The following is a 64,323-nucleotide window of genomic DNA, read 5'->3' on the forward strand; positions in this document are numbered from 1 at the left end:
CAACTTTGTCCGACCGTGTGTATGCAACAGTTTCGGACAAAATCCGTCAGACAAAATCCGACGGATTTGGTTGTCGGAATGTCCGACCGCGTGTACAAGGGCTAATAGGCTGGGGCAAGAGGTATAAACGGTAATAGCTGTGAGAAGGATGAGCAGATGGTGAAAGTAATAGTCCAGTTATTAGGTGGAGGAGGGTTAGACTTCGATGAAAGGAAGCATTTCAGGGATTGACTAAAGGGGGGCAGTGTAGAAGATAGCAAGACAGATTGTAAGGCGTTCCAGAGGATGGGGGAGGCTCTGGGAAAATCTTGGTGATGAGGATGGCAGGAGGGAGCTAGAGAGCAGGAGGTCTTGGGAGGAATGGAGAGGTAGGTTTTGTTGAGTCTTTGAGACAAAGTTGGTAATGTAACTCGGGGCAGAGTTGTAAAGGGCTTTGTATGTTGTTATTAGTATTCTGGATATTACTTCTTGGGTGAGCAGAAGCCAGTGGAGCAATTGAAAGAGGGGGGTGGTGGGCACCGAGCAGTTGTGGTAGATAAGGCAGCAACATTCATGATGGACTGAAGAGAGGATAGCCTGTGTAGAGGTAGGCCACAAAGGACAAAGTTGCAAAAGTTAAGGCGAAAGATAACGAGGGAGTGAATAAGTAGCTTGGTAGTTTCATTGGTTAAGAAGCGGCATATTTTGGAAATGTTATGGATATAAAGTCTACACGATCTGGATGGCGATTAGGTTTGTGGCTGAAAGGACAAATCAAAGTCTTCCTAATGGTAGGAATACAGTAATTTCATATAAAGCTATTTACACCTTGTTACGATATTCTAAGCCAGGTTAGAGCAGTAAAATGATCTGCATAGAAGAGCTAACCCTAGCAAAGAGGTAATGCTTTAGGCACCAAATGTTATGCTATTACAGCAGCCTTTCTCAACCCTTTTAACATGGAAGAACTGTTGGAATACTTTTTGAGACTCAGGTAATCCCTATTAATAATTACTATATCTGCAGCACACAGTACATAGTCATTGGAAAGAATGCTCCTTACTAGGGATGAGCCGAACACCCCCCAGTTTGGTTCTCACTAGAACTTGCGAACAGGCAAAAAATTTGGACGAACACGTGAACACCGTTAAAGTCTATGGGACACTAACATGAAAAATCAAAAGTGCTAATATTAAAGGCGTATATGCAAGTTTTTGCCATAAAAAGTGTTTGGGGGCCCGGGTCCTGCCCCAGGGGACATGTATCAATGCAAAAAAAGTTTTAAAAACTGCAGTTTTTTCGAGAGCAGTGATTTTAATAATAATTAAAGTGAAAAAAAATTAATTAAATATTTCTTTAAATATCAGGCCTAGGGGGTGTCTATAGTATGCCTCTAAAGTGGCAAATGTTTCCTGTGTTTAGAACAGTACCACAGTAAAATGACATTTCTAAAGGAAAAAAAGTCATTTAAAAGCATTTGCTTGTGGCCGTAATAAATTGTCAGGTCTCGGCAATATAGATAAAACTTATTGAAAAAAATGGCATTGGTCCCCAGTCCATTACCAGGGCCTTTGGGTCTGGTATGGATTTTAACCACTTTCCAACCGCCGCATGTACATTTACGTCAGCAGAATGGCACAGCTGGGCAAATGGGCATACGGGTACGTCCCTTTGAATTTTCCGCCGTGTGGTCACATGCACGCCGCTGGCATCACGCGCGTGACCCTGCCGGGAGCTCCATGAGTAGGATCGCGTGTCGATGTCCGCGGGGATACCAGCGATCTCCTCATGGAGCTGAAGAACGGGGGGGATACTAATGTAAACAAGCATTTCCCCGTTCTGCCTAGTGACACTGTCACTGATCATAGCTCCCTGTGATCGGGAGCTATGATCAGTGTTGTCACACACAGCCCTTCCCCCTAACAGTTAGAATCACCCCCCAGGACACACTTAACCCCTTCCTAACCAGCCAGTGGTTAACCCCTTCACTGCCAGTGTCATTTTTACAGTAATCAGTGCAATTTTATAACACTGATCGCTGTAAAAATGACAATGGTCCCAAAAATGTGTCCAACGTTTTCGCCATAATGTCGCAGTCGTGATAAAAATTGCAGATCTCCGCCATTACTAGTAAAAAAAAAAATTATAATAAAAATGCCATAAAACAAACTCCTATTTTGTAGACGCTATAACTTTTGCGCAAACCAATCAATAAATGCTTATTGCAGTTTTTTTTTACCAAAAATATGTAAAAGAATACATATCGGCCTAAACTGAGGAAAAAAAATATTTTTTTCTATATATTTTTGGGGGATATTTATTATAGGAAAAAGTGGAAAATAATGTGTTTTTTTCAAAATTGTCGCTCTATTTTTGTGTATAGCGCAAAAAATAGAAACCGCAGAGGTGATCAAATACCACCAAAGGAAAGCTCTATTTGTGGGGAAAAAAATACATCAATTTTGTCTGGGAGCCACGTCGCAGGACCGCGCAATTGTCAGTTAAAACTACGAAGTGCCGAATCCCAAAATTTGCTCTAGTCTTTGGCCAGCAAAACTTAAGTGGTTAAGGGGAACCCTTAAAAAATGGTGTAGGGATCCCCCCCAAAATCCATACCAGACCTTTATCCAAGCATGCAACCTGGCAGGCCGCAGGAAAAGAGTGGGGGGATGAGAGAGCACCCACCCCCCCCAGGCTACATGCCTTCAACATGGGGGACGATGCTTTGGAGTCGCTCCCAAAACATCTTGTCCCCATGACAATGAGGACAAGGGCCTCATTCCCACAAGCCTTGCCCAGTGGTTGTGGGGGTCTGTGGGTGGGGGGCTTATGGAAATCTGGAAGGCCCCTTTAACAAGGGGACCCCCAGGTCCAAGCCCCCCCCCTATGTGAATTAGTAACGGGGACATTGTACCCCTACCAATTCACAAAAAAAGTGTCAAAAATATTAAACATTACTGGAGACACTTTGGGACAAATCCTGTATTAAAAAATAAAAATGTCCCATGATGTAAATCCCTCTCACGCTGCCCAATGAACAGAAAAAAGAAAAAAATGCAACAGCTCCGCCTCCAGGAAGGCTCCCGCTGAGTGACGCTTCTTCTCGATGACAGCTGTTATATAGCTGAGGGTTGCGCCACTCAGTGATATAAACAGGTGACCCCGCTTTCCTCTGACGTCACGTGGCTCTCTTGTCAATCACTTGTCCAGGTCTTCCCAACTTCAGCCCCACAGCCAGGCACACAACAGACTCATTCACTTTTTCTTCAAAGATCAGTCTAGGGGATGTTGTTTTTGTTGTTTTTATTTTTGGAGAACTTAGATAGGTATGACCAGGGACGTACCAAGCAGGGGGCGGGGGGGCGTTCCGCCCCAGGTGCCACACATTGAGGGGGGTGTAAGTGGCTGGGTGGCATTGCTATGGGGTTCACTCTGCACTCTGACACTGTCTGACAGTATCCTGAAGGGAATACCTGGCTCTGGCTGCTCTGTTTTTTTGTGAGTTTTTTGTGAGCTTGAACACCCCCAGCACTGTGGCCGAAATAGTATGGTCTAGTTTCTGTTTTCCCCTGCTAGCTCCACCCACCACTGCTGAGCAGCCGAGCTGAGTGTGTCATCATTCAGCGCAGGGGTGTTTGCTGTTACACTCTGTGTCCACATCATCTTCCAGAGTCTAAACCTCCCTAGCTGAAGCTGAGAGCCGAGGTGAGCTGGTGATAGGGGGTGTGTGAGCTGTGAGAAGAGGAGAATGCAGGCGTGTGCTATGTACAGGTTTCAGAATCCAGGCGTGTGCTGTATACAGGTTGCAGAATCCAGGCGTGTGCTGTATACAGGTTGCAGAATGCAGGCGTGTGCTATGTACAGGTTGCAGAATGCAGGCGTGTGCTATGTACAGGTTGCAGAATGCAGGCGTGTGCTATGTACAGGTTGCAGAATGCAGGCGTGTGCTATGTACAGGTTGCAGAATGCAGGCGTGTGCTGTATACAGGTTGCAGAATGCAGGCGTGTGCTGTATACAGGTTGCAGAATGCAGGCGTGTGCTATGTACAGGTTGCAGAATGCAGGCGTGTGCTATGTACAGGTTGCAGAAATGCAGGCGTGTGCTGTATACAGGTTGCAGAATGCATGTGTGTGCTGTATATTGCTGTGTGACTACCACCCACCTATAGTAGCTGAGCTGTGATCTTACCTGGTAAGGGGGGGGGTGGTGTTGCTGTGTTCACAAACCAGGTATAGAGTATCTGATAAAGGGGGGACTTACACCCACATCTTGCAGCCATCAGATCCGTCCAGCAAGCAGCAGGTCACTGCAGCATCTTGCCATCTTCCCTGCGGCCATCAGATCCCATCCACGTCCAGCAAGCAACACGCCTTGTCAGAAGGTCAGTTCCCAAATCTGAATCAAATCATCAATGCCAATGCTGTCCTCAGGGACAGATCCGATCCAGAGATCGCCATACAGTGGGATCTCTGGATCAGATCTGTCCCTGAGGACAGTAGACATGGGCCATACTTTGTATTGTCAGCTGTCTCCCCGTCTCACTCTGATGTCTCCCTCATAGCAGCTCCAGTCCAGCTCTCCACTTTCCTGACCTTGGCACAATCTGTCCAAAAATGTGGCATCTGCTCACACCTGAGTGACTGACACCTCTGTCCTGTCTATTGTCACTGGCTATCATGGATGAACAGCATCGGCTGTTATTACAAGGAGCGGGAGGGGACGTCCCCATCCCCCCCACAGCTCCCCCCAGGTCTCCCATCCCACCTGCAGACCTGAGCCACCAGCCAGCTTGCCAGAAATCCGAACAAAGCCGATTTTGCCTTTGATCAGGTCTCCGATGTAGAAAACTGGAAGCGACAGTACAGTGTCACTTCCAGTTTACTCGGTAGCCAACAGCGCCATTTAAAAAAGAAAGCAGAATTAAAAAACGCTGATCTTGGCAGAGGAGGGTGTTTTTTTGTGGGTGTTTTTACAGTTGGGGAGGGGTGCCAGATATAGGATGGGCCCTGGGTGCCAAATGCTCTAGGTACGCCCCTGGGTATGAGGGAAGTGATGGGATACTCCAAGAATAAGAACTACGTATGACTGAGGGCTTAATCTTCCTGTAGCTTAAGTAGTAGTAGTCGTAGAGCCAGTAGAGCAATGTCCCTTTAAGCAGTAAAGTGTCTGGACCCTTATGTAGCCTCTGTACTGTAGGTGTCATCAGGGAAGAGGCCATCTGATTGGACACTCTTTAGTGAGGGCAATGCTAATAAATAGAACTATCCCAATGTGGTTGGCAAGTATTTACAAAGTGGATAGTTTAGGGACAGGATCCCCGCTGGCTTAGGGCAGTGTACCTAGCGCTAGGGAGAAGTTCTGGTCGAGAAGGGATAGTGCAGGGATACCACACCAGGCTCCACCACCTGGGAACTCTAGGGAGTTGGTACAAGGACTGTCAGGAAGATCCTCCTCACGGACGTCTGAGCGGCGAAAGTCGCAGAAGATCTTTTACCCAGTTTCAGGAGCGTTACCGCAATCAGCGGTGCGCGCGTGCGCGTGCACATGCGCGCGCGGCCGTTTGACGCAAATTGGCGCCAATAGCGCTATTTAAACTGGAGCCATGCTTCAGTGCTTTGCTGCCTGATCAACAGCGTTCCTGTGCTTCCTGGTGATCCGTATCTGAACCTGAACCTGAACCTGAACCTGTACCTGTACCTGTATCCTGATTCGTATCGAACCCGGCTTGTTCCCGACTCTGCTGTTTGCTGCCTGCCCCCCGACTTTGGCTTTGTACCCGACTACTCTTCTGGATTCCGTTTCTGTACCTGATCTGTGCCTGACCTGGACTGTTACACCATCCGTCAACTGTAAGTTGCTTGCTGTTGTACTACAGGACACCTCCCAGTTCTCCGCAATATTTGGCTGTACTCCTTCTGCGTTTGTAGCCTTCTACCTCTGGCTGCAGACTACTGGACTCTTCCACTTCCGCTGATCCATTGCCCCTGCATCCGTTGTTGGACTACAATACCCCTCCGTTGTTTGTCACTTCCTGCAATCACTTGTATGCCGTTGCTGGACTACAGGAACCCTTCTGCTGTCTGCTGAACCTTATCTCACCTTTGCCTGCATTCTGACACCGGACTACAATACACCTCCTCCTTCAACGGTCTTCTGCCTCTACCACCTGCTATCCAGTCAGGCACTTGTGCCCCTCTGTGCTCTTGAGCCCCTGTCACCACTACCAGGGTCTCTCGAGTCAGAGGTCTACGAGAGGCCACTCCCTGCACTCCGGGCTCTGCTTAAAGGTACGTGACAGTATCAGGCAGCCATGTCTGAGCCCACGCAGGGAGATTCGGCCATGGATGATTTATGCCGTCATCTTACTGGACTTACCCAGGCTGTTAAATCTCTACAAGAAGGCTATTCTCGGTTGGAAGAGCGTGTCCAGGTCTTATCTACCACAGGCCCTACCATGTCGGGAACTTCCTCTGCGCCATCAGTGGTTATGTTGCCCCCTGAACCCAAGGTCCCAACCCCGGAGAGGTTTTCGGGAAATCGCAGCAAGTATAGAGCTTTTCGCAATGCCTGTGAACTGTTTTTTGCACTTCAACCCAGAACTTTCTCTCTAGAATCCACTAAGGTGGGTTTTGTTATTTCCCTCCTACTGGATGAGCCCCAGGCTTGGGCCCACCGCCTTTTGGAGCAAAAGGAAACCTGCCTTAATAACCTGAATACCTTTTTTCAAGCCATGGGTTTGCTCTATGAGGATCCTCAACAGGCGGCCACAGCAGAAGCAGCTTTATATTCTCTTCAGCAAGGCCGCAGAGCGGCAGAGGACTATGCGTCTGAATTTCGGCGCTGGAGTTCCGATACTACCTGGAACGATGCTGCTCTGCGATACCAGTTTCGCATGGGACTCTCTGAACCTCTAAAGGATGAATTGGCCCGGGTGGGTGTTCCAGCAACTCTTGAAGCCCTTATCAACCTCTCCATCCAGATAGACAGACGCTTGAGAGAACGGAGAGCAGAACGTACTGCCGGGCCGTCCCGACCAGTCTGGATGTTACCCCGTGTACCTAATCCTCCTGCACATCCTGCTGCTGACACGCCTGAACCCATGCAACTGGGCTTACTTAGACCAACGCTCACCACCGAGGAACGACAACGCCGGCAGCTCAACAATCTGTGTCTTTACTGTGGGGAACCCGGACATTACGTGAGATCCTGTCCTGCCAAATTCCGTAAGCATTCTTCTGTATTTTCTCCTGTTTTACCTGCTGTGCCTAGTAATGCTACTCACCTGGCTGTTCCCGTCTCTCTCAGCTACCCGGAGGGAACATTCAAGTCCCCGCAATAGTTGATTCTGGAGCGTGCAGTGGATTTATGGACTTATCGTTTGCCCAAAAATTCCAAGTGCCCTTACGGCCCAGGGTGAAGGGGTTGTCTGTACACCTTGCCGATGGGTCAGCTATCAAATCAGGACCGGTGACACAGGAGACATGTCCTTTGACTGCTACTATTTCCGGTAACCATCAGGAACAACTCTGCCTGGACATTATTGAATCTCCCCTTTTCCCTATCATACTGGGTATGCCCTGGCTCCGGGCACACAACCCGCAAATAGACTGGTCCACCGGAAACATTTACTTTTTCTCTCCCTACTGTCGTCAACACTGCTTCCAAGAATCAATTAAGGTCTCACCCCATTTAATGTGTATGGAGACCGACGTTGAGACGCGCCAGCACGTTCCTGAGGCCTACCATGACTTCTTGGACGTGTTCAGCAAGAAGGGGGCAGAAACACTTCCCCCTCATAGACCCTACGATTGCCCAATTGAGATCCTTCCCGGAGCCGAAATCCCTTTTGGGAGAATATTTCCCTTAACAGAAGTGGAATTGGAGACTCTCAGGACTTACATTGATGACAATTTGAAAAAGGGGTTCATACGTCCTTCTACGTCCCCAGCTGGGGCAGGAATCTTTTTTGTAGAAAAGAAGGACCATTCTCTCCGCCCTTGTGTTGACTACCGGGACTTAAATAAAGTTACGGTCAAGAATCGGTACCCATTGCCTTTGGTACCCGAATTATTCCAGCGCCTTGGATCAGCTAGTATCTTCACAAAACTGGATCTGCGCGGAGCCTATAATTTGGTCCGTATCCGAAGCGGGGACGAATGGAAGACTGCCTTCCGCACCCGCTTCGGACATTTTGAATATCTCGTAATGCCCTTTGGGCTGTGCAACGCTCCTGCGACTTTCCAGCATTTTGTGAATGATATCTTTAGAGATTTTCTCGACCTGTTTGTTATAGTATACCTGGACGACATCTTAATTTTCTCCCCCTCTCTGCCAGCTCACAGGGAACACGTTAAGAAGGTTCTCACTCGGCTTCGCCAACACGGCTTGTACGCAAAACCTGAGAAGTGCGAGTTTGAACGTCGCAGCATTCAGTTTTTGGGGCTGATTATTTCGGTGGATGGAATCAAGATGGATCCGCAAAAAGTTTCGGCCATCCTGGACTGGCCAGCCCCTACTGATAAAAGAGGAATTCAACGCTTTGTGGGGTTTGCGAATTTTTATCGAAAATTCATCAAGGGATTTTCTACAATCATCGCTCCAATCACCAGATTAACGAGACAAGGTATCAAGTTCCAGTGGACTCCGGAGGCACAAGCCGCATTTTCTTCCCTTAAAGAACAATTTGTGTCAGCATCTGTCCTGAAGCATCCTAATTCTGCGCTACCCTACATCCTTGAGGGGGATGCATCCGAAGTTGCAGTGGGAGCAGTCCTTTCTCAGAGACAGGGCCCCAAGGCTTTATTGCATCCGGTGGCGTTCTTCTCACGTAAGTTGTCTGAAGCGGAAAGGAATTATGATGTCGGGGACAGGGAGCTACTTGCTATCAAAGCTGCACTTGAGGAATGGCGCTATCTCCTGGAGGGAGCAGCTCATCCCATTCTGGTATACACTGACCACAAAAACTTAGAGTATTTAAAGACTGCTAAGAGGCTGAAGCCGCGTCAGGCCAGATGGGCACTTTTCTTTACAAGATTTTCCTTCCACATTACCTATAGGCCCGGATCGAAAAACACCAAACCCGACGCGCTATCCCGGATGTTCAGCGAACCCGAAGTTCTTCAACCCACAGACACCATCCTTGCGCCCGGAAATTTCCTTATGCTCCAGGAAGATCTTCTATCCCAACTTAAGCAGGCTTCATCTTCAGCTTCACATCCCTCAAACACCACCTTACTCTCTAGCAATGACTTGTTATGGCATGAAAATAAGATCTACGTGCCCCAACAACTACGGGTTGCTGTTCTTAAGTCTTGCCACGACCACAAGCTGGCCGGTCATTTTGGGGTACACAAGACCGCCGAACTTCTCCAACGCACCTTCTGGTGGCCTCAGCTGCTAAGAGACTGTAAACTTTATGTAGAATCTTGCATTACCTGTACCCAGAACAAGAGTAGCAAGACCAAAGCCTGGGGGTTGCTGAAACCACTCCCCATCCCGGAAAGACCTTGGAAAATGATTTCCATAGACTTTATTGTAGAACTACCACCGTCAGAAGGCTTTACCACTATCAATGGCGGAAATGGTACCGCCGTCACAGAGGGCTGTCAGAATGGAGCACTTCCAGGCCTTGCTTCAAGAAATGCTGCATTCTGCTTTTGCGTGCGCTGGCAGAGGAGGAATTCCTACTCCCAGAGAAAGAGTTGGGGGCACCAATCCAACAGCGCCTGCAAGAAGAGGCCGGTTTGAAGATGTGTTGGTGACTTCTGATATGAGGTCATTCTTTCAGCCGACCCATCGACAGGTGTCATCCGGATCCAGCATCAGGGAACGCCTAGAACGACAGGTGTCTGACTACATCAGGTTAACGGCCGATGTAGACGCTCTGAGGAGTGATGAACCCCCAGACTACTGGGTGGGCAGGCTTGACCTCTGGCCAGAGCTTGCCCAATTTGCAATGGAACTGTTGGCTTGCCCCTCGTCCTGTGTCCTGTCCGAAAGGACGTTCAGCGCAGCAGGGGGGATCGATAAGCGCACTCGCCTAGCTCACGACAGTGTTGACTACCTCACATTTCTAAAAATGAATGAGGCATGGATCTCGGAGGAATTCAACACATGTGACCAGTAGACCATGTATATCTCTATAAACAATTTATTTAATCGAGCAGACAGACCTTTTTTCTACATTTGGCTGACTTCCTTGTACAAAAAAAGCACACCGTACTATATGCCCGTACCCTCCTGTTTGAAGAGGTTGAGCGGTGTCATATTTTTGGGCCCAGCAGCGAGTATCAGTGCTGCTGTCAGTGCTCTCTATCTCGGTGCTGGTGTCAGTGCTCTATATCACGGTGCTGGTGTCAGTGCACTCTATCACGGTGCTGGTGTCAGTGCTCTATATCACAGTGCTGGGGTCGGTGCACTCTATCACGGTGCTGGTGTCTGTGCTCTATATCACGGTGATGGTGTCAGTGCTCTATATCTCGGTGCTGGTGTCAGTGTACTCTATCACGGTGCTGGTGTCAGTGCTCTATATCACGGTGCTGGTGTCAGTGCACTCTATCACGGTGCTGGTGTCAGTGCACTCTATCACGGTGCTGGTGTCAGTGCTCTATATCACGGTGCTGGTGTCAGTGCTCTATATCTCGGTGCTGGTGATCATCTCCCGCACCCTCTTTATAGCCTACCCTGACCTTTCCTCTCCTCCATTGCCTTCATGCGCTCCTGAGTCCTGAATTGTCAGAATTTCACATATAAAAAAAGAATGCTTGTAGTTGTCGATCCCAGATTCACTTCATACATGTGTTATGTCAGTGACCATGTGGTGGGACTATGTGTGCACAGCTAGTAATTATTTTGTGGCTGGAAATATGACCTGTAGGTTTTGAGAATTCGCCTGCCATTGAAGTCAATGGGGCTCGCCGCAAACTTTGTGGTTCGCAAACTTTCGGCCGTGTTCGCGGTTCGCATTCGCGAAATGTCCCGTGCGAAGTTTGTCCATCTCTAATCTTGGGTACCAATCAACTGGCCCCACCCACAGACAGTGACTATCAAGAGAAAATTTCCCAACATGCTGAAAATTGATAGCTTGACTTGTGTACAACCAGCCTGCCCATACATGGATCAAAATGTGGCCAGTCCCTGCTGAACCAGGCAAATTTCAATCCTTGTATGACTGGCTTAACTCTTTTGTTAGAACAGTGTTCAAATCTAGTTTCCAAATGATTATGAGATATGCCAGCATAGAAAAAAGTTAGGACTTGTTTTAAGGCTTATTGACCGCTTGTAAACAATATGTAAATGTAGGAATGTACATAGCCTGGCCATGAGTCAACTTTACTGTTAACACCCAACTACTTCCAAGTAGGTAGGTCAATGTGCCAAGGTCCTAAGGGGACTAAGGAGCAAGGTGAGAGTGTTTAGTGCTCTGTAAGCCCTGACCGAGAACTTCCACAGAGATGTTTGGATGTGCTCCAGTAGAAAGTAGAGGCAATGGGGGAACAATCCAAATCCTAGTACTAGCACTAGAGAATGTTTGCTATCCAGTTACATTTGTAGATATTTGTTAATCCTAATTCAACATGAAAAGTCAAGTTTAATAAAATGAAACTGTCATATCATGATAATGCTACTAGCAAAGATTACATTATAGTTCAGCCTTTGTTCTTTCCCATGAGATAGTCTTTAGAGTTCATGCTTGGATGGAATAATAATATAAAGCTTTTAGGGAGAAACATGCAGATCACCAAAGCCCAGCTGGATGATTGGATGGCGAAGATCTCCATGGCAACAGTGTACTTTCCTCTGGCACTCAGGTATGCAGGGATGAAGGATATCCAGACGCTGAGGAAAGCTAACATACTGAATGTGATGAACTTGGCCTCATTGAAGCTGTCAGGCAGCCTCCTGGCCAAGAAGGCAACTACAAAACTTACAGTGGCCAGGAGGCCAAGGTATCCCAGCATACACCAAAAGGCTGTAGGGGAACCCTCATTACATTCAACAATGATAATCCCAGGCTGAGTTTGAACATTCTTCTCTGGGAACGGAGGGGAAAACTTCACCCAGAGGACACATAAGGCAAACTGAAATAATGTACACATGGTGATTATCATTAAAGAAACTCTTGGGCTGGTTAGTTTCTTAAGCTTACTGCCTGGTTTTGTTGCCATGAAGGCAAAAACCACCATGGCAGTCTTTGCCAAGATACAAGAGACACAGAAAGCAAAGGACATTCCAAAAGCAGCCTGCCGTAGAAGACACTTTTCAGGTTGGGGGTATCCAATGAAGGCTAAAGAAGAAAGGAAGCAAAGGCAAAGAGATACCAGAAGAAGAATGCTCAGAGAAAAATTATTGGCTCGTACTATGGGAGTTTTTCTGTGATGAAAGAAGAGTCCTAATATATAAGATGGGATGCTGGAGGAGAAAACACTGCTGGCAGTCAGAGCGGCTCCCAATGGTTCCTCATAGGAAAGAAATTCTACTTCTTTATCCAGACACTTGTCCTTCTGAAGATTGGGCCATTGATCCCATGGACACTTGAAACACTCATGAGAATCTGCAAATAAAAAAAGAGACAAAACAAAATGGAAAAGAAATGCTAATTCCATGATTGTACCTAAAAAAGTGTGACCACATGGAGTGCCTGAGACTTTTTCTCCCTAAATCTACTTAAATCGCAATGCGTTTTATTCTTTTTCTTTTTTTTTTTATTACTGAGGTACCTCAGCTTCACACACCTTATACCTTTTTGCATTTGTAATGTACCCTATAGGGAGTTCACTTGGTTGCAAATTTAGATGAATAGATTTGAATTCCCTTGGTGGTTTTGGGGATGAAATTGTAAGAAAATGTGGAAAAAGTATTTTTATTTCCTTCATGGTGGAGGGGGTTCAATCTGAACAGAGGAGAGCTGATCGCTGATCCAGGCCCCCCATGCTGCCCTTCAGTGGCAGATCACTTCTAACAGTGATCTATTACTAGCTGTGATAGTACATCAGTAATCTACTTGGTGCAGAGAGAGGCTGGACTGAACTGCAACATCTCTGTCTGAGCCTCTATATTGGCTGAAAATGGAACTGTGGCAAGTCTATGGGCATATATACATTAAATAACATATTCTTAAAAAGCTGTAAATACTAGGGATGCTCCGATACTATTATTTTTACCATGAGTACCTATACTTTTTTTTACTCGCCGGTAGATGTAGAGTTGCACCTAGGTGTGGTTGTCCCTTGGCGGGACCCTGGAATGGGTTTATATAGTGAGCCATATCACCATTGGTTGGGAAATATTACAATCTCAAGATACAAGCACCACAGCACATCCCTCGTATAGCATAGCCCAAGTTCAGCCTAGCATTTAAAAAGGAACATCAACCAGTCTGTTAATCTGTAACACTACAGTGTGATTGATGTAGACTGTAATCTAGAGATGAAGAGAAACTGTATGTTTATGTCATTTTATTTCAGGCTCCAGGCTGACCCCCAAAAAATTAGAAGTCAGCAACTACAAATACTACAAGTATAAGCACTTACCTGTCCAGGGATCCAGCGATGTCCTCATCCGAGCCGATACATCAACCGGCTTTGGGTGCAGACGCCGGCATCTGAAGTAAGGGAACCAAGAAGTGAAGCCTTGTGGCTTCACAGCCGGTTTCCTACTGCGCATTACATGAGTCGCATTGCGCCTTGTGAATGGTCCCATAGTCTTCTAGAACCTGTGATGTGTCCCAGAAGACTGTGGGGGAAGGGGGGTGCCGCAAACTGAGCCAGAACTGGGAGCGGGTACCTGTAAAAAACAGGTACCCCCCAAATAAAAGGGCCAAATGTGGCAGTGGAGCGGGGAAGGTGCAAACGAGAAGAACTTCCCCTTTTGGGGAAATCAGTGGTGCTCTCTGTCCCTGGGATCCCGGTAAAGAGCCTATGATGAGGCTCTTTGCCAATGTGATCAGCTTTGTCCAGTCACAGCTGATCACATGTAAACAAGCAACATTTCCTCACAGGAGAGATCTGCACACATAATCAGGGCACTGATTATCAGTGCAGCCCCAACAGTGTCCAAAAGTGATGCCACCAATAATGCCAATCAGTGTCCAACAGTGATGTCAATCAGTGCCTATCAGTGATGCCAGTCAGTACTGCCTTTCAGTGCATGCTCATTGGTGCGTACTCATCAGTGCCACCCATCAGTACACATCAGTGACACCAATCAGTGCCCATCAGTGTTGACAATTAGTGCCCATCTGTGTCAGCTATCCATGCCGCCTATCAGTGCCCATAAGTGCTGCCTATCAGTGCCATCTATCAGTGCCGCCTATCAGTGCTCATCGGTGCTGCATATCAGTGCCGCCTACCAGTGCCCATAAGTGTTGCATGTTAGTGCCTTCTCATGAGTGCCATCTCATCAGTGCCCATCACTGCTACCTCACCAGTGCCCATCAGTGCAGCCTATCAGTGTCCGTCAGTGCCGTCTCATCAGCAGACATCAATTAAGGAGAAAAATTACATATTTATAAGAGAAACTAAGAAAAGCTTTTTTTCCCCCAAGATATTTGGTGTTTTTTCAATGTTTTTAAGCAAAAATAAAAAACCTAGTGGTTAGTAAATACCACCAAAAGAAAGCTTTATCTGTCTCCAAAAAGTGATAAAAAAAATGATAAAAATTCCATTTGTGTACAATGCATGTCCACGCAATTGTCATTCAAAGTGTGACAACACTAAAAGCTGAAAATTGGCCTGGGCAGGAGGGAGATGCCCAGTAGGCAAGTATTGGAGTACAGCTTAAGATTTAAATTCTTTTTGATTTTTTGTACCTTTTTAAAACTCTTTTTACCTGTTGTATTAGAGATCTCTCCTTGGGGGCAGGGAACGCATTGGAAGCAACACACGGGTCGTCCTCTTTTCACCAATTGTCTGAAACCTGGAAGACAGCTGCTGCTACACACCGAACAAGGGACCTGGGCAACCACAAATTAAATATGGAATTACACTGTATATTTCAGCAAATATGTATACTTATACATATAGATAAACCTTTGCTGCTTCCATTGACACAGACAGTGGGACTCAGCCCTGCCCCCCCACTCCCTCCTCACTGGCCTTGATTGACAGCAGTAGGAACCAATGTCTCGTGGTGCCCCAGCAAAGCCAGTGAGACCCGGAAGTGAGGGGAGAGAAGAGCTGCAGACACGCATGACGCTGAATCGAATGAGGGCTCAGGTAAGTAAAAGGGGGGGGGGGGGGGTGCTGATGCCTAAACATTTTTTACTTTAATGCAAGGAATGCATTAAGGTAAAAAATGTTTAGGCTTTACAGCTACTTTAATGTTTTCAACCCTCCTGCTGTCCTATTGTATTCTGACAGCGGGAGGTTTCCCAGCGATCAGAATTTTAGACTGATGAGTCCAAATGTGAAATACACTATATTACCAAAACTATTGGGATGCCCGCCTTTACACACACATGAACTTTACTGGAATCCAGTCTTAGTATGTAGGGTTCACTATTTGCAGCTATAACCACTTCAACTCATCTGGGAAGGCTGTCCACAAGGTTTAGGAGTGTGTCTATGGGAATGTTTGACCATTTTTCCAGAAGCACATTTGTGAGGTTCGGCACTGATGTGGACAAGAAGGCCTGGCTCGCAGTCTCCAATCTAATTCATCCCAAAGGTGTTCTGTCGAGTTGACTCTGTGCAGGCCAGTCATGTTCCTCCACTGCAAGCTCGCTCATCCATGTCTTTATGGACCTTGCTTTGTAGAGGGGTGCGCAGTCATGTTGGAACAGGAAGGGGCCATCCCAAACTGTTCACACAAAGTTGGGAGTATGAAATTGGTATGCTGACGACATAAGAGTTCCCTTCACTGGAACTAGGGCGGCACAGTGGTGTAGTGGTTAGCACTCTCACCTAGCAGTAAAAAGGGTTGCTGGTTCAAATCCCAACCACGACACTACCTGCCTGGAGTTTGCATGTTCTCCCTGTGCCTGTGTGGGCTTCCTCTGGGTACTCCGGTTTCCTCCAACATTCCAAAGACATGCAGGTAGGTTAATTGGCTTCTATCCAAAAATTGGCCCTAGTATATGAATGGGGACCTTGGATTGTGGGCTCCTTGAGGGTAGGGAATGATATGAGTGTGCAACATACGGGGATAGGGACAATTGTAGAAACTCACTCAGGTTGAACTGGATGGACCAGTGTCTTTATTCAACCTTACTAACTATGTAACTATGTAAGCAACCCCACACCATAATTCCCCCCTCCACCGAATGATTTGGACCAGTGCACAAGGCAAGGTCCATAAAGATATGGATGAGCGAGTTTGGGTGGAGGAACTTGACTGGCCTGCACAGTCCTGACCTCAACCTGACAGAACACCTTTGGGATGAATTAGAGCAGAGACTGCAAGCCAGGTCTTCTCATCCACATCAGTGCCTGACCTCACAGATGCACTTCTAGAAGAATGGTCAAACATTCTCATAGACACACTTCTAAACCTTGTGGACGGCCTTCCCAGAAGAGTTGAAGCTGTTATAGCTGCAAAGGGTGGGCCAACTCAATATTGAACCCTACGGACTAAGACTGGGATGCCATTGAACTTTATCTGTGTGTGTAAAGGCAGGTGTCCCAATACTTTTGGTAATATAGTGTATTTGGCTGTAGCGGGAAGCAAATTGTTGGTGGGGGACTGGAGAGTGATACAATAATGAGCGTCTGCAGGAAACTCTGAAGCATTTAGGGAAGTGTATCTAGAAGAGCTGATGCTGGTTTGAAGCCAAAGGGTAGTCAAACCAAATATTGGTTTGATTTAGATTTTTCTTCTGTTCGCTCAGTTTGCATTTTTTAAATTGATAAAAATAAACAATTAAAATATATATTTTTAAAGCATTGTTGCTTTACTGCATTTCTTCACACCTGCCTAATACCTTTGTAGCGTACTACAATGTATGGTTTGATCTCTTACTAGTTCATTCCCGGATGGCCATATCACAGCACTAGTGTTAGTGTTGAAAGTTTCTCCTTTGGTTTGGGTTGTGTCATAGCTCCCGACCTTCACTTGCTCCGTAATACCATCGCCATTTATCTTCCAGTTGACAATGTCGTAGCTTGCAGGCGGGTCTCCATTCTTATCAAAGAACATTTCGCCACCATTACTCAGCCTGACATGGACCTTCTGAATATAGTGAGAGAGCTGCAGGGAAACAATTGTGAGCATATTCAAGAATATATTATAAAACAGGTACAAAATGCAGCAAAAAAAAAATACACACAAAAAAACTGACAAAACAAAAGAAATGCTGCTTAATCTGGTGCAGTACGATATTTGTACTCTCATTTAGAATTTTTGAGTTTTGTCTCTTTTTTTTTTAATAACGTCATTATTTGAATAACAACGCGTCTATAATATGTAAATGTAATAATCATTTGTAACATGAATTTGTAACATGTTAACATTTAAAAAAAAAATATCTTTTTGATTTAAAAACATATGCAATATCAATCCACTTCGCTTTAAAGGACAACTGTACTTTATTTTTGTTTTTACTTAGCCCCCACCCTACGTCCAAAGTGCTGCCCACCTGATCTTAGCCCTTGTACACACGGTCGGAGATTCTGACGGAATGTGTCCTATCGGACCGTTTTGTCAGATAATCCGACTGTGTGTGGGCTCCATCGGACTGTTTCCGTCGGAGTATCCGACGGACCAAGTTTTCCAACTTGTCCGTAAAATTTTCCGACAAAATTCTCAGACGGAAAAAGTGCCACGCATGCTCAGATCAAATTCCTAGACCAAACTATTGGCTACTAGCCTGAACGTAGTCCCGTCGTAACGAAATAACGTCATCACGTTATGTACAATCGGATTTTCCGACAACTTTGTCCGACCGTGTGTATGCAACAGTTTCGGACAAAATCCGTAGCACAAAATCCGTCGAACAAAATCCAACGGATTTGGTTGTCAGAATGTCCAACCGTGTGTACAAGGGCTTAAACTATATTCAGTCCACATTCATTCATATTTACTGAATGCTTTGTAATGGGCAAGTGCACTATGGCTCTATTAAAGCGGGAGTAAACCCAGTTTCAAAAAACACTTACATTCCCGGCATGCCGGAAATGCTAACTTTCACATTGGTTGTTCTCTCAACCAAACTTTCAAACCATCCAATGGCTGGTGTCATAACTGATCACATGTGCAGCATTATGGCAGTTGAAGAATTATTAGAGGCCAAGATGGCAGCTTCCTTGACTAAAAACGATAGGAGGGTTTACTTCCACTTTAAGCACTTTCAGACCGGACCATTTTGCTGGCTTAAGACCAGACCACTTGTGACACTTTAACTGACAATTGCGTGGCCGAGCGACATGGCTCCCAAAACAAAATTGACGTCCTTTTTTTCCCACAAATAGAGCTTTCTTTTGGTGGTATTTGATCACCCATGCATTTTTTATTTTTTGCGCTATAAACAAAAATAGAGCGACAATTTTGAAAAAAAACGCATTATTTTTTAGTTTTTGTTATAATAAATATCCCCCCAAAATATATAAAAAAACATTTTTTCCCCTCAGTTTAGGCTGATACGTATTCTTCTACATATTTTTGCTAAAAAAAAAATTGCAATAAGCGATTATTGATTGGTTTGCGCAAAAGTTATAGCGTCTACAAAATAGGGGATCGTTTTATGGCATTTTTATTAATATTTTTTTTTTTACTAGTAATGGCGGCGATCAGCGATTTTTATTGTGACTGCGACATTATGGCGGGCACATCGGACATTTTTGACACATTTTTGGGACCCCTGTCATTTATACAGCATTCAGTGCTATACAAATGCACTGATTCCTGTGTAAATGACACTGGCAGTGAAAGGGTTAACCAGGAGGTGGCAGTGTAGGGGTTAAGTGTTCCTAGGGGCGTGTTACTAACTGTGGGGGGCTGGGCTTTGTGTTAGTGAACACTGATCTCTGCTCCAATCACATGGAGCAGAGATCAGCGTCACTTGTTGCTAGGCAGAACGGGGAGATGCTGTTTACAATGGCATCTCCCCGTTCAGCCGCCCTGTGAGACGATCGCGGGTATCCCCGCAGCGATCGAGTCCACGGGACCCGCGACTGGACTCACGGGGGTCCTGACCGGCACACAAGCGCGCCGCCGGCGGCGTGCCCGCGATGGCAGGGCGGCATATAAAAATGGACGTACCTGTACGCCAATATGCCTGCCCGTGGATTTTGGGGGGACCCAACACTGTTTTTCTTTTCACTTTTTTCTATTGCAGTGCATTGTTTGGCGCCCGCTGGCAGACATCCCGCCAAGTGCCCCGCAAATTCAGGTGTTCGCCGAATGGGCGAACAGGGGATGCTCAAGCCAAACTCTTGCTTGGCTTGAACTGTTTGCCTAACTCTAATTAGAAGATGTCCAGCAGTGTCATCAGCACAGAACTGGTGGAAACCAAGAAGACCCAGATACATCCATCTACTGTCTGGAGAAGTCTGGCCAGAAGAGGTCTTCATGGAAGAATTGTGGCCAAAAAGCCATGCCTTCAATGTGTAAACAAGGCTATACAAACTATGCACAAAAACACAGTAAACTGGGGTGCAAAAAAATGGCAGCGGGTGCTCTGGACTGATGAGCCACAATTTGAAATATTAGGCTGTAGCAGGAGAAAGTTTGTTGGTGAAGGGCTGGATAGCATTACAATGATTGTCTGCAGGCAACAGTGAAGCATGGTGAAGGTTCCTTCAAGTTTTGTGGCTTTATTTCTGCAAATGGAGTTCGAGATTTGGTCAGGATCAATGGTCTCCTTTAATGCTGAGAAATACAAGCAAATACTTATCCATCATGCCATGCCATCAGGGAGGCATATAATTGGCCCCAAATTTATTCTGCAGCAGGAAATGACCCCAAACATACAACCAATGTCATTAAGAACTATCTTCAGCGTAAAGAAGAATTAGGAGTCCTGGAAGTGATGGTTTGGCCTCCACAGAGCCCCGATCTCAACATCATGGAATCTGTATGGGATTACATGAACAGAAGGCTCTGAGGCAGCCTACAGCCACAGAAGATCTGTGGTTGGTTCTCCAAGATGTTTGGAACATCCTACCTGATGAGTTCCTTCAAACACTGTGTCCAAGTGTAACTAGAAGAATTGATGCTGTTTTGAGGGTAAAGGGTAGTCACACCAAATATTGATTTGATTTGGTTTTCTCTTCTGTCTTCATTTACATTCCCAATTTACAGCATTTTTGCACAGTAGTATATATATATATATATATATATATATATATATACAGGCAGGTGCAGTCTGCTTTCTCTACTGTAGGCGAAATTCGACCCGAGTGGCACCACAGCCTGGAGAGGAAGTCAAGAAAAAACTATTTTTTCAAAGTTTTCCTGTTCCCTGCAGTATTCCAGTTGGCTATGCTGCATCCAGTTGACCTCTGGTGGCCATCTTGGGTCAGCAGAGACTTCATAAATCCCTGCTGCCAGGTTTTGGCGCACTTTCGTGTAGTGGTGAGAATAGAGAAAGAGCACCCATCTGTAAGGGAAAGTATTAGTGGCTGAAAAAGGTTCCTAATGAGTAGGGACCGGCTAGGAACATGCAATCCTGCTATGGAAGCCTCCCCTTCAGGACTGGACTGGCCAGGCCATATTCCACCCACTGAAGACAAAGGCTGTTGGTGCATCTTTACCCGCTGTATCTCTGCATTGAACAGAACTGTGAGTCTTACCCGATGCGGCATCCTCCCACTGGGGTTGTTTATAGTTTGTAGTTGAGCATACTCTGCAATACAAGTTTTGATTTATCAGCAACCAGAATCAGTGTCACTACTGCTGCCGCACCACGCTACACCTCTAGAATACTTACATGCTTGAAAGTAAGAAGATATATAAATAGCGTACAACAACAATGCAAGCAATGCTCATCTTTCTTTAAAAAAGCCCAGCATGCCCTGCACCTATAGATGCACTCAGTATTACATTTTTATTTCAAAATAAATTTGTATGGATTCAATTACATTTTTTTTTTAATAATGAATCTGTAAACTTTTGAAAACACTTTAAATAAAAGTGACCAAAATCCACCATACATTCCTTCTTTTTAGTTTACACAATAATTAAATGGATGAATATTTTACCAGTTACAAAAATGTATCTTTATTCTGGTGAAAAATTATATAGACGCCAAATGAAGTTAATATTTTGTACATACTTCCGAGTCTTATTTTATAAGATTCCTACCTGCCAAGGCTTCATCAATTGAAGAGTAGAACAGCCCCCATTATAGAAAGGTCCTTCTCCATCTTTACACATGTGCAAGTCATGTAAGGCTTTGGCTATAACATAAATTGCTTGATAAAGATTATACGCCCCTCTTAAACTGGAAACATCATTGTACCTGTTCTGTATGCTATCTAGATCTTCCTCTCCTGTGCAAACTTTGGTAAAATTTCTCAGAGATTCTCCACTCATTTCACGATCATATATTTGACAGTCAAAAGTACTCTCCCACAATATTTTGGCCCACTCTTTCCCTGGACCAGAAAAAGGCTGAATACTGTTAAGAAAGTGTTTAAAATTTGGGATGACAGAGCTATGAAAAGAAAACCCAATGGATCCAGACAGTAACGAAGAGTATTTTCTATCTGATAACAAATTTGAGGTAGACCAAGCTTCACTGGCCACAAAGATCTTTCCAGTAACATTCTGCACCAACATCTCATCTAGAAGAGGGACCATTTCTGGGTCAGTGGAAAAGATTAGGACAACCTTGGCTGTGGATTCTTTAATGACCTTGATAATGTGAGGGGCATTTTTATCCTGACGATCAATCATCAAGTATTCCACAAATTCCACACATGCACCAGCTTTAAGAAGCTCTTGACGAATGACATGGATTCCCTGTTGGCCATAGTCCTCATTCAAAGCCACCAATCCAAACCAAGTCCAACCAAAATGCAACACCAGCTGAGCCAGACCCACAGATTGGAAGTGGTCACTGGGAACTGTTCTGAAGAAGGAAGGAAACTGCACCCGGTCACTCAGGATTGAGCTGGTTGAATAATGACTGATCTAAGGCAACAAATAAGGCTAATTTTAATGTTACTTTTTACAAGGTACAAGATGTTTCAAAGAGGAAGTCCATTTTAAATTGATATTTATTTTCACAAATTTCGGACTGTTCTAACAGGAAAGGTTCTAACACTGCCTACCTTGCTCAGTCCATTCCTTTTGACCCATCATTATGATGGGCTGCCTAACATGCATGGCCAATAGGCATTTGCAGGGAACAAAAAGGCACAGGAAATCTTCTGGAAGTCCCTAATATTTTCATATTATATATAGGGATCAGTAATTTATTTGAGTAAAATTAATATTGGAAACTGGATTTCACGCCTGGAGCTCCTGAGCTGAGTAAAGCTTTGTAAGCTGAAATATGTTAGCTTTCTGCTACATATTGGACTTGACTTTTTATAAATAAACTCTGTAGATTTTGTATGGACCCCAGCTTTTTCACAGCTAAAATAAGCTATGGAAATGCTAAGGGCCATTAAAGCCCAATGCACCCTTAAAAACACCTTAATTTCGGGAAGCCGATCGAGATAGACGTACCCGTGTGGAGCTCCGCCGAGGCCCAACGGTATCCGTGCCCATCCTCGCCTGCCGCACGGCTTTGCTGCCTACCGACCCATCCATCCTGCCGGGGGGCCCTCCACGCTCCGGACGGAGCCATTATTTGGGGCAGATTTGCGGCTATAACCGCTCCCGCGGCCGCGGGCAGCGCACCAGGCCGGACACCGCCGCCATCTTGCGGCCTATACCGCTCTGCAGAGCCTCCGGACGGCGGATCCTGAGTCCCATCTCGGCCGGGACCTCCGGAGCGGCACATCGCGGACCCCCGAAGCGTCCTCCACCTACACCGGAGTCCCGCTGGCTGTTATCTGGATCTTGGGGGAGATGCCTGGGATTTCACTGGAGAGGTGAGCTCCGGCGGCCATCTTGCTACACCCACGGCCTTCCGCAGCATAGCTGCTCTCCCTCTCCTGTAACTGGCTTGCTGCATCCCCCTGCAAAGGCATTAACCCCTGCCTCAACAGAGCCTGCCTCCCCCTGAGTGACTGTTTGCCCTCGTCAGCCGTACCCTCTTGCCCTGCAACTGCACTAGGCCTGGTCAGTGGCCATCTTGGTCCACCCATCATCTCCTCCTCTTACCATCTGAGGCCTACACCTGCCTGCTGCCTGCTCTGGTTTCTTTTTTGCCCTGCCTTGTTTCCTCATACAGCCTAGTGGTGCAGTGGTATCTGGACTTCCCACCCCTGTTTGTTAGAGAGTGCTGCAGCCTGCTCTCCAGCATCGGCCCCCCTCCCAGTTGGTCTGTGTTCTCTGATCGACGACGCACTATTTTGGGGTCACATCTCGGGCCCCCCCTGTTTGACAAACATGTGATCGTTCTCCGTGGGCCCTAGCCGCCTTCCAATGCTCCTGTGCAACTCGCAGTCGCTACTTCTCTATGGGAAGCACCCCATGTAACTGAATATATGCCTAGTCCCAACGCCTCATGGTGAAATACGGGCCGAAACGCCTTCCTCAGTCTTTGTCCCCGGATCTGCGGCCCTCACAGACTCTGGATAGATTTCTGAGCAGGCAAGCCTCCCCAGCTCCTTCTCCAGGTTCTTTTACATATGCACAAGTGGCCTCCCAAGTGTCGACGCACGACGTTCCAAGCTCCCAATCGCATAGCCACTCCATTACGATGTCCGCCCCGGTCACAGTTGACGTACTTGATGATAAATTGCGAGCTCTCCTGCAAGATCTAACGAGCAATGTTTCTAAGGAAATGGGTAAACTGGCCCATGAATTACGGGGGGAGCTTGCTCAAATTGGAGAACGGACTGATGTACTGGAAACCAAATTCGATGACCTACTACAGTATGTTCACGCTTTAGAAGAAGACAATGCCGGTCTGAAGCAATCTGTCTCCCAGCTCCAATCCCAACAGGAAGACCTAGAGAATAGGGAACGTCGCCAAAACCTCCGTATTAGAGGCGTCCCTGAGGCCGTCAGTGAGGGAGAGATCAAACCATACCTACTCAGTCTCTTTAATGTTGTCGCCCCTAAAATCCCGGACATAGACTGGAGATTGGATAGGGCTCACAGATCCTTAGCCCCAAAGCCCCCTGCCGGGGCCAACCCAAGAGACATTATCGTACGCTTTCACTACTACGACAGCAAAGAAGCTTTGACCATGGCCACCCGGAACAAATCCCGCTTGGAGTTTAAGGGGGCCAAGATACAAATTTTTAGTGACTTATCCCCTATCACGCTTGCCAAACGTCGTAGTTTTCGCCCTGTGACTGCACATCTGCAGAACCATCAGTTCCCGTATCGCTGGGGATTCCCCTTCCGTCTTTCAGCCACTAAAGATGGGACTCAATACTCCATGAGAGATCTTCAGGAAAGTGAAGCTTTCATACGCAACCTGGGTCTACCACCACTACCAGACGAGGATCCCATGCCGCTTCCGACGACACCTAGACCCTCCTCCGTTCCTGCTCGGATCTGGACCCCTGCACGTCAGAAGTCGCAGAAGCCCTTTTCTACTCCCCAGCGTAACCTACACCCTAGACTCCCCCCTTGATGGTGACTTCCATATGTGTTATTTGGCTGACCTAGGCCTTGGCCCCTATCTCACCATGTTTTCTCCTTACTTAGGGGTGTTTGCAATTTTAGTTACAGGTTATATATTTTTTTTTTTTTCTACTGCCCCTGTTGTTGGTTGTTGGGACTACAGTACACTGTGCATATTCCCTGTAACTTTTGCTGGAAGGTGGCGGGGTCTCTCCAGATGAGCTGGAACCCCTGATGTGCCTCCTCTTGTTCCGCGGCTACGGCTGTGGACTCCTGGGTGGTTTTTACCCCCCAGGCCTTTTTTCTACTATTAATGTTTTTTTCTCTTTTTCAGGCCTTTTTTTTGGCCTTTTTTTCACTTTTTGTGTGAATTTGATGCTCTTTTTTACGCTATATGGATGCATTGTTATTATATGCTTTCACTTGCTTTTCATTCCTAGGACACACCACGGGTCCCGATATCTTCTTGGTTTGTATGGTTATATCAGTTTTTTACATGTGTTTTATGGGTACTTTAAGCTTCCACTGTTTTTTCTATCATGGCTTTGAGGGTGCTCACTTACAATGTTAAGGGCTTGAACTCGATCCATAAGCGCTGGTTAGCTTTGAAGGAGTTCAAATCCTCAAACGCAGATGTGGTCCTGGTCCAGGAGACTCATTTTCGCCCAGGGGGATCTCTTAAATTTGCAGCTAAACACTTCCCGGTCTCTTTTATGGCCTCTGACCCCTCTGGTAAGGCTGGAGTGGCGATACTGATTAAAAAGACATGCCCGCTACGGGTTAAGTCTTCATTTCTCGACCCGCAGGGTAGATATATTCTTCTGGACTGCGACTACTTATCTCGCTCTCTTTCAATTATTAATGTTTATGCTCCCAACTCTGGCCAGCTTCAATTCCTTACTAAGGTCTTGGACAACCTGGGCGCATTTGCCCAACCATTCATGATCATTGGTGGGGACTTTAATATGGCCATGTCTGCTAGGAAGGATAGACAGACCCTGTTTTCAGACAACCCCTCCTCCAAAACGGAGCGTCAATCTACTGCGTTTCGCAAGCTCATTAGATCTCATAACTTATTAGATATTTGGAGGATTAAACACCCTACGCACCGGCAGTTTTCCTTCTATTCCCCCCCACACAAGATGTACTCCAGATTGGACTACATCTTTGTTACGGCACCTCTTCTAATGTCAGCAGTAGCCTCAGAGTTGAACCCCATAACTTGGTCCGATCATGCATCGGTCCAGCTTGACCTCGCCCTCACCCTCTCCACACCCAGGACCTGCCACTGGAGATTCAATGAGTTTCTCCTCCGCGATCCGTCCACCGAAACTCATTTGTCACAGAGTCTTACCGAATTTTTTCAAATTAACGAAGGGTCTGTGCGGGACGTGTCCACCCTTTGGGAGGCCCACAAGGCCTTTTTCAGAGGATTGTGTATTTCGGCTGGCTCCCGCCTCAAGCGAGACTCAGCTGCGCAGAGACTGGACATTCTTTCGCGACTGCTGAAAGCTGAAGCTCTGCTGGTGTCTTCCCCATCGGTGCCACGGCTTCGCACAGTGACCTCTCTACGTGAACGGTTGAAATCTTTAGATATGCATAAATGTTCTAAAGCTCTACTCTGGGCGAAGCAGAGGTTTTATGAGTTTGCCAACAAGCCTCATAGGATGTTGGTGAACAAGCTAAAACCCCGTCCATTTCATTCCTACCCCGATCTTTTGCTACAGTCAGACGGTACTCCGACTTACTGCCCCTTGAAGATGTCTAAAGTATTTGGTGCTTTCTACCAGAAGTTATATAATTGCCTAGCTTCAGATCCCAACCACGTGTTCTCCCAGGACAGCTTTAATGATTTCTGTGCTCCCTTGAAGCTGCCAGTGTTGTCATCCTCACAAGTAGCTACCCTGAATGCACCCGTCACGCCAGAAGAATTGGCTGCGGTAGTAAAGAACCTCCCGTCCCATAAGTCCCCGGGTCCTGATGGGCTCCCCTACATTTATTATAAGACTTTTCTCCCGACACTGAGTCCTCATTTGCTTAATCTCTTTACCTCCCTACAGAAGGGCACTGTACCGCATTCTCAGTTCCTCCATGCACATATTACTGTTATCCCAAAACCGGGTAAATCCCCTACCTTACCAGATAACTACAGACCCATAGCCTTACTAAACTCTGATTATAAAATTTTCACTAAAATCTTAGCAAATAGGCTTTCCTTAATGATTCCCGCCCTGGTTCATAATGACCAGGTGGGATTTGTACTGGGTAGACGAGCTGGAGACAATACTAGACGCACCATCGATCTTATAGACTTGCTCGATAAGACATCTTGCCCGGCCATTGTTTTGAGTTTAGATGCACAAAAAGCCTTTGACAGGTTGGGATGGCCATACATGTTTGCTACACTCCAGCGTTTTGGCTTTTCTGGTTCTTTCCTGTCGGCCCTGCAAGCCTTATACTCACTTCCCACATCCCAAGTCCAACTGGCATCTTACAGGTCTCCACTCTTTACTCATAGTAATGGTACCAGACAGGGTTGTCCCCTCTCCCCCTTGTTGTTTATACTGTGCCTGGAACCTTTAGCTGCAGCTATACGGGAGAACTCAGACATAAGCGGAGTTTCGCTCAGATTGAAAGAATACAAGTTATCTCTTTTTGCAGACGACATACTCCTCACTCTGACGAAACCTCAAGTCTCCCTTCCCAAACTTCACACTCTTCTAGACACGTTCAGCAGCCTCTCGGGTTATAGGGTTAATACTACTAAAACCGAAGCGCTCCCTATTCATATCTCTCCCCCACTTCTAGCCTCTTTGAAACTTACATACCCCTATCATTGGTGCCCCGTTTCCCTTAAATACCTTGGCATTAACTTGACTGCCCGGTACACCACCCTCTATGAAGCTAATTATGTATCTCTAATTGCGGAAACGCATAGCCTACTCAGGAGTTGGACGTCGTGCCCCCTATCTCTCTTGGGCAGAATTAATGTATTAAAAATGGCCATACTCCCTAAGTTTTTATATCTTTTTGAAACGTTACCAGTTGCTATCTCCATGCCTCAACTTAGGAACATTCAGCGGGCCTTCGCTAAATTTATATGGGGAAATAAGCTACATAGGATAGCCCAAACAGTGGTTTTTGCTCCACGGTCTCAAGGTGGGTTGGGAGCCCCAGATATAGTGAGGTATTATTATGCAGCGCATCTTCTGGCGGCTATCTCCTGGTCCTCGTATTTTGCTACCAGTAGATCGTCGGAGCTGGAAATGAGTGTTGTTACTCCTGTTCATCCCTGTGCCATGCTGTGGTCCGATTTGACCTCCTCTATGGCTCAGCTAAGACGTCTAAGCCTTGGGCCGATGCTTTTCACTTTGTCCATATGGAAGAAATGTCACAAGAGGTTCTCTCTCTCTTCTCCATGCTCACCCCTGTTGAATGTCATTTTTAATCCAGACGTGCCTGATAGCCTCTCTGTGAAGAGTATGTTTCCTTGGTACAGGTCAGGCATCTTCCAATTACGCCACCTGGTACACCCGGTGTCTCGCAAATTCCTATCCTTCCCAGAGCTTCAGGATAAGTATGACATTCCGGATAGACTCCTCTTTTCATACCTTCAATTTAAACATTATTTTCATTCCAGATCTCCTGACCTGACTTTGACAAACCCTAGCACCTTTGAAACTTTGTGCTTCCATGGTCCCTGTCAGAAAGGACTTATATCCTCTATTTACAGTATCCTTCACAATTCAACCTCGCCCACCGCGGAAACGCATCTCTATATGAGGAGATGGGCCGCAATTTTACCAACTCCCTTAACTATTTCTCAATGGCAGGATATCTGGACTTCTACTTCTAAGGTTTCTAGATGCGTGGAGCAGAGAGAGACAGCATATAAGATACTAATGTTCTGGTACAAAACCCCTGAAATGCTACATAAATACGATCACACTGTATCTAAGCTGTGTTGGAGGTGCTTACGACATGAGGGCACCCATTTTCATATCTTCTGGAGCTGCCCTTTGATTGTACCTTTTTGGTCTATGGTCCGTTCTCTGCTCCAATCTGTTTTGGGGATAGATGCTCCGTTAGACCCTAGACATTACTTGTTAGGTTTGCCTATTGCGGCGCTATCTAAGCACGCCAAGAAACTGACAGCTTATATCCTCTTGGCTGCTAAGAGAGTGATTCCTGCTCTTTGGTTGTCCCCTTCCCCCCCATCTCATCCACAGCTAATTTCCGCAATTGCGTATATCCGCAGGATGGAACATATGACTGCGCTAGTACAAGACTCCCTACCCAAGTTTTCTAAAGTATGGGACAGATGGGATAGTTCCGCGTTCAACCCTGAGGCAACATCCTAGCTTGAGGCTATTTACGTTCGGGAATGTTTGCCTCAGGCTTGCTCTCGGGACCTTGACCTTACGTCCACCCCCACATATACAACTCTGGGTTTATTCATGTATCTCACTCAGCGGTCCTGTGGTGTGTCCTTCCCTCCTTACCCTTTAATGTGATGTATCAAGAGGTTAACATGCTGTATTCCGCCTGTGGCGGTTTTTTCCTGTTACTGTTGCACTGTCAATCTTGAATGTCTACATTGGTTGTACAAATTTATCTGCTGTACAAAAATCTTTTTTTCAATAAATATACATTTAAAAAAAAAAAAAAAAAAAAAAAACACCTTAATTTCACCTTGACTATTCACTCCATTGCATTTCACAACAAACATGAAATATTTCCTGCTGAAATGTTGGGGTATATGGAAACTCAATCAGTAACAAACAATTGGTCACTGCCCCTACCTATAACTGGCCTTTACAGCAAGGAGCACATGGAAGGGCAGCGCATGCAAAACAAAACCAGAGCAGCTCTGCAAATTACGCATGTATTTGCAAATGTATGCTAACTAAATCCCTGTTTTTAATAATTCACTTGGTGTCAGACTGGCATGTAAATTGAGCTGGAAATTTTCTTTGACTTTGTTCTGTAGCAGCGGCTCCTGAAGAGCATACACTATGCGTTTTTAAAAGTTAAAGTTATGCCTGAGCTGCAGTTTGTTTTGGGTACAATTGTATAAATTTAGACTTCAGCATTAGTCTGACTGGACTGTGAGATGTTCAGCCTAGCCACAGGGGGCACTGTCTCTTCTGGCAGGCATGGAACTATGGTCTGGTTAGGTGCTTAACCACTTTCAGACCGGACCAATTTGCTGGTCAAAGACCAGACCACTTTTTGCGATTTGGCACTGCGTCGCTTTAACTGAAAATTGCGCGGTCGTGCGATGTGGCTCCCAAACAAAATCGACGTCCTTTTTTTCCCACAAATAGAGCTTTCTTTTGGTGGTATTTGATCACCCCTGCGGTTTTTATTTTTTGCGCTATAAACAAAAATAGAGTGACAATTTTGAAAAAAACGCATTATTTTTTACTTTTTGTTATAATAAATATCCCCCAAAAATATATAAAAAAACATTTTTTTCCCTCAATTTAGGCCGATACGTATTCTTCTACATATTTTTGGTAAAAAAAATCGCAATAAGCGATTATTGATTGGTTTGCGCAAAAGTTATAGCGTTTACAAAATAGGGATAGTTTTATAGCATTTTTATTAATAATTTTTTATTATTTTTTTTTACTAGTAATGGCGGTGATCTGCGATTTTTATTGTGACTGCGACATTGTCGGGGACCCATCGGACATTTTTGACACATTTTTGGGACCATTGTCATTTATACAGTAATTACTGCTATATAAATGCAGTGATTCCTGTGTAAATGACACTGGCAGTGAAAGGGTTAACCAGTGGGTGGCAGTGTAGGGGTTAAGTGTTCCTAGGGGTGTGTTACTAACTGTGGGGGGGTTGGGCTTTCATTTAGTGTACACTGATCTCTGCTCCAATCACATGGAGCAGAGATCAGCGTCACTAGTTGCTAGGCAGAATGGAAAAATGTTGTTTATACAGCATTTCCTCCATTCGGCCGCTCCGTGAGACGATCGCGGGGATGCCCGCGGCGATCGAGTCCGCGGGTCCCGCGACCGGACTCACGGGGGTCCCGACCAGCGCGGGAGCGCGCCGCCGGCGGCGCGCTCCTGATGGCAGGGCGGCATCGAATATTGGACGTACATGTACGCCAATATGCCTGCCTGTGCCATTCTGTCGACATACATCGTCGTGCGCTGGTCGGGAAGTGGTTAAGTTACTCTCTCTCGGAGCCCGCCCAGTGGGAGGGGCGCTCTCGAGGGTATCTAAGATGCGGACGTCACGTGGTTCGGGGTTCCGGTCCAGAATGATGTACTGACTTCATGGTCCTGGTCCTCCTGACCAGCCCCCAGGAAGGCTATGGCCTGGGGGTGCAGATCCACCCAATGTTTATGTCTCGGAGCTGGCTAGCCCAAGGCAAGGAAACTAGAGGAGGATTCTGAGGTGGTTGGGTGCCGTCTCCGATTTGGGAGAGACCCAGTGACTTCAAGCATTCCAGGGGAAGACTCTTCAGAAGAATATCACGTACGGGTTGGTTTCTTAGTAAGAGCCTGGAATTACTGAAGTACCCAAGAGAATCCGGTCTCGTGGATATCGCCAAGCTGGCTGAAAGATCCAGGTATCCTACGAGTGTTCTTCAAGTTTAGTTTCCCTACGTGTTCTACAACAACGTCTGTGGCAGAGACATTATCTTGTATGTTCTACAACAACGTCTGTGGCAGAGACTTGTTCCTGAGTAAGCACCTTGTTGACTGCTAGGCCTTGTGAGAGAGGGACTGTCCAACTTGAGTGAACATCCAGTTGCGAATGGCTATTCTCTGGATGCAGTCAAAGTAAGCAAGTTCTTCAACATTTTGACTTTGACACTAAGAGTGCCTGAACTTCCTTTCCAACCCTCTGATCCCAATTTAAGAGACTGTTGTTGATTGTCTACGTTTTGCAAATAAAATCCATTCAAGTGGATCTGTTGTCAGTCTCTCGAGTTACTGGGCCATTTACCACGGGACACCCCTAGACATGAAACGAGGAGAACAGAAGGTAACGGTAAGCCCAATCTAACCAGCAGCTCCTTCGGGGTAGTGCTACATTCTAAATATGAAAACTCTTTTTTTCTCTGAAGCCTAGTTACAGGCATTTCCTTTTACTTCTGTGCCTATTTTCTAAAATGATATAACTTGTAGCTTTGGTTCTTTCCATGCTTTCCATTTCAATTTCCAATGCTTCTCCCACTGGCTTTATGACTCTTGAAAATGAATGTTTTTTCTCCTGGTATTAACCTTTGCTCGATCTTCTGCCTTGTCTACTGTTTTAGTACTTTGCTTTATGGCTACTTCTTTGTTTCTAGCATATTCCTGTTCCTAAATTCACTTTTTGACTTGGTGCTTCACTACTTTTCTTCTTTCCCATTTGTGGTAAAAACACTACACTGCTTTGTAAGAACCTGTGAGGCAAACTCATCACTATTAGGCTTACTGCCATGTGTTTTGTCTTCAGAGATATACATTCACGTGGGGTTATAACGATGCAAGTTTAATTTTAACATCAGCCTCCCAGCACTCACCACCAACGGTTTGAAGAACCTACTGCATAACCATTCTCAGTATCTACAGAGAAGCAGACTACCTTGTAGATATTCAACCTGTGTATGGGGAGCAGTGACTATTCCCCTATATTACTATTATCAAATAATGTTCAGGCAAGATGGAAAATAATGGGCACAACCAACATATGCCTCTGAATGTGGTCATTGCACACCTTTTCCTTTGTTTTTGCACACTTAGCATGGACAAAGCTTCTAAGCGTTCTTCATTCTACTAGAAAATTTGTTTCCATTGCTATCTGTGAGGAAATTTTTCCTCACTCCTTGTTTGGTCACAGTATCCAAAGCTCCCCAAAAATGTCTATGTGGTTTTGCTGTAAAACCAGGGATGCTTAGGTAAAGGTCTCATAGGCGTCCTCGTAGGGAGCTACTATGCAAGCACAGGCAGCACACAGCGGTTTTGCATGAAGAATGTGTACAAACAGCAGGGGCCATGACTTAAAGTTAATACGCTTTGGGAGATGGGGAGGGAGAGATTAGTTTAGGTCATCAAAAAAGTAGAAGGGCACTTTGAAAGTGCTCTTATAATTTTAAGTATAAAAAACACTTTTTTTTTCTTTCATTTGAATTTATTTTATAATTATCTATATATGTGATAAATTATTATGTGCAAATAACCTAAACAGGGCAAATAAAATATAATTGTTTACAATGATTGGTCATCACCCTTGGCTCTATACCTGTGGATATCTGTAAAGTCCAAGAACATGGGCCATTTGTATGGAGTAAGAGGAGACAGAATGCCCAATGATGGCAACCACTGGTGATCGCTCCTGGCAGGAATAATTGGGGATCCCACTTTCCCTTCCTGTCAACAGCTTTTGGGTCCCATCAATCTCCTCATGTAATCCTGCACAAGAGTCATAGACCTGGAATCCCAGGGTAGTGTTGGGCAGTAGGTTCAAGCTTCTATTTATCTCTTCCACAGCAAACCGCAAGGCTTGGAACTGCTGTAAAACCTCAAAGCTAAACCTGTGACAGACAGAAATGAGGCATTTAAAATTTCAATAACCTAAGTAATTTAGAAACATGCTAAATACAGACAGAAAATTCACAAGTAGTGTTAAACAAACAAAAAAAGTTACCATCGAAAACCTTTGAAGCACTTCTTAAACATGCTAATATAGTAGCATGTCAAAAAATGTGTTATGTGTCTCATTTTTTCTCTCTATTATTAGTCTTTATTTCATTGCATGATTATTACTGAAAATAATGATGTACAGTATAAGGAAGCATGTGTGTGGGAAGTGTTAAAAGTAACCCTCCCTAGGTGTCAAATATACTAGGTGTAACATTGACGATTACAAGACCGTTTTTAAGGCAGGGCAAAAGGGGCAGCTGCCCGAGGCCCTGCCATTGTTGTGGGGCCCAAAGTAGCTGCCTCATACTTGCCAACTGTTCCAGTTTAAATTGCCTTATCCCTTGAAGTTTTAGTCCTGTGCTGTGTCCCAATATCTCAGTGTAAACTTCTGCTGCTCCTGCCCAGCTCTGCCCTATTGCCATGTACAGATGACTCACCTGCAGAACTTGAGTTTACATGTAAACAACCTGCATTGATATATAAATAGCCCTATACCATGGCATTAATATGTAAATAGAGGCGGCATTCATATGTATATTATGTCCCCCTGGGGTCACATCAACCATCACTTGTGCTGAATGCTGTCCACTGGAGAGGTAAAGGAGCATACTTGAAAGTCCTGCCTACAACTGTGGTCATTAAGCCTAACATCAGCGTGTTCTTCAAAAGTAAGCAAATTGGAGGTGGAACCCTTCTTCAAAATAACATGGTACCACAGCACCCTGAATTTTGGTGCATGTGAATACACAGGCAGGCAGTAAGGAGATAATGTGCTGTAACCTTTAACAACCAATCAGTGAGCAGTAATGCTGTGCACTAACCTCTTGCAACCAGTTGCTGAGCAGTAATAATGTGCAGTAACCTCTAACAACAAATTAGTGAGTGGTAAAGATGTTCAGTAACCTCTAGCAATCAATCAGTGGGCAGTATTGATGTACAGTAATCTCTAGCAACCAATCAACAAGCAGAAGTCGTGTGCTGTACTCTCTAGAAAATAACAATGATCCATAATGTGTGCTGTAACCTCTAGCAGCCAGTCAGTGAGCGGTAATAATACACTGTAACCTCTGGTAACCAATCGCAATCGCTGCCTGATCTGATTCAATAAACTGATTTTGAGTCTAGCTGCTATTTATTGTATGTCTCAAAGCATGTGGAGAGGGAAATTGCGTAGAAGAGGGGGCCCAATAAAATGTTTGTTTGCCCAGGGTCCAATCAGTATTAAAGGCGGCCCTGGACGATTAGTTCAGGGCTTTACCAAAAGTAATGGAAAAGTGAGCATAACTTTTTTATTAATTGACATGGGTCATTCAAATTTTAGATTTTGGTAGAGTAGAAAAGACTTCCTCTATAATAACTCTTATTTTTTGTTGCAGGTAAATGATGGATTCCAAGCAGAAGCAACGTGCTTTTGAGGTCTTTGACACCATTGACAAGTGTAACATCTTTGAATTGTTAACTCTTGTCAGCAGGTCATCCCCACAAAGATTCCCTCCTTTGTCAAGAACTAAATGATGGTATGATACTTCTTCTTGGAATCCATTATTTACCTACAATGAAAAAGATGAAGAGCTACTGTAGATGAAGAGTTACTCTACCAATGTGAAATTTATACAACCTATGTAAGTTAATAAAATAGTTATACCCACTTTTGCAATACTTTTAGTACAGCCCTTGTATTAAAGTTCTATACATACTACAAAGAATAACATGACTAAATTCAACAACAATTAACTGTGTTTTCCCACCCCTCCCCTGTTTCCCACCATACCCTCCCATCCTCAAATACAGAAACTAAGGTTCCTCGATAATAGGTTGAACTATACCATATAAAGTACGCTCTACTTTCATCTAATATATGAATAAGGGATTCTCCCCAGAACACTAGTATGATACACAGATAATACCAGAGACATAGAGCAATCCGAATAAACTACACGGAGAGCCGGTAAACTTAATTAACTAAACCCGGCTGTGACCACCTCCACCCATTCACAGTATGATCCCAACAGGGGTGAATGGGTGCATTGATGGGATGAGCAGCCTCCCCAAATACTATGTCTAGAGATTCTCTTAGGTCCTATGTCTAACTTCAACATTCATTGGGCTCGACCCTCATGAAGCTTTAAGTCTAGATACATTGACATGCCCAAATTGATGCTTACTACCACTATTGTTTTCATTATTGTGGATGTACTTAAACTGTTATGTGACCATACCTATCTAACTTGCTTTATATCTTATTTCTTGTACATGAAATGCTTAATAAAAATATTGAAACAAAAAAAAAAAAAATTCTCTACATACATCATCTCTGATCACAGAAAATAATGAGATATAGTGAATTATGTTTTTCCATCTTACGTCTTACAAGCTCCTTGTAGTGGCCTGCTTGTGAAATCCACATTAGGGAACTCTTTATCAAAATGGATGGGAAGAATTGCTCCGATTAGCACATCTCCACTCCTTGTGGCTCCAACAAGGCTCAAGCCACTAAGTCTGCTCACCATTTGATCCAAATGAGAAGTTGACACAACATAGGTCAGAGTAATATGCCACAGAGACCAGTACACTTGAAGGATCAATCTAGGTGAAGGATACACAAGGAGTTGTATGTAAAGCACATGCGATAGATATTACACAGAGAAAAGATATACCTGTGCTCAAAACCCAATAGCTTGTACATGTATTTAAACTATCAAGTGCTAAAGGGGTGTGACCACATATTAACACTACAAATTCTGGATGGATCCTCTGCACACTGCTACAGTATATACCCTTTCCAGCAAACAATGCAATGAAAAACTGGGATTTTTAGTTCACACATATTGGAATACATGCTTAAGCTGGCCAAAATGCCTCAAATGAATCCCTCTTATGGCCAGTCCTACAGTGCTCTGCCACTGCAAATGCTATGGTGGACACCATGCCAACCTCAGTGACCAGACCTGAACCTACTAGCTCTCCCCCACCTTGTGTATTTATGTGTGCATTAAAAGCTGCAGCAAGTCAAAGAAATCTCCCAACTTCCTATTTGAAGGATGTTCAGCATCATCCAGCCCTTTCCTATCCCTTGCCCGCCCTTTTCAATCATTAGATGTCAGTTCCTTCAGCTATGGAGGCTTATCATTACATGTGGACATTAACTAGGTCAGGCTCCATGAGTACTAAGAAAAGGTGCTATAATATTTTCAGAATGTACAGCACCCTTCCAGCCCTTCCCACCAGTCATGACCTGCCTGCATTGCATATGATGAAATCACTAACTCTAAAATATGGTGTGTCATGTGGGCTCCTTAAGGGTAGGGACTGATGTGAGTGTGTGATATATGTGTGGAGCTCTGCATAAACCAGAAGCCCAACCTTGTTCAGGCCAATTAGAGCCTAAGGCTCTAATCATATGACTTGAAAAAAAAACTCATAGAAACCTATGAGTCGGGTGCCCTGCAGGGGGGCAGTGCCCCTGCGCCCCTAATGGACCGGACGCTCCTGGTAATGAAGTTATGGCTGATCAATGTATTTGTGTGTGGACACCCTAAACAGGCCACATAGGCTTCAATGTTGAATCAATATCTGAACGATTACAGTGAGAAACTTTCTGAAAAGGAATTACTTTCTTAGTACAGAATACAGAGATTACTTGTAATATACATTGCCTGTTTAAAGGTGATCGCATTTTATTGCATGTGCAATTTAACTTATCTTAAATTTTATTTAATTTAAACTTACAATTACTTTGCACAAATGCAACAAAAAAATAAATAAATTATATTCTACCACATTCTCAACAAACAATATGAAAACAACTGAAAATGTCTGCCATGCAAGCAAGCAATCAATCAGATTCCCATCTCTCCACCATGGCTAAGCCCAAAGAGCTGTCCAAGGGTGTCAGGGACAAGATTGTAGACCTACACAAGGCTGGAATAGTCTAATGCCACGTACACACGATCGTAATTCTCAACGGAAAAAGCTCTTATGGTTTTTCCGACGGAATTCCCATTGGAATTCTGCTCAAGCTGTCTTTCCTACACACGGTCACACCAAATTCTGATCGTTTAGAACGCAGTGACGTACAACACGTACGTCGGGACTAGAAAAGGGAAGTTCAATAGCGAGTAGCCAATAGCTTCCGTCTCGTAGTTGAATCTGAGCATGCGTGATTTTTGGCGTGTTGGAATTACGTACACATGATCGGAATTTCCATCGGGAAAATTGAGAACATGCTATCAATTTTTGGCTGGCGGAAATTTGGACAGCTAAATTTCGATGGAGAATACAGCAAAGAGCTGTCCAAGGGTGTCAGGGACAAGATTGTAGACCTACACAAGGCTGGAATGGTCTACAAGACCATCACCAAGCAGTTTGGTGAGAGGGTGACAACAGTTGGTGCGAATATTCGCAAATGGAAGAAAAACAAAATACCTGTCAATCTCCCTCGGTCTGGGGCTTCATGCAAGATCTCACCTTGTGGAGTTTCAATGATCATGAGAACTGTGAGGAATCAGCCCAGAACTACACAGGAGAATCTTGTTAATGATCTCAAGGCAGCTAGGACCATAGTCACCAAGAAAACAATTGGTAACACACTACACTGTGAAGGACTGAAATCCTGCAGCACCCATAAGATCCCCCTGCTCAAGAAAGCACATGTACAGGCTCATCTGAAGTTTTCTAATGAATATCTGAATGATTCAGAGGAGAACTGGGTGAAAGTGTTGTGATCAGGTGAGACCAAAATTGAGCTCTTTGACATAAACTCAACTTGGCATGTTTGGAGGAGGAGAAAATCTGCCTATGAACCCAAGAAAACCATCCCCATCGTCAAACATGGAGGTGGAAAAATGATTTGGGGTGTTTTTTTTTTCTGCTAAGGTGACAGGACAACTTCACCGCATCAAAGAGACGATGGACAGGGCCATGTACCGTCAAACCTTGGGTGAGAAATTCCTTCCCTCGGCCAAGGCATTGAAAATGGGTCATGGATGGGTATTCCAGCATGACAATGACCCAAAACACATGGCCAAGGCAACAAAAAAGTGGCTCAAGAAGAAGTATGAAAAGGGCCTGGAGGGCCTTAGCCAGTCTCCAGACCTTAATCCCATAGAAAAAATGTGGAGGGAGTTGAAGGTTCAAGTTGCCAAACGTCAGCCTTGAAACCTTAAAGACTTAGAGAGAATCTGCAAAGAGGAGTGGGACAAAATCCCTCCTGAGATGTGTGCAAACCTGGATGCCAACTACAAGAAACATCTGACCTCTGTGATGTGACAAGGATTTTGACACCAAGTCCTAAGTCATGTTTTGGGAAGGGGTCAAATACTTATTTCACTCACTAAAATGCAAATCAATTCATAACTTTTTTGAAATGTGTTTTTCTGGATTTTTTGTTGTTGTTATTCTGTCTCTCACTGTTAAAATAAACCTACCATTAAAATTATTGACTGATTATTTCTTTGTCAGTGGGCAAACTTACAAAATCAGTAGGGGATCAAATACTTTTGCCCCTCACTGTATATGTGTCCTTACCTCATCTCCAGATTTCCAGAAGAGCTCCCTACTGCAATCCACACATTTAATACAGTCCAATATTGGACTTCCTTCACTATCAAAAAACTAGTAAGTATTGACCCCCTGGAAGTACATGAATTGCAGACACGTGCCGGGTGATATGGCTCTACGACAGGCAAGAGCAGAAGGGATTTTATAGCTTGTTAATAATGAAATGAGTTTGCCCAGGGGAAACCAAGAATTCCCATAAAAGGGACTCAGCTTTCAAATTTTCCTATAATCATTGTAGTCTTGGAAATACTGTTGCATATTTTAATTTGTTTTATGTTGTAGTTAACTCTGTGTTAGAGTGTTGCAGCTGTAGACCATTGATCAGTAAGAAAGATTTGGAGTTCTCTTTATTGGCTATCATCAGTTCATGAAGATGAAAGTGTAGCACTCACCCTTGAAAGGGCCAACTATTTTGCACCAGGTTCTTCTCCCAATCTAGATTATATGCGCAGCTAGGCACACAGTCTCAATCACTCTTCTGGCTCAATGGTTAGTCTAGGGCAGTGATGGCGAACCTTGGCACTCCAGATGTTTTGGAACTACATTTCCCATGATGCTCAACTACACTGCAGAGTGCATGAGCATCATGGGAAATGTAGTTCCAAAACATCTGGGGTGCCAAGGTTCGCCATCACTGGTCTAGGGGGTATCCTTTTGATGCTTTATTTTGCTGTGGGATACTCCAGTAGCACAATACAGAAACACGAGGACACGTCTCACTCTTTCAAAGCTTTTTAGTACAGTCCCTCCTGCAACCAATAAGGAACGGAGCCACACTGAGACACCATAGAAAATGTCTCCAATTTGAGACTGGTACTAATGCAAAAAAAATAGTAGAAACACACAATCATTAGGGTCCTACACACCCGTCTGTATTCTCAAATGTACCTGGATAATTGCCAGACATTTCTCCCGTGAACTCCCCAGACCAGACCCTAAGTGAAATCCCTTTTGCAGCTCCAGCAAAATTCAGTAGATTAGGCCCCTAGCTCTAACACAGCTGGGACCTCAATGAGCACTGGAACAGGCCCCCCAGCTTTAGCACAACTGGGACCTGGATGAGCAAATGAAGAAGTACAGCTGGACTACCCAAAAGGGTAGCACCCCTAAGGCTGGGATTTTCTCCTCCTGGACAAGAACCCGACTGCCCCAGCTCTCAGGCTCTGTCGGGGATTGACTGGGACCACATAAAATATTCAGGCTGTAAATCTGAGTCTCCTAGCCCATTACATTCCAGAATCCTCCAGAAGGCAGGAGATAGTCAAACCTTCTACCGTGTTTCCCCGAAAGTAAGACAGTGTCTTACTTTCTTTTTATCCCCAAAAGTCCCACTATGTCTTACTTTCGGGGTATGTCTTATATTGGAAAAAAATTGTCGAATTTTTTGTTTTAACCATAAAATTAACATTTATTAACAACCTGAACAGTATTGTATTCACCACAAAACAGTTTTATAAAAGGAAGTGCCAAGAATGTCTTGTTACAACATTGCATAACATGTAAAACAATGAAAAATGGTAAGAACGAACAGTGGAATACTGGAAGATAAAACAGATTTATGTGTGATACAGTACCACCTGCTGTATTTAATCCAGTGTGACACCTGCTGATACCCACTGGGTTACATACAGCAGATGATACCCCAGTATGCCAGTGTGTATGTTTTACTGATGTATGATTAATACTGTGTGCATTACCGTATTTTAAGCAGGAGGCGGCAGTGACAAGTGCAGGGGACGGCGCGGTGACGTATGGAGAGGGGGACGGCTCAGGCGTGGGCAGGAGGCGGCGCTCATTAAGATCAGAGGGAAATGGCAGACGCGGCAACGTATGGAGAGGGGGGCGGTGCGGACGTGGGCAGGAGGTGGTGCGCAGCTAGATGAGAGGGAGGCGGCAATACCCCCGTGTTTCCCCGAAAGTAAGACATATGTCTTACTTTCGGGGTACGGCTTATATTAGCCGACCCCTCTGAAACTCCCGATACGTCTTACAATCGGGGGTGTCTTACTATCGGGGAAACAGGGTATCAATGAAACCCAGAACAGCCCAATGTAATTACAAGCTACTCAACTATTTACAGGGGATTGTAAAGAACCTAAAGCAATTTATCTAGGTTGGTACTGTACTTCAGAAGTTTTCCAAACAAGTTAAAGTGCATGTCATTCCAATAATTTTTTTATTAATATAGTGCAGCTTACAAATTCTTAGATGTGGTGGCTTCAGCAGTTTTCATTTTTTAGCCTTTTTTTCAATTTTATTTTCACCTGGTGATCTGGCCAGTAACACACCTCCTGTCTTAGCCCTTGTACACACGATTCCGACGGAATGTGTCCAATCGGAGCATTTTGTCGGATATTCCGACTGTGTGTGGTCTGCATCGGACTACTTCCGTCGGAATATCCGTCGGATTGAATTTTCCAACTTGCCGGAAATATTTTCCAACAAAATGCTCCGATCGGACATACTCCGATCATGTGTAGAGAATTCCGATCGGACAAAGTGCCACGCATGCTCAGATCAAATTCCTACATCAAAGCTATTGGCTACTAGCCTGAACGTAGTCCTGTCGTAACAAAATAACGTCATCACGTTCTGAACGATCGGATTTTCCGACAACTTCGTCCGACCGTGTGTATACAACAGTTTCGGACAAAATCCGACGGACAAAATCCAATGGATTTGGTTGTCGGAATCTCTGACCGTGTGTACAAGGGCTTAGGGTGGCTACACTCACTACTCCACTGTGTAAAATTGTCACCTGTTCCCAGAGTCCACAACTCTGTAAGCAGCACCATGCTCTCAGGCACACCAGAGGTGAAAAGGCGATATTTATTGCAACAATACATGTAATACTACTAAAAGGGAAATGGCAATAACCTCTCAAACAAATAAGTAAAACAGCGCAAAATAGAGTATACAGTTAGCATTAAACACACAGATGAAAGAATGACCCCTACACACTATATAGTAACATCTTGGAATGCGAGCATAATTTGTTCTGCAAACATGCTTGTAATCCAAAGCACTTGTATATCAAAGCGAATTTCCCCATAAGAAATAATGCAAAATTAGATGATTCGTTCCACAACCATTTATTCATAAAGCCTTCAGTTTATAGTCCATATCAAAAGATTATAGCAATGTGATAGGTTGTGTAACCATAAAATGTCCATCCACAAGGGGATTAGAAACAAAACCCAGCAAGAGTTACAGAGTATAAAAGATAAGAGAGGTGCCTCTAAGTTGTTGTAGAAATTTCATAAGATGTATTTTAATATGTATTGTCATAAGAGTCTCCTAGTGTTAGCACTCCTGCAGGCCACTCTAATGCCGCGTACACACGATTGGAATTCCTGTCGGAAAAAGCTCTTATGGTTTTCCCAAAGGAATTCCGATGGAATTCGGCTCAAGCTGTCTTGCCTACACACGGTCACACCAAATTCCGATCATTTAGAATGCGGTGACGTACAACACGTACGTTGGGACTAGAAAAAGGAAGTTCAATAGCCAGTAGCCAATAGCTTCCGTCTCGTAGTTAATTCTGAGCACGCGTGATTTTTGGCGTGTCGGAATTGCATACACATGATTGGAATTTCCGATAGAACGTTTTTTCGTCGGGAAAATTGAGAACATGCTATCAATTTTTGGCTGGCGGAAATTCGGACAGCTAAATTCAGATGGAGCATACACACAGTCGCATTTTCCAATGAAAAGCTCTCATCTGTCTTTTTTTGGCCGGAATTCCGATCATGTGTACACGGTATTAGGAGCTGACTGCAGCAGACTGAAGCTGGTTGAGATCCGTTAGGTAGTGGAAAACTTCTTGGGATTGGAGAGAGGTGTTTTCAGAGTGGGGGTATGTCCGCCAGTGAAAGGGCCCCTGTGCATTGCACAGACGATCGTCTGAGGGGATATGTTTGCTCTGCAAGGATCGGCTGTGGGCAGATGTACGCTCTTTGTCTCTGCTGTGTCTGATCAGCACGTGTCGGGATTCACAGCGTGCACCTGCAGATAGCCTTCCATCCACAAGGAACGGTAGTATAAGGATTCCTATCAGAGGAATTGTAGGCATCGTTCATTGGTTTTGTATGGTTCGTATCATTGAAATCATTTAGTTGGTTTGCACACGGTCTTGTGCAGAGCCATCTTTCTAAGTGTACCTTTGTCTCACGGAAGGCATGGCTCTGCACCTGATCGTTTGCACGGGTCACTGCTAGTCTATTTGAATGTATACATGTCTGTGATTGGTTCTTTTGAAAGAATACAAATGTCTGATTGGCTGTCTGTGAACACACCACCTTCTTTTATTACTCATGTTGTTTTTTGTATTAATGAACCCTGTTGGAAGGGTTCCCTATATTGTCACATCCTTATATGGTCATTTCCTGTGAGGTCACAAACTGTGTAGGAGGCGATTGTCTGTTGGAGGCACATCCTCAAGTTTGGGACTTCCTGTTTATATGTAACTAAAAGCAGACACACGGCTCAGAAAGGACAGTGATGCTGACGGAGCTGAGAACGTAAGGAATGGCAGTGATGTCTCTTTACTGGGGAACTGGGGAGATATGGAATGATAGGTAAGGTACATTATATCATTAGACAGAAATGGGTGCTAATGAGCACAGGAGATATGGCTGTGTGCATAGCGCACAGCCAAATGTCCCGGACATCAAGTAGCAATATGGTTACATTTAATGAAGGAACAACATTTAGCAACTCACATGGTTGATTATTAAAAGAGGCACATCTAAGTATGCAGGCATCCGGGGTAAAGCTGTGCACATAGACTGTCCTCCATACCGCCGCCTCTCACCGCTGTCAGTCTGCAATCGTGATCGGGAAGACCAACCTGCAGTAGAGCAATTTGAAAGCGAATTTAGAATCGCTTATAGAGAGTATTGTGGAAGGGATGATTTCGATGGCGGTGTGGAGTATGGTTAGGGCCGATCCTGGGTGGGTGCACAGGGTGAACTGCACCCAGGCGCCGCAGAGGTGGGGGGCGCTAAAGTGATAGAGTGCTTCCCTCCCTCCCCCTCTCCTTGTGTGTGTTTGAAATGCCCAGTGTTTCGGTGGCGCCAGGGGTCAGTGGAGTCAGCAGCAACCCCCCAGAGCTTTCCGGCATTTCCCAAACTAACAGACAACCCTATATATACAGTAAACAACCCCCAATTACTCTGTCAAGATAATGTGAACTTAAAAGAGAAGTGAAGGATTACTCTTTTTTGCACTTTTATACTTGCATGCTGCATTTGGTGGGCACTGGCAAACTGCATTTGGTGGTCACTGGCAGGCTGCATTTGGTGGGCACTGGATGGGTGCATTTGTTGGGCATTGATAAGGCTGCATTTGGTGGGCACTGGTAGGTTGCATCTAATGGACACTGGTAGGGTGCTATTGGTGGGCACTGGCAGTCTGCATTTGGTGTGCACTGGCAGGCTGCATTTGGTGGGCACTGGCAGGCTTCATTTGGTGGGCACTGGCAGGCAGCAAATGGTGGGCACTGGCAGGCTGCATTTGGTGGGCGCTGGCAGACTGCATTTGGTGGGCACTGGCAGGCAGAAATTGGTGGGCACTGGTAGGCTGCAATTGATGAGCACTGGCAGGCTGCATTTAGTGGGCACTGGTAAGCTGAAATTGGTGGGCACTGGCAGGCTGCATTTGGTGGGCACTGGCAAGCTGCATTTGGTGGGCACTGGCAGGCTGCATTTGGTGGGCACTGGCAAGCTGCATTTGGTGGGCACTGGCAGGCTGCATTTGGTGGGCACTGGCAGGCTGCATTTGGTGGGCAATGGCAGGCTGCATTTGGTGGCCACTGGCAGGCAGAAATTGGTGGGTACTGGTACGCTGTAATTGGTGAGCACTGGTAAGCTGCAATTGGTGGACACTAACAGGCTGCATTTGGTGGGCACTGGAAGGCTGCATTTGGTGGGCACTGGCAGGCAGCAATTGGTGGGCACTGGTAGGCTGCAATTGATGAGCACTGGCAGGCTGCATTTGGTGGGCACTGGCAGGCAGCAATTGGTGGGCACTGGTAGGCTGCAATTGGTGAGCACTGGCAGGCTGCATCTGGTGGGCACTGGTAGGCTGCAATTGGTGAGCACTGGCAGGCTGCATCTGGTGGGCACTGGCAGGCTGCATTTGGTGGGCACTGGCAGGCAGCAATTGGTGGGCACTGGCAGGCTGCAATTGGTGAGCACCAGCAGGCCGCATTTGGTGGGCACCAGCAGGCAGCAATTGGTGGGCACTGGCAGGCTGCAATTGGTGGGCACTGGTAGGCTGCAATTGGTGAGCACTGGCAGGCTGCAATTGGTGAGCACTGGCAGGCTGCATTTGGTGGGCACTGGTAAGCTGCAATTGGTGGGCACTGGTAGGCTGCATTTGGTGGGCGCTGGCAGGCTGAATTTGGTGGGCACTGGCAGGCAGCAATTGGTGGGCACTGGCAGGCTGCAATTGGTGAGCACTGGCAGGCCACATTTGGTGCGTACTGGCAGGCTGCATTTGGTGGGCACTGGAAGGGTGCATATGGTGGGCACTGATAAGCTGCATTGATGGGCACTGATAAGGTTGAATTTGGTGGGCACTGGTAGGTTGCATTTATTGAGCACTGGTAGGCTGCTATTGATGGGCACTGATGAGGCTGCATTTGATGGGCACTGATAAGCTGTATTTATTGGGCACTGGTGGGCTGCATTTGATGGGCACTGGTAAGGCTGCATTTGGTGGGCACCGGTAGGCTGAATTTGATGAGCACTAGTAGTCTGCATTTTGTGGGCACTGGTAGGCTGCATTTGGTGGGTACTGATAAGCTATGCTTGGTGGGCACTGGTAGGCTGTATTTGATGCATTGATCTCTTGCATCATTTCTACAATCTCTGACCATCTCTTGTATCATGTTCGCAGTCTCTGACCCTCTCTTGTATCATGTCTGCAGTCTCTTGACCATCTCTTGCATAATGTCTACAGTCTCTGGCCATCTCTTGCATCATATCTGCAGTCTCTGGCCATCTCTTGTAACATGTATGCAGTCTCTGACCATCTCTTGTATCATGTCTGCAGTCTCTGACCATCTCTTTTATCATATCTGCAGTCTCTTACCATCTCTTGAGTCATGTCTGCAGTCTCCGGCAATCTCTTGTTTTATGTCTGCAGTCTCTGACCATCTCCCGTAATAGGTCTGCAGTCTCTGACCATCTCCTGTACTATGTCTTCAGTCTCTGACTGTCTCCTCTACTATGTCTGCAGTCTCTGAACTATCTCTTGTATCATGTCTGCAGTCTCTAACCATTTCTTGTATCATGTCTGCAATCTCTGACCATCTTTTGTAGTATGCCTGCAGTCTCTGATCATCTCTTTTAGTATGTCTGCAGTCTCTGACAATCTCTTGTATCATGTCTGTAGTCTGTGACCGTCTCTTGTATCATGTCTGCAGTCTCTGACCATCTCCTTTAATATGTTTACAGTCTCTAACCATCATCTGTATCATGTCTGCAGTCTCTGACTATCTCTTGTATCATGTCTGCAGATTCTGACCATATCTTGTAGTATGCCTGCAGTCTCTAACCATCTCATGTAGTAAGTTTGCAGTCTCTGACCATCTCTTGTAGCATGACTGCAGTCTCTGACCATCTCTTGCATCATGTCTGTGACCATCTCTTGTATCATGTCTGCAGTCTCTGTCCATCTTCTTTAATATGTCTGCAGTCTCTGACCATCTCCGGTATCATGTCTGCAGTCTCTAACAATCTCTTGTGTCATGTCTGCAATCTCTGATCATTTCCTGTAGTCTGTCTGCAGTATGTCTGGGTGCTTTTTCCAACAGACTCTCTAACAGAAGCCCTCTCTGTGTCCATTAGAGAAAACCTGAATTTTGTTTATTGTTAAGAGATCATGGGAGGATCCCAGGGTAACAAAGACTCTTTAGGGGAGTATTTCTGTGTCACTGCCATAGAAAAGTATTTAAAGGGGAAGAGGTAGTAAGATGACCACGCCCATGTGGGGGCCCCAGAAATATTTCTTCACCCTGGCACCTGTGACGATAGGATCGGCCCTGAGGATGGTCTATGTCATGGGGCAGAGAAATTTGCCAGCTATAGTCTATAGCTGGGGCTGTGCTACTGGCAGATGTGCTGCAAGGTCCTGGGACACCCTGCACTATGCCATCATCCCTGTTAGTGGAGGCTGCTGAGAGGTCATGAGGTATAGCAGGGACAGACTGAGGTGAGTAAAGAGGAGGAACAGATTTGTGCCCCTTTTGTGTGGCTTTTAGGTGCTCTTGCCAATGGGATGAGTGGTGGGAGGTTAATGCCTTGTCAAGAATGTGGTACCCAAATGGTTGGGGTTTTTGCCACGCTTGATGCACTTTAGACAAAGTTTGCAAATAGCAACAGTGTGGTCGGCTGCACATGTACTAAAAAGGCCCAGGCAGCTGAGCTCTAGGAAGTGAGCCAGGAGATAACAGCTCCACAATGTGATGGAATAGGTTGGCTGCTCTCTACTCTTCCATGATGGCTGCCTCGTTGGGGTTGTGCTTCACCCTCACTTTTCTCAACAGCTCTATCTGGCACCCAAGTCGAGTCAGTGATATCATCATCATCATCTCCTTGTCAGGCCTGTCTTGGCCCTTCATTCTCTGGGCTGGCTGCTCAGCTGCCGGCTAATTGCCAGCTCTCATCTCTCTCCAAAGTTACCCAGCTGTTCCTAATCCTGCTCGTCTGATCCGCCTACTTAAAGCTGTCCAGCTCACATCTCTGCCTTCGCCTTGGTCACATCACAAGAAACCATCTCCTGCGGTTCTGTTTAAAGACTGGTTTGCTGGCATCCCTTCTGGCTCCTTATCCCGCTTGCTGTTGCTCCACTTGGATCCCTGACTTCTGGCCGGCTGATTACCCGATCTGCTTATTGAACTCTGGACTGGCTGACTACTCAATCCGGTTACTGGACTCTGGCGATGCTTTGACTACGCTTACTCTATTTACCTTTTTATTTTTATTTAATAAACAAGTGTGATTTAATTGTACTTCTGTCTCGGTCTGATTCATGGTTTCTGACAGTAGTCGAAGGCCATGAATTCAGAAGATACAGTCAATCCACTTGTTGGTAATATTTTTTCCAGATTGGATGAGCAAGATCACTGCATGGATCAGTTTGCCATGGCGTTACAAAAGTTCCTGATTCGCACGGCTCACCTGGAAAACCCCACTGTGGCTGCTCCAGTACAACCTGAGATGCAGGCCGTCCCTGCTGCTGCTGCGTCAGTCTCTGTGCAGGCACCTCCCTCGAGTATTACCTCTATAAGAGGTATGTCTTGTTCCGCTCCGCTTTCGCAGTGATTTGGGGGCGATCCAGTTCAATGCAGAGGGTTTCTCAATCAGGTTGAGATATTCTTCGAGATGATATCTTTGCTTTCTGAGAGAGCCTTGGCCTGGGCTAACCTTCTATGGGGGACACAAAAACCTGTTGTCTTGAGTTACCCTGAGTTTGTGGCCTCCTTTAAAAGGGTATTTGATGTTCCTGCACGCTCCGCTTCTGCTGCCAAGTGCCTCATGTCCTCAAACAGAGTACGAGAACTGTTGCCGACTACGCCATTGATTTCCGTACTCTGGCAGCAGAGGTTGCTTGGAACAATGAGGCCCCCGTGGCTGCGTTTTCTCATGGGCTCTCGGATTCCATCAAGGATAAGATAGCAGCCCGAGATATACCCGCTGAGCTGGAGAGCTGGATCTCGTTTGCCATCCTCATTGACTCCAGACTCAGAGAAAGACTTTATTTTAAGGAGCGCTTGTGGAAGCCTCCTGTACATTTGCCTCCGAGCTTTGTAGTCCCACCCATGCCTCCCTCACCTCCCATGCCTCCTGGTAACAAGTCGGTCAGTGAAGATGAACCCATGCACCTGGGCTTCATGCGTCTCTCTGCGGATGAGAGAGCCTTTAGGAGGAGGGAGAGATTGTGCCTTTATTGTGGCCAGGCAGGTCACTTTTTGAAGTCTTGTCCTACCCCTCCAGGGAATGCCCGAACCTTGAGGTCCTGTCATGGACAGACCTTAGGTGGCATTTTTTCATCCCCAGTTATCCAGAAGGATAAGCCCCTGGATTTGGTCACTCTTTTTTGGACTGAGTCATCCATCGAGATACAGGCTCTAATCAACTCTGGGGCTGCATGCCTGTTCATTGATGCTGCATTTGTTTTGCAGCACTCAATTCCGCTGTACTGCGTGACACTCCACTTGCCATTGAGGCTCTTGATGAGAGACCTTTAAAGCCTGCCCATGTGACTCATGAGACGGTTCCGTTGTCCATGACCGTAGGGGCTCTTCACCATGAGATAATCCAATTCCAAGTTATTATTATTATATAAATTATTATTATTATTATTATTATTATTCAGGATTTATATAGCGCCAACAGTTTGTGCAGCGCTTTACAATATGAGGGCAGACAGTACACTTACAATACAAATCAATACAGGAGGGATAAGAGGGCCCTGCTCGTTAGAGTTTACAATCTAGAAGGGAGGGTCAAGTTGAAACAAAAAAGGTAATAACTGTGGGGGATGAGCTGATGGAGAAAATGAAAATACAGTTAGGTGTGGGTAAGGTAGGCTTCTCTGAAGAGAAGTGTTTTCAGGGATCGTCTAAAAGCGAATAAAGTAGGAGATAGGCGGACAGATTGGGGTAGGGCATTCCAAAGGATTGGAGAGGCTTTAGAAAAGTCCTGGAGGCGAGTATGGGAGGAGGTGATGAGGGAGCTAGAGAGCAGGAGGTCTTGAGAGGAACGAAGAGAACGAGTAGGTTGGTATTTAGAGACTAAGCTAGTGATGTAGCTGGGGGCAGAGTTGTGGATGGCTTTGTACGTAGTTGTTAGTATTTTGAATTTAATTCTTTGGCTGAGCGGAAGCCAGTGGAGGGATTGACAGAGAGGAGTGGCAGACACAGAGCGATTGGTAAGGTGGATGAGTCTGGCAGCGGCATTCATGATGGATTGAAGAGGGGATAGACTATGTAGAGGTAAGCCAATGAGAAGGGAGTTGCAGTAGTCGAGGCAGGAGATGACCAGCGAGTGAATTAAGAGCTTTGTTGTGTCATTGGTTAGAAAGGGGCGTATTTTTGAGATGTTGCGGAGGTTGGAAGTTATTTCCTCACCCAGGTTTCCGCTGGTTATTGGTTATCCTTGGTTACAGAGGCACAACCCCTCTTTTGATTGGCTCCGTGCTGAGATTTTCTCCTGGTCACCACAATGCAGTGAGACATGCTTCCTGAAGGTATCCAAGGTCCTGTGTACCTCTTCACTCTCCTCCCTGCCGGAGAAGTACCGCAATTTTTTTTTTTTTAAACTTAGGTTTTTATTGATAATATTCGCAGTACAGAGGCATAAACATGTTTCACAGAAAGGAAGGTGTGAATACATATTATCACGTAAAAAGAACAAAAGAGAAAGGCCAGGTTACAGAATTATGTTTGTCGACAACGATTGGCATTAAGACTGATAATAACATTGCTGAAATAATAGAAAAACATATAGCAACAATTCAGCCATAGCTGCAATTGAAAGGCCTAGTGGTCAACATACGTGGATATAACACAGAATACAGCCATCGCTTAGAACAATTATAAGAGTTACGTATATCTAACTGGAACTGTAAGGAGAACAATGTAGGCATAGCACGTAACAGAATGTTACGGTGAACGAATCTGGTGCTAGAGATCATGTCAGTCGCATGCTCCTTGGGTCATTGATCCAAGGATCCCAGTCTCTGAGGAATTTATTTTTGGAGAGGTGCGCTTTGGAGAAGATATGTTCCATTTCGAAATTGGAGTTTAGAATGGATATCACCTCTCGGAGGTCTGGGGGTTGAGAAGATTTCCACCTACGAGCGATAGCCAGTCTTGCAGCAATTAGAACGTGGGTGGATACTGTTTGTAGCTTTTTGGGCCAGGATGGGATCGCCAGCCCAAGAAGGATATCCAGGGGGGTTAGGTTCGAGGCAGCACAGTTTATTGTGTGAAGGATGTTGCGTACTTGAGACCAAAAAACTGTTAGCAATGGGCATTCCCACCAAACATGAAAAGGTGATCCTACGGAACCGCACCCCCTCCAGCATAGAGGAGATACATCCGGGAAAATTCTTGCAAGTCTGTCGGGCGTGTAATACCAGTGGTGGAATACTTTTTGTAGTGTTTCCCAATGGGTTGTGCAGCGTGAAAGCTTGGCAGGAAGAGAGAGAGCCTGGAGCCACACATTGTTAGGTGGGCTAGTTGGGATGTGCTTAGACCATTTTAAGATGTGGGTTTGAATCTGGTCATCTGAGGAACGGGATAAGTCTTTGTAGATATACGATATACCTTTGCTTGCAAGATTGATCGTGGTGAAGTATGTGAATGTAGTGTGCAGTATCCCACGTTGGTGTGTCCATTCGATCTTGTTAAGTAGGGATCTGATCCTTAAATATATGTAGAAAGATTTGTGAGAGATTCCGTGAGCGGATTGAAGCTCTGCAAAGGATTTCAGACGTGAGGCAGAAAATAATTTTCCTAGATCCGAGATGCCTGCTTCAATCCAGTGTTGTACGGGCAGGTCAGGTAAAATTAGAGTTAGCGACTGGATAGGAATAAAGGGCAGTATAGAGTGAGGTATGCCTTTCGACAATTGTGGTAGAGATGTCCACACTCTAATAGAAGCAGACATGGTGTCCAATGGGAAATGTAGTGTTCCAGGTGCTATAAGGTAGGCGGACAAAAATAACCTGGGCTTGTCGGGTAGCGTTTCCGTTTCTATCTGTGCCCAGTTAGAAGAGGTAGGTGAGATCCACCAAACTCTGAGTTGTTCCAGGAGGACTGCTTTGTAGTAAAGAGTGACGTTGGGAACACCCATTGCTTCTCTGCAGGTTGGAGTTGTTAGAATTTTCTTGTTTATCCTGGGTTTTTTACCTTGCCAGATAAAGGTATGGAGAATGTTTTGAAGAGATTTTAGGTGCATCGGTAGAAATGGTATTGGGAGAGTGCGGAAAACATATAGAATGTGAGGGAGCAGAAACATCTTAACTAGCGCAATCCTGCCCGCCCATGAGACAAATGGGTGGTTCATCTCATGGGACAACTGATGGAGCCTCGCCACGAGGGTTGAGTAATTAGACCGCAGAAGTTGTGTACTAGAGGAGGTTAATTGAATTCCTAAATAAGTCAGAGACGCAGAGGTAGACCAGGAAAAGGGTGATTCTGTGGATATATGTTGGATCGTCGGCTTGTCATGACCTAGTGCTAACATCAGGGATTTGCTGTGATTTACTTTATAAAAAGAGACTGCACTGAATTGATCTAGAATTTTTTGAACTTCCCGCAATGATTGCCGTGGGTCGGAGAGTGATATTATTACGTCGTCTGCGTATAATCCTATCTTATGTTTCACGGGGCCTATCGTGATACCTTTAACGTTGGGGTTGGAATGAATTTGTTGGGCTAATGGTTCCATGACCATAGCAAATATTAGAGGGGAGAGAGGACACCCTTGGCGTGTGCCATTAGTGATATAAAACGGGTCTGAGGTGACTCCTGATGTCCATACACGTGCACTGGAGGAGGAATAGAGACAGAGGATGGCTTGGAGCAATTGGTCAGAGATACCGAACTTACGTAGTACCGCTTCTAAGTATCTCCAATGCACTCTGTCAAACGCCTTCTCTGCGTCCAATGAGAGGAGCAGAGAAGGCGTTTTGTTGTGTTCCGTCCACTGAATGATGTCAATAAAATGACGGGTGCCATCCGAGGTTTGCCTACCAGGGATGAAACCCACCTGGTCCATATGAATCAGTTGTGTCATCACCGTGGAGAGTCTAAGGGCCAGCAGTTTAGCATATAGTTTGGTGTCTGTGTTTAGGAGTGAAATAGGTCTAAAATTGCCTGGGGTGTCTGAAGATTTACCTGGTTTGGGTAATGTCACTATAAGGGCATTCAGGCACTCCTTTGGCATTGTGCCAGAGGAGGCATATTGATTGAAGGCGTTGCAGAGATGGGGGGAAAGAATGTCATTGTAGTGTTTATAATATTCATTGACAAATCCGTCGGGGCCCGGTGCTTTGTGAAGTGGGAGCGATTTGATAGCTGAGTGGACTTCGGCAGGTGAGAAGGGAGTGGATAAGTCTTGAAGTTGAGTCGGTGTTAAGATCGGTAACTGGACTGAAGAGAGGAAGGAGTCTATAGCGTCGGTAGTGATCGGGGTATCCGACCCCGTGGCTTGGAGATTTTAAAGGTTCGAGTAGAAATCTGCGAATGTATTGGCTATGTCTAGGGGACTGGTCATACGTATGCCTCGGGAGTTTAGAAGATACGGTATTTTCGACTTGCGTTGTTGTTTTTTGATTTGTTTGGCCAAAAAGGCCCCTGACTTGTTGCTGAAGGCGTATGAGTTCAGTTTCAGTCTTTTGATGTAGTAGTCAAATTTATTGTTTAATAATTCAGTAAGTTGTCTTCTATGATCCCGAAGGGAATCTAGCAGCATATCAGTGGGGTTGGTTTTGTGGGCTAGTTCTAGGGATTTAATACGTTGTAATAAATGGTCTACCTCTGCGTCCCGTCTCCTACGTTCTTGGGCTCCCAATTTCATAAAGAGCCCCCGTAGCGAGGCTTTGTGTGCCAACCACACAGTAGCTTGATTGTCTACCGACGCACAATTGTGCTCAAAGAAACTCCTGATCTCGGATTCTATTTACTTTTCATAAATGGGATTGGTAAGTAAGGATGCATTCATGCGCCACACAGAGTGGTTAGTGGGGCATTGAGAGGGGAATAGAGTCAGGGAGATTGGTGCATGGTCTGACCACGTAATCGTACCAATGTGGGATTCAGAGGAGGATAACAAAGCTTTTTGGTTCGTGAGAAAGAGGTCGATCCGAGAGTAGGAGTTACCAGGGTAGGAATAAAAGGTGTAATCGCGCTCAACATCGTGTGTGCATCTCCAGGGATCATATAGGTTCTCATCGGTCATAAATTTAGAAAGGGCGGTGGATGCCTTCCTACCGGGGTTGGTTGTATCTAGCACAGGATCAGGGATATCATTAAAGTCCCCACATATGATTATGGGGTGTTGTTTAAACAGTTGTAGTTTGTTCCTCAAACATTTGAAGAACTTCTTTTGAGAAGTGTTGGGCGCGTACACGTTCACCAATGTGAAGAGATGGTTGTCGAATGACGCGGTTAGTATGATGAACCTGCCTTCTTCATCTGTGTCAATTTGTTGTGGGATAAAGGACAGATCGGAACTCACAGCGATCATCACCCCACATTTTTTTTGGGTGTGATTAGAGAAAAAATAGTGGGAGTATCTTTTGTGTGTACATTTGGGTGGATTTTGTTGTGTAAAATGGGTTTCTTGTACACATATTATGTCAGCTTTTTGCTTATATGCCTCCTTCCAGAGGAGGTTTCTTTTGAAAGGGGAGTTAAGCCCCTTGGCGTTAAGGGAAACAATTTTAATTGGCATGGTGGTTATGTATGGTGGGTGTTGCACAGGAGTTGAGCGCGACCACAGGTATTACAAGAAAGCTTAGTACAGTTTGTATATAGTACAACAAGACATGTAAACATATGCAAATCACATTTTATAATGCCCCTAATTACTATACTAACAACAGGATAGAAATCGCATGTGCGACCCTAGATAATGGTATGTGAAAAAAGCGCTTGACTTCAGGGACTGGTAGTTCTTTCAAGGCTTGTTGGGCACCAGTGGCTAATAAAACGATGGAGCAAAGGACGGTAGGAAAATAAAATAAAATAAAGAAAAATAAAAACCAAAATAATAATGGAGTATGAGCAAAAAACTGGAGTATCAAAAATGGCCAAACGTAACAAATGAACAAATTACCTTTGTGGTAAAAAAGGTACAGGGAGAAAGATGTATCGGTGTGCGTGGCACACTATAATTCAACGGGGTGTGAAACTGGAGAAGGCGCCCAGGCAGGCTTCACATGCCAGGGACATTGCTGGTCAAGGAGGTCCATCAGGTTTTGTTGGATTTGTTCGAGGCACGTCGGGGAGAAGGTGGGGAGCTTGTAGGGTGCTTTGCTGAGTTGTGTGATTTTGGTCGGAGAGGAAGCAGTCCCCAGTTGGTTAGCTTCTTGTAGCCGTCCTTAGGTGATAGAAGTACCGCAATTTTAGCGATGTCTTTGATAAAGTTCAAGCCAGTAGTTTGCCTCCACACTGGTCTTATGATTGCCCAATTGACCTTCAACCTGGTGCCATAGCTCCTTGTGCCCGGGTTTACCCTTTGTCGGTCTTGGAGGATAAGGCCATGGAGGAGTATGTTGCTGACACACTTTCTATAGGTTTCATCTGAAAATCCTTGTCTCCTGCTGGTGCTGGTTTCTTCTTTGTGAAGAAGAAGAGCAGTGAACTGAGACCTTGTATAGATTATAGGGGTCTCAATCGTGTCACGATTAAGAATGCCTACCTGATTCCATTGATTACAGAGTTATTTGACTGCCTTAAGGGAGCAACGGTTTTCACGAAGCTTGACTTGAGAGGGGCATACAATCTCGTGTACATTAAGGAGGGCAACACGTGGAAAACTGTGTTTAATATCAGAACAGGCCATTATGAATACCTGGTAATGCCTTTTGGCCTTTGTAACGCCCCGGCAGTTTTCCAGGAATTTATTAACGATGTCCTCCGAGATTTGTTGCAGTTATGTGTGGTGGTTTATCTCGATGATATCTTCATATTTTCCAAGTCCCTGGAGAGCCACCACACAGATGTCTGTCGTGTGCTTCAGAAAATAAGAGAGAACAATCTCTATTGTAAACTGGAGAAGTGCGAGTTCCATCGTGAACAGGTTACATTCCTGGGCTATGTTATTTCCAATGCTGGTTTTTCGATGAACCCTGAGAAACTTTCAGTAGTCGTACAGTGGCCACGACCCGTGGGTTTACGTCCTCTGCAGCGTTTCCTGCGCTTTGCCAACTACTATCGGAAGTTTATTCGTAACTTCTTGTTTCTGATCAAGCCCCAGAATTATATGACCAGAAAGGACAGTAACCCACAGTTGGTCTCCGGAGTCCATTAAGGCCTTTGAGACTCTCAAGGCTGCCTTTGTTTCTGTTCCTGTGTTGGCAAATCCTGATCCTATGTTGTCATTTATCCTAGAAGTTGTGTGGCTACTTTTCCCAGAAATTGTCACCTGCTGAGTGTAATTGTGAGATTGGTGACAGAGAGCTGTTGGCGATCATTTTAGCCCTGAAGAATGGAGACATCTTCTTGAAGGTACCACTGTGCCTGTTCTTATTCTTACTGACTATAAGAATCTTACATTCTTGTCTGAGGCTAAGCGACTCTCTCCCAGAAGGGCGCAAAGGGCTCTTTTCTTTTCTAGCTTTAATTACATTGTCTCATTCTTACCGGGTACTAAGAATGTAAGGGCTGATGCCTTGTCACAACAATTTTCCTCCACTTCCAAGTCGGAGTCGGTTCCGGTTCCTATGATTCCTCCTGATCGTATCTTGGCTATGGTTCGCACCAGTCTTACTTCTCCTTTGGGTGACAAAATTCTTGCTGTTCAGGTCCATGCTCCCCCTGAGAAACCTTGTGACTCTGCTTTGTCCCAAAGAGTCTCCGTACTGCTGTGCTCCAGACTTAGCATTTTCCCAAGGCAGCTGGCCATCCTGGGAAGAATCAACTCTTTTGGGCCATTTCCCAACAATTATGTTGACCTAGTCTACGGGCTGATGTTACTGCCTTTGTAGCTGCCTGCTCTGTGTGTGCTCAGAGTAAGACTCTACAACACCTTCCAGTGGGCCTCCTACAACCCATACCCAATGGAGAGAGGTCCTGGACTCACCTGTCAATGGATTTCATTGTGGAGTTGCCCAACTCCCAAGGCAACACTGTTATCCTTATGGTGGTTGATAGGTTCTCAAAGATGTGTCATTGTATTCCACTTAAGAATTTGCCTACCTCTAAGGAACTGGCTTTCATTTTTGCTCAGGAGATATTTAACTTACATGGGCTACCCAAGGTGATTGTCTCGGACAGGGGCAGTCAGTTTGTCTCCCGGTTCTGGTGAGCCTTTTGTGCACAGTTGGGAATCCAGCTTGCGTTCTCTTCTGCGTATCACCGCAGTCTAATGGGGCCGCAGAGCGAGCCAATCAGTCCTTGGAGCAATTCCTATGTTGCTATATTTCTGACCACCATAGCAACTGGTCAGACCTATTACCATGGGCAGAGTTTTCTCACAACAATGCCTTGAATTCTGCCTCCCGATTGTCTCCATTTATGGCGAATTATGGTTTCCAACCTTCCATGTTACCTGACTCGTATGTTCCGCAGAGTATTCCTGCATTAGAGGAGCATCTCCGTGGTCTTCGTTCCACTTGGGTACAAGTCCAGGAGGCTTTGCGTCATGCTAATAATAGGTACAGACTCTGTGCTGACCGCAGATGCCTGCCTGTGTCTTCTTACCAGGTTGGGGACAGGGTCTGGCAGTCATCTCACAACCTCTGGCTTCGTGTTCCCTCACTAAAGTTTGCACCTCGGTTTATTGGGCCTTTCTGTATCCTTCGCAGGATTAACCCAGTGGCTTACACGTTGGACCTTCCTCCTAGTATGAGCACCTCAAATGTGTTTCATGTCTCCTTATTGAAACCATTGGTCTGTAACTGATTTACCACCTCGGTGCCATGTCCTCACCCTATTCAGGTTGAGAACCATGAGGAGTATGAGGAACAATCCATTGTTGACTCCCGTAGGTTCCGTGGGTGCATACAGTACCCAGGGTCGTCTTTAAGGCAGGGCAAAAAGGGCATCTGCCCTGGGCCCTGTCATTGTTGTGGGGCCCAAAGCAGCTGCCTCATACTTGCCAACTATCCCAGTTTAAATTCCCTTGTTCCTTGAAGTTTTTGTCCCATGCTGTGTTCCGATATCTAAGTGTGAAATGCTGGCATTATTACTGCCCAGCTCTGCCCTATTGTTGTTTACAGATGACTCACCTGCAGACCCTGTGCTTACATGTAAATAACCGGCATTCACATGTAAATAGTTGTGGCTGGTGGCATTGATATGTAAATAAAGGTGGCATTCATATGTATATCATGCTCCCCTGCAGTGAGTAGATGATGTGATATAACCTCTAGCAACCAGTCAGTGAGCAGTATTACTGTACAGTAATCTCTATCAACCAATTAATATGCAGAAATCAATTGCTGTAACTTCTAGCAACTAATCAGTGAGCCGTAATGTGTCCTGTAACCTCTAGCAACCAGTCAGTAATGATATGCTGTAACAGCTGGCAACCAATCGCAATTGCTACCTGATCTGATACAGTAAATTGATTTAAAGTCCAGCTGCTATTTATTGTATGTCTCAGAGCAGGTGAAGGGTGGAATTGCATGGGGGGGGGGGGGGGCCCAAGATTTTTTTTTGCCCAGGGTCCATATTAAAGACGGCCCTGACAGTACCTGGTGCATTGGAAGGGGTACGGTCCGGAGGAACGCTCCTGGGTTTCACCCTCGGACGTACATGCCCCTGTCCTCCTCCGCGAGTTGCATACACGTTTTCCCCTCAAGCCCGGTGGCCCTCCGAGGGAGAGGGGTCATTGAGGAGGGGGTACTGTCAGGGCTGACTTAGCCCTTCTTTCTCTGGGCTGGCTGCTCAGCTGTCGGCTAATTGCCAGCTCTCATCTCTCTCCACAGTTACCAACTGTTCCTAATCCTGCTCGTCTGATCTGCCTACTTAAAACTGTCCAGCTCACTTCATCTCTGCCTTCGCCTTGGTCAAATCACAACAAACCATCTCCTGCGGTTCTGTTTAAAGACTGGTTTGCTGACATCCCTTCTGGCTCCTTATCCCGCTTGCTGTTGTTCCACTTGGATCCCTAACTTCTGGCCTGGCTGATTACCCGATCTGGTTATTGAACTCTGGACTGACTGACTACTCGATTCGGTTACTGGACTCTGGCTATGCTTTGACTACGCTTACTCTATTTACCTTTTTATTTAACAAACAAGTGTTATTTAATTGTACTTCTGTCTCGGTCTGATTCATGGTTTCTGACACTCCTCCATCCTCATTACCACTGGAGACAACTTGGCAATAAACTGCAGATGGAGGAACAGTACCAGTGTTCTCCCCTCTATGTAGGCTCATATTCCTGCCTTCTGACTGTTCCAGTCAGAACCAACATCTGTATCGAGTAATTGCTGTGCATCATCAAGGAGCAAGTAGCTGACACTGTCCAAATATCTCTGCTGACTCCTCCATGCCTGATGTTGGGGCTATGGCAGGAATAGCTGTGGACAAGGAGGCAGGTTTTGCCACTCTGGCAACTGAAGGGCACTGCGCACTAGTCTCTGCTTAGGTGAAGGAGGATAAGGAGGATGAGGATGGTTTAGTAAGTCAATCCACCACCTCCTCTGCATGCTGGGGCTACATAGTGCGGGCAACATCACTAAACAGAGGAAATGATGCCCTCCCTGAGGACTACGCTACTGGCCCCCTTACAGGACCATGGGAACATCTGCCACTTCTTGCTGTCCTCCCAGACATGATGGGGGGAAAGGGGAGGGGGGGTGATTATTAACAAAATGTAATAAAGATGTGTAAATGTGTACATGGATGCACTTTAATCAATGAAAAGTAGTATTTGGTGTAAAGAATTAGAATAAGACTTGGGAAACTTAACATTAATAAATCACCGGGACCGGATGGCTTGCACCCGAGGGTACTTAGGGAACTCAGTCAAGTAATTGCCACACCATTGTTCCTAATTTTTCCTGACTGTCTACTGACTGGAATGGTACCAGCAGATTGGAGAAAAGCCAATATTTAAAAAGGGCCCAAAATACATCCCTGGGAATTACAGACCAGTTAGCCTAATATCAATAGTATACAAGCTCTTGGAGTGGATAATAAGGGACTATATACAATATTTTAGTAACAAGAACGATATCATTAGCAGTAGTCATCATGGATTCATGAAGAATCGTTCTTGCCAAACCAATCTATTAACCTTCTATGAGGAGGTAAGTTTCCAGCTAGATAAAGGAAGGCCCGTAGACGTGGTGTATCTGGATTTAGCAAAAGCATTTGACACAGTTCCCTATAAACTTTTACTGTACAAAATAAGGTCTGTTGACCATAGGGTGAGTACATGGATTGAAAACTGGCTACAAGGGTGAGTTCATAGGGTAGTCATAAATGGGGAGTACTCGGAATGGTCAAGGGTGGGTAGTGGGGGCCCCCCGGGTTCTGTGCTGGGACCAATCCTATTTAATTTGTTCATAAACGACCTGGAGGATGGGGTAAACAGTTCAATCTCCAATATCTTTTGTGAAACATGTCGGGATAATGTGCAACAAAGTATTGTCATTTAGGGTATTCAACTATTTAGACCATCACTGTCTTGTATAACATTATATTGCTATTGTCTATATATTTCATGTGTATATGACAATTTTAACCCTTTCATGACTAAGCCTATTTTTGGAATTTGGTGTTTACAAGTTAAAATCCATATTTTTTGCTAGAAAATTACTTGGAACCCCCAAACATTATATATATTTTTTTAGCAGAGACTCTAGAGAATAAAACGGCGATTGTTGCAATATTTTATGTCACACGGTATTTGCGCAGTGGTGTTTTAAACGCAACTTTTTGGGAAAAGGGACACTTTCATGAATTAAAAAAAAAAAAAAAAAAGTAAAATTAGCCCAATTTTTTTGCGTAATGTGAAAGATAATGTTACGCTGAGTAAATAGATACCAAACATGTCACACTTTATAATTGCGCGCACTTGTAGATTGACGACAAAGTACGGTACCTAAAAATCTCAATAGGCGACGCTTAAATTTTTTTTTACGGTTACCAGGTTAGCGTTACAGAGGAGGTCTAGTGCTAGAATTATTGCTCTCGCTCTGACGATCGCGGCGATACCTCACATGTGTGATTTGAACACCGTTTACATACGCGGGCGTGACTTCCGTATGCGTTTTCTTTGCTTCGCGAGCTCGCAGGGACGGCGGGCACTTTAAAAAAAAAAATTATTTTTTTATTTATTTTATTTATTTTAAAATAACTAAATTGTTTAAAAAAAAAAAAATTGATCACTTTTATTGCTGTCACAAGGAATGTAAACATCCCTTGTGACAGTAATAGGTGGTGACAGGTCCTCTTTATGGAGGGATCGGAGGTCTAAAAGACCCCCCACCCCTCCTTTACACTTCAATGTATTCAGATCGCTGAAAACGGCGATTCTGAATACCGGATATTTTTTTAAAACCGGCGCCATTGGCACCCGAGTAAACGGGAAGTGACGTCGCTTCCGTGTTTACGATGAGGAGACTGGAACGAAGCTGATTACGGCTTCGTTCCAGTTCCTCCGCAGCAGCCGGAGGCGTCGGATCTCTGATCGGTGCTCCCGATCGAGCGGGAGCACCGGTAACAGCGGCGAGAGGCGGCGGGAGGGGGGGACGTCCCCTCCCGCTCCTCCGGCATAACAGCCGAGCGGCTTTTAGCCGCATCGGTTATTATGGCTGGATAGCCAATCGCCTGCTGCAAAAAACGGTATAACCCCCGGAAGCCGAGTACGCATATCTGCGTACGCTCGGCGGGAAAGGGTTAATCTTGAGCTAAAAAAATATTTAATCAAATCTCTTTTGTATAATTAGATATTATAAAAAAAATAGTATGTACCGTTAAAATCCCTTTGCTTTCTCTATCATATTTTGTAAAAAAAAAAAATTTGGGATGTGGTGCCGATCTCTATGGGTGCTTAGACTGCTTAGTTGAACCAAATCTATTTTCAATCTCCATATTTGCGGACAATGCTAATCTAAGCAGGGCAATAACTTCTCCACAGGATATGGAAACCTTGCAATAAGATCTGAACAAATTAATGGGGTGGGCAACTACATGGCAAATTAGGTTCAATGTAGAAAAATGTAAAATAATGGGTGGCAAAAATCTGAATGCAATTTATACACTAGGGAGAGAACCTCTGGGGCAATCTGGATGGAAAATGACCTGGGGGTCCTAGTAGATGATAGGCTCAGCATTGACATGCAAGTTGCTGCTAACAAAGCAAACAGAATATTGGCATGCATTAAAAAAGGGATTAACTCCAGAGATAAAACGATAATTCTTCCACTCTACATGACTCTGGTCCGGCAACACCTGGAGTATGCTGTTCAGTTCTGGGCACCAGTCCTCAGGAAGGATTTACTGGAATTGGAGCGAGTACAAGGAGGGCAATAAAGCTAACAAAGGGTCTAGAGGATATTAGTTATGAGGAAAGGCTGCAAGCTCTGAACTTATTCTCTCTGCAGAAGAGACGCTTGAGAGGGGATATGATTTAAATTTACAAATACCGTACTGGTGACCCCACGATAGGCATAAAACTTTTTTTGCGGAAGGGAGTTTAACAAGACACGTGGCCACTCATTAAAATGAGAAGAAAAGAGGTTTAACTTTAACCACTTGCTTACTGGGCACTTAAACCCCCCTCAGTCCCAGACCAATTTTCAGCTTTCAGCGCTGATGCACTTTGAGTGACAATTACGCGGGCATACAACACTGTACCCAAATGAAATTTTTATCATTTTTTTCCCACAAATAGAGCTTTTATTTTGGTGGTATTTAGTTACAGCTCGGAGTTTTATTTTTTGCTAAACAAACAAAAAAAGATGCAAAAAAAAAAAAAAAAAAATCATGTTTTAATAGTTTGTTATAAAATTTTGCAAACGGGTCATTTTTCTCCTTCATTGAAGTGCGCTGATTAGGCGGCACTGATAGGCTGCATTGGTGGGCACTGATGGGCTGCATTGGTGGGCACTGATGGGCTGCATTGGTGGGCACTGATAGGCTGCACTGGTGGGCACTGATAGGCATAGTTAAGGCGGCACTAATAGGCACAGATAAGGCGGCACCGATGGGCACAGATAAGGCGGCACTGATGGGCAAAGATGGGCACAGATAAGATGGCACGGATGGGTGGCACGGATAAGTGGCACGGATGGGTGGCACGGATGGGCACTGATAGGTACCACAGATAGATGGGACTGATGGGCACTGATAGGTGGCACTGATAGGTGGCTCTGATAGGTGGCACTGCTGGGCACTGATGGGCGGCACTGCTGGGCACTGATGGGCGGCACTGCTGGGCACTGATGGGCGGCACTGGGGTGCAGCACCTGAGGCAGATTTTGGGTGGCACTGTGGGTGGCACTGCTGGGTGGCACTGTGGGTGGCACTGTGGGCACTGCTGGGTGGCACTGTGGGCACTGCTGGGTGGCACTGTGGGCACTATGGGCACTGCTGGGTGGCACTGACAGGGGGGCACTTACTTTATTTCAGGATGGCACTGCGGGTGGCAGGTGGGCACTGGCAGGGGGCAGGTGTCCTTTTAAATTGCTGGCCGTGATCGGGACTGATGTCCCGAACACGGCCGCCGGCGATCGGCTTTTTTTTTTTCTCCTCGCGCTGTCAGCGCGAGGAGGAATACTAGCCGATTACCGGCTCCGTTTTATCACATGATCAGCTGTCATTGGCTGACAGCTGATCACGTGATAAGGGGTCGGGATCGACCCCTTACACGGATCGGTGATCAGGCGAGTCTCACGGACTCGCCGATCACAGAGCGCGCCGCGCGCGCCCCTCAGGGGGCGCGCAGGCCGCTCGTAACCGGGACTACGTCAATAGACGTAGTCCCGAAAATGTGGGTCCGCGCTATTGCCGTCATTTTGCAATAGCGCGGATCCCAAGTGGTTAAACTACGTAGAGGGTTATTTACTGTAAGAGCGGCAAGACAGTAGTCTCAGCGGGGGGGGGCATCGATAGTTTCAAAAACTTTTAAGATAATCACCTGAACAACCACAACATACAGGGATATACAAGGTAATGCTAACATACTGTATAATCACACACATAGGTTGAACTTGATGGACTTGTGTCTTTTTTCAACCCCCTGACTAAGCTCCAACAGGAACCCAGGAAGTCTGCTTTTACTGCTTCAGTGATAACGGCAGATCAGAATGATGGAAAGTCTGCCCCTCCTCTCCTTCTTCAGATGGAAGAAAGAAAAATGCCCATGAGGATTCCTGGGATGTATGACATCATTTTAGCCTAAGCCAGAAACCAGGATGCAACTGAAGAAATTTAAAAAAAAAGTTTAAAGCAAGTAAATATAATATACTTTCTTATCTTTTTACAAATGCTAGGAGCATAAGGATTAAAAGTAGTTCATATTGATTGAGAAAGTTTAGTTCTACTTTAAAAAAAAAGTTAAATAACAATTCAAATCCAGTTACATTTTCCCTTAACATAAAGCTGTTATATTTATAATCTGAATGTGTACCCGATTGTTATATGGATATTTAGGCTTTATCATTCAAAAGATTACCAGTATATCTGCATTATTTATTGTAAGAGTTATTACGTGTCCCCATGCTGCAAAATGCACATGGGCCTTGTTGTTAATTATCTGACAATCCGAGGTAACCACAATGGACTGTAATTAGGAGAGGGAG

The 64,323-nt window shown here is 45.3% G+C and overlaps 1 protein-coding gene across 1 annotated transcript; it reads right to left on the reverse strand.

Moving 5' to 3' along the window:
* Window positions 1–10,200: 10,200 nt before the first annotated feature.
* On the reverse strand, window positions 10,201–33,300 carry LOC143962342 (extracellular calcium-sensing receptor-like). The gene is made up of 6 exons (XM_077471640.1): window positions 33,269–33,300; window positions 32,864–33,155; window positions 21,218–22,048; window positions 16,937–17,164; window positions 14,810–14,933; window positions 10,201–12,533 (listed from the first exon to the last, which is right to left on the reverse strand). Exons 1-6 carry the CDS (start codon window positions 33,298–33,300, stop codon window positions 11,629–11,631), a joined length of 2,412 nt encoding a protein of 803 aa, XP_077327766.1. The 3' UTR covers window positions 10,201–11,628.
* Window positions 33,301–64,323: the final 31,023 nt, after the last annotated feature.

This window comes from Lithobates pipiens, unplaced genomic scaffold (genome assembly GCF_037356315.1).
Source record: "Lithobates pipiens isolate NorthernLeopardFrog02 unplaced genomic scaffold, aLitPip1_a1.2 Scaffold_8, whole genome shotgun sequence".
NCBI lineage: Eukaryota > Metazoa > Chordata > Amphibia > Anura > Ranidae > Lithobates > Lithobates pipiens.

Bases quoted from the DNA above. Each gene is read 5' to 3' on its own strand.
- LOC143962342 (XM_077471640.1), bottom strand. From the start codon at position 33,300: ATGTTTAAGAAGTGCTTCAAAGGTTTTCGATG. The intron at 33,156-33,268 runs GTAACTTTTTTT...TGTCTGTCACAG, and splicing joins TGCTTCAAAGGTTTTCGATG to GTTTAGCTTTGAGGTTTTAC. The intron at 14,934-16,936 runs GTAAGAGATCAA...GTGGTTGCCCAG, and splicing joins GGCCATCCGGGAATGAACTA to GTCCCTTGTTCGGTGTGTAG.